The sequence below is a fragment of the Mustela lutreola genome, chromosome 8, assembly GCF_030435805.1.
Source record: "Mustela lutreola isolate mMusLut2 chromosome 8, mMusLut2.pri, whole genome shotgun sequence".
NCBI classification, from domain to species: Eukaryota; Metazoa; Chordata; class Mammalia; order Carnivora; family Mustelidae; genus Mustela; species Mustela lutreola.
Window position 1 is genome coordinate 97,979,962 of NC_081297.1, and position 72,089 is coordinate 98,052,050.

A 72,089-nucleotide genomic window follows, 5' to 3' on the forward strand; every position below is an offset into this window, starting at 1 on the left:
TCCTTTCTTCTCTTCTTCTGGGATTCTTATAATACAAATATTACTCTGCTTGCTGGCATCACTGAGTTCCCTTAACCTATTCTCATTTTTTATTATTCTTTTTTCTTGTCCTGTTTCATTTGACTTATTTCTGTTATTCTCTTTCCAAGCTCACTGATCTATCCTTCTGTTTCATCTAATCTAATATTTATTCTCTCAAATGAATTTTTAACTTCTGTAACTCTTTATCTCTGCTTGGTTATTTTTATATTTTCTATCTCCTTCTTGAGGGTCTCATTGGATCTTCCACCCTTTTCTGAAGTCTAGTGAGTATCTTTATGATCATTCCTTTGAATTCTATATCTGGCATATTGCTTATCTCTATTTTGTTTATCTCTTTGGCTGCAATTTTGTCCTGTTCTTTCATTTGGTCCATATTCCTCTGTCTCCTCATTTTATCTAACTCTCTGTGTCTGTTTCTATGCATTAAGAAAGTCAGCTACATTTCCTGCTTTTGAAAATAGTGACCCTATGAAGAAGAAGTCTGTAGTGCAATGCTTCCTATGCATCAGAACTTGGTGCTTCAGGGGTGTCTCCTAAATGTGTTGTGTGTACCCTACTGTTGTGATTGAGATAGATTTGCCTTCAGGTCAGTTTTCTTCAATGGCTATCTTTGCTTGCTCTGGACAGTGTTTGGTCTCTGTGATGTTAAGGGGCCAGACTGGGTCTTCCTTGAGCTTGAATTGAGTCAGCCCAAATGCCTACTCTCAGCTCACTTGCCAGAACTATGGTCACACTGAACTGCAAGATGCTCTTTCTGCATTGTTCCCCTGAGAGATTTTCATTGGTGGGCTGAGCCTGCAGTCAGACTAGATGTCTGTTAGGGTTGCAGTGACCTCAAGTTGCTGGAGTCTCCCTTTGTACTGTCCCTTGTAAAGTTTTGTTGCTTGGTGGGAACAGCAGTCATATCAGATGTCTGCTCCTAGCCCACTCCTGGGGCTGCAGTTGACCTGATATATGTGGTTATCTTCCCCCTTCATCCAAGGCAAGAATCACTCTTAAGTAGTGCTTGTCACACTTGGGGCTGCTTACACAATACCACACTTGTTGTTCAGTTGTGGATGAACTCCTGCCAAGTGAGGCTGATTTGGTGGGTTTCATACACAGGAAATCTAGGGGTAGGCTTCAGAGTGTTAGCAAGTTATGTTGTTGGTCTGCTTGTGGGCAGCAGTGTGGAGGTGCTTTGGAGGAACTCCTACATAGAGGGATGGATTGGATTGGGCAGTCCAAGGAGAATGCAGGGACAGGGTGTGTTGTTAGAAAATCTTGGTGGGAAGTGTTCATGCTGGTTCTTGCAGGTGTTGGTGTATTCAGGTTGGTGGGGTGGGAGGAATAGAAATTGCTCCAGTCAGCTCCTTTGTTCTTAGAGAAGTCTCCAAAGATCCTTAATGTTCCTGTGCTTGCTCTGAGACCAGTAAATACACCTTCTTGAATACTCCTGAATACATCTCTCAAACCACTGCTTCTATGCTGTGTCTTGGTGAGATTGTTTGCTATGTTGTCCCTTTAAGGGCATGGACTCGGTTACCTTAGGCTTTCCCAGAACCAAGTCCACTGATTTTTAAGGTTCCCAGTGATAAGCTTCACTGATTGTAAAAACTCACAAAATTAAGTCCTTCTAGTCTTTTTTTAAAATATCTTATTTATTTATTGAGAGAGAGAGAGAGAGAGCACAGAGGGACACTGAGAGGGAGAAGCAAACTCCCCACTGAGCAGAGAGTCTAATGCAGGGCTTGATCCCATGACCCTGAGATCATACCCCAAGTCAAAGGCAGACATTTAACCAAGTAAGCCATCCAATGTCTCTAATTTTTTCTTTAAACTTTAATGAAAAGTATCATTTATAATAGCCAAACTATAGAAACAGCTCAAGTGCCCATTGATAAATGAATAGATTAAAAAAGACATGGCATAGTCAGACAACAGAAATAAATAAAAGGCATCCAATCAGCTAAGAAGTTGTCAAACTTTCACTGTTTTCAGATAACATGATACTCTATGTAGGAAACCCAAAAGACTCACCAAAAAACTGCTAGAACTGATAAAAATTTAAATAAAATTGCAGGATACAAAATCAATGTACAGAAATCTGTTGCATTTCTATATACCAATAATGAAGGTGCAGAAAAAGAAACCAAGGAATCAATCCCATTTGCAATTACACTAAAAAAAATAGAATGCCTAGGAATAAGCCTAACAAAGATGTAAAGGATCTGTACTCTGATAACTATAGAACACTTATGAAAGAAAATGAAAAACCCAAAAAGAAGTTGAAAAAATTCCATGCTCATAGATTGGAAGAGCAAATACTGCTAAAATATCTATACTATCCAAAGCCATCTACACATTTAATACAATCAGTATCAAAACACCACCAGCATTTTTCACAGCGTTAGAACAAACAATCCTAAAATTTGATTGGAACCACAAAAGACACTAAATAGCCAAAGAAATCTTGAAAAAGAAAAGCAAAACAGGAGACATCATAATTAAGTCTTTCATGCTTTATTACAAAGCTGTGATCATCAAGACAGCATGGTACTGGCACAAAAACAGACATATGGATCAATGGAAGAGAATAGAAAACTCGGAAATGGACCTCCAAATATATGGTCAACTAATTTTTGAAAAAGCAGAAAAGAATATCCAATGGATAAGAGGTAGTTTCTTCAACAAATGGTGGGCACTTGCTGTGATGAAGACTGGGTGTTATATACAAATGATGGGTCATTGAATTATGCTCCTGAAATCAATATTATACTATATGTTAACTAACTAGAATTTAAATAAAAACTTGAAACAAACAAAGATGTGGTATATAAAATGGAATATTATTCAGCCATAAAAAATGAAATCTTGCTATTTGCAACAACATGCATGAAGCTACAGAGTATCATGTAGGCAAAATATGTCAGAGAAAGACAAATGCCATTTTATTTCACTCATATGTAGAATTTAAGAAACAAATGAGAAGGAAAAAAGAGAGAAAGCAATAGACTCTTAGGTACGGAGGGAAAAATCTGATATTACAATAGGGGAGGTGGGTCAGCAGGTTGGGTGAAATAGGTGAAGGGGATTAAGGGTACACTTACCCTTTATTTTTATATATACATCTTTTGTTTGTTTGTTTCAGGTTTTTATTTAAATTCTAGCTAGTTAACACATAGTATAATATTAGTAACATTAGAGAATGTTCTGAGAGTGTAATAAGATTAAGAAATTAAATAGAAAGAAAACTGTTTCTACTTATTCAATAAGTAATTCTAGAATGAAAACTTTTTGTCCACACAGAGTTTTAAGAGAAAATTTATACACTTTATGATAAAATGCCAACTATATACAAAGAACTTTAGGTTCTAGTCCTGTCCTCTTTTTAAGAGCTTGAATCTTTTTTAAGTTTTTTTTCTCTACAAAAATAGGTTTTTTCAAAAAAGCAAAAGGCAAAAAAAAAATAGATATTTTGGTCTTTTAGGGTTTTTTGGAGGGGGCTGCTCTTTATTTTTTGTGTTTGGATTTTTTTTGAGGGGGTGTTGCTTTGGTTTGATTTAGTTTTATTTAAGTAGGCTCCGTGCCCCACCCAGAACCCAAAGTAACAGAGAATCACCACGTTAAAAAATTTGGAAAGAATAAAATAATATTCTTTCCAATATGCAAAATGAGAAATAAAAATTTACTGGTAGGTTATGATGAGTATATGAAGATCAGATAGAGCTTTGTCTCTGCATCTGGACATACGTGTCTGGTTTGGAACAGATCCACTTCCTCTCTGTGTAATGCCTAGCACTGCTGGCACCTTTGTCATTCAAATAGGCACATTCACCTCCTCCTCTGATTGGAAAACTGCAATGGAAGAAGCAAAGTCAATCAGCTGGCCACCAGATATTTCTCCAAAAGCAGAGAGAATAAAGATAAGAAAACAAGGAAACTGACATTAAATCAGCCTCTAAATGTAAGATACATTATACATGTCATCTCTTTAATACTAAAAATTACCCACTGAGATCTGTATCATTTCTTTTCATGGACAAAAACAACAACAACCAAACAAACCAAAACAACAGAATTTACCAAGATTCTTATAACAAGTAAAACTAGGATTCATACCTAAATCAATGAAAATACAGGGCCCATGCTATTCTCACCTTCTTCACTTTGAGAAAGAGAAGAGGGAAGAAATGATGTTATATTGCAGGTGATTTTTGTTGTTGCTGCTATTCTTGGTTCTTTATTTTCTCTTATGGTGTTCATCAGCTTTTAAATGGCCTGCCACAGACATCTCAGTCAGCATTTAGACTATAAATTTTTCCTCTGTACTGTGTGAAATTGTTTTCATGTGACCTGACTTGCCTACGGTTGAGACATGCTAGCCCTTAATAAAATATATTTTTCATTTCTGTGTGATGAACAATTTTCAGCAACTGAATAGTTGACAATATATTTGCTCCTTTAAACACTTAGAGAATTAGGTGAAGTGAATATTATTATTTCAGTATTGCTGAGGAAGAAGTAAAGGTTAAAACAAAATGTTTAACAAGTTTCCACAATGTGCTAGGCACTACACATACAACAGTGTATAAACATAAGTTCTAACTCTTAAAACTTAGTATCTGTCCAAGATCAAAAAGCTAGTAAGTAAGAACTAGTTTTCAAAACTACGAATGTCTTACCTAGTGCCCTTTTAACCAAAAAATAGTGATATTTCCAATGCTGAAGACTTTTTCATAACCTCATAAAGCAACTTTTCAAAACTTCCTCATGTGCTCAGACAAGAAAACATTTAGCAGAACTGTCTGAATACAAGTCTTCCAGCATTATCTGAAATTTTCCCAGTAATATAAAGACCCGATAGATATAAGATTGAGATTAAATTTGACAATGCCAAACTATATTTGTGCTGACCATTATAATTATGATCTTGTAATGGATGCCATTACCATCACTCATCCCTATGTAAATGGTTGAACACTGAGGCAGTGATAGTTTAATATAATTTAACTTGCATTTATATAAGATTTTAAAGTTTAAGTACTGCAGCCATATACACCAAAATCTTTGATTCTCACATCAACCCTGTGAGATCAATAGAGCAAGTACAATTAATTTTGTACATACTTAAAGATAGTGTGTAGTTTGCTCAACGTGAAAGAGTTGGTCAATGACACACTGTTGTCAAGTTCATCATTCTACCATGCCACATGGTATTGGTTGGAAGAGGTTTCAAAACCTCTACCACCTACAATTTTTCACTTTATTCCTTTATCACTAATCCTAAAATAAAAATTCTTAGAGGATATAACTGGAGAATACATTTGATTTCATGCAAAGTAAATTCAAATACAAATAGTGCTATCATATCTTTCAGAACTTACCAGTTGCTCCATTCAGTGCCATTTATCAATTTCCATGGTTGGCCTAGTTCTCTGCTGAGCCCAATCCAGTGGTCATAAGGCCCTTTATACCTCAGTAGGAAATTCTTTTAGAAAACAAAGATGATATGCATTAACCTGTCATTATCTGACCTCTCCCAGAAGTGCTGCTTGTATGCTATGTTCTTTTTTTAAAATATTTTATTTACTTATTTGACAGAGTGAGACACAACAAGCAGGGGGTAGTGGCAGAGGGAGAGAGAGAAGCAGACTCCCTGCTGAGCAGGGAGCCTGATGTGAAGCTCAATTCCAGGACCTCATGATCATGACCTGGGCCACCCAGCAGCACCTCTATACTATATTCTTAACTGCTCTTACGATTTTCTCCTTTTTAATTTTATATTGTTTTATAATACATAGAGACTAGATATGCTACAGCAACATACACACACAAATATTAAAACTAAGAGAAATTGCTGATAATTTGTTCACTTTTAATTCAGCATAGTGCTACTTTGTATTAATAATCCACAATTTGTTTATCTGTTATATTATTGGTTTCCACCAGTATTATTATAAAGGTTTGAAGTTATTATAAAGGTTGTAATGAAGTTATTATAAAGGTTGTAATGACATTTTTGGCACCTGTCCTGGAATGGATGATCCAGCCACAGTGGATACTTATTGTCAATTTTACTAAATGACACCAAACTCCTTTTTTATGTCATTGTAAGAAATTACACTCACACCAGCATTATAGGCCTGTTTTCCATGCTATACATCCTTGTTAACACTTAGAGTATTTTTTATTATTACAAGTATTAATTTCACTATAATTAAATGTCTGATTTTCCCTTATGATTAGATTTGTGATTTAATGACTTCTTAGGGAAATTTTTACTCTTTTGTAGTCATAAACATTTATTTTTGCTTTTCCTTGAGGTATAGAGTTGGGATACTGACTTTTATATTTTTTTTTCTTTAAGGTATGCATTTACAGCTCTGAATTTCCTTCTTATATTGCTTTTACCACATATCATGAATTTTGGTATGTTGTGTTTTCATTTCATTTGTCTCAAGGTATCTTCTAATTTCCCTTGTGATTTCTTTTTTGCTCACTGGATATTTAACAGGGAGTTGTTTAACTTCAACATATTTCCAGTTTTCTTTCTGTTGATTTCTAGTTTCATTCTATTGTAACTGCAAAAAGAACCTTATATGATTTCAATCTTTTCAAATTTACTAACTTGTTTTGTGGCCTATCATATGATCTATCCCAACAAACATTCCATGTGCACTTGAGAAGAATATGTGTTCTGTTGTTGGGAGGAGTTTTCTGCATGTCTCCTACATCTAACTGGTTTGCAGAACTGTTCAAGACTTCTATTTCCTCACTGTTCTTCTCTTTGGTTGTTCTACCCATTATTGAAAGTAGAATCATGAAGTCTTCAGCTATTATAATAGAACAATTTCTCATTTCACTTATGTCAATTGTTCCTTCATATATTTGGGGTTTGTGTTATTAAGGTACCACATGTTTATAATTGTTAGATCTTACTGTATCAAAATTTGTATCAAGATATAATATCCTTCTTTGTGTCATAAAATTTTTTGCTTTTGTCTATTTCATCCAACAAGAATATAGTCACACAGCTCTATTTTGGTAACTATTTGCGTGTAGTATCGTTTTCCATCCTTTCATTTTAAACTTGTGTTTTTATATCTATGGTGAGTCTCTGAGAGAGAACATACAGATGGATCTCGTTTTGTTTTCATCCAACTTCCAGTCTCCACCTTTTAATCAGATAGTTTCATCCATTTACATTTAATATGATTGCCCATAAAGAAGGACTTGCTTCTACCATTCATCTTTTTTTTTAGTAGGTTCCACTCCCAGTGAGGAATCCGTATTTATTTTTTACACCTCTTATATGTTCTTTATTCTCTAATTTCTCTATTATTGTATTTTTTATTGAGTTGAGCTTTTGTAAGTGCCATTTTTATTCCCTCTTTCTTTTTCTGTATGGATTTTAGTAATTTTATTAGTGGTTACCTTGGGGGTTGCAGTTAACATCTTAAACTTATAACAATCTAGTTTATAATATGAACTTGGTTTTAATACTGTATAAATATTTTGTCCCTATATATCTCCAACATTGTCTTTATATTATTGTCATAGATTATATGTATATTGTGTACATATATGTATATTATATGTATACATTGCAAGCACATTAACACAAATCTATAATACTACATTATGAATTCATCTTGTAAATCTTTTCTGAAAAAAAGCAAGTTACAAACTAAACCAAGAGTATAGCAATACTGGATTTTGTAATTTATCTGTGTGGTTAACTTTATGAGTGTTCTTTATTATTTTGGCTCTGAGTTACTATCTAATGTACTTTTATTTCAGACTTTACAGTTGCTTAAGGATGGGTCTACTACTAAGAAAATCCCTTAGCTGCTGTTTGTCTAGAAGTGTTTTAATTTTTTCCCCATTCTGAAAGACAGTTTCAACAGATACAGAATTATTTTTTTAAAGATTTTATTTATTTGTCAGAGAGATAGAGCATAAGCAAGGAGAGCAGCAGGTGGAGGGAGAAGCAGACTCCCTACTGAGCAAGGAGCCCAGTGTGGGACTAAATCCCAGGATCCAGGGATCACAACATGAGCCGAAGGCAGATGCTTAAACAACTGAGCCAACCAGGTGTCCCAACAGATACAGAATTATTGATCAGCAGGGTTTTTTGCAGAATTTTTTTTTAAAGATTTTATTTATTTATTTGACAGAGAGACAGATCACAAATAGGCAGAGAGCCAGGATGAAAGAGAGGGGGAAGCAGGCTCCCTGCCAAGTAGAGAGCCCGATGCGGTGCTTGATCCCAGGACCCTGAGACCATGACCTGAGCTGAAGGCAGAGGCTTATCCCGCTAAGCCACCCAGGTGCCCACAGCATTTTTTTTTTTTTTAAGATTTTATTTATTTATTTGACAGAGATCACAAGTAGGCAGAGAGGCAGGCAGAGAGAGAGGAAGGGAAACAGGCTCCCTGCTGAGCAGAAAGCCTGATGCAGGGCTCCCATCCCAGGACCCCGGGATCATGACCTGAGCTGAAGGCAGAAGCTTTAACCCACTGAGCCACCCAGGTGCCCCCAGAATTTTTAAAATATGTAATTCCACAGTTTTCTGGCTTCTATAGTATCTCAGGATAAATCAACTATTAATCTTACTAAGGATCCCAGGTACCTGACTAGTCCCTCCTCTTGCTGCTTTCAAATTTCTCTCTTTGGGTTTTGACTACTTGACTCTAATTTGTCTTCGTGGGGATTTCTTTGAATTTATCTTGCTTAGGGATTTGTTGAGACTCTTGGACATGTATATTCATCTCCTTCCTCAACTTTGGGAAAATTTGGGCCATTATTTCTTTACATATTTTTCCTACTTCTTTTTCTCTTTTCTTTCTGAGATCCCTACAATGCATATATTGATTTGCTTGATGAAACTACTGTTCCTTCGGGATCTGTTCATTTATCTTTGGTTTCTTCTCTTTTCTTTCTATTCCCAAACAGGATACATTCAATTGTGTTATCTTCAAGTTGCTGATCCTTTCTTCTTCCTGTTCAAATATGCTTTTGACTCCTCTAGTGAGTTTTTCATTTCAATCATTGTACTTTCAGCTTGAGAATTTCTATTTTGTTCCTTTAATAATGCCTACTTTTTATTGATATTCTCATTTTATTTATATACCATTTTCCTGATTTCTTTTACTTTGTCTGTCTATGGTTTTCTTTAGTTCATTGACCATAATTAGGACAGTAGATTATACATCTTTGACTAATATTTCCAATGACTGGGTTCCTTCAGGGATGGTTTCTGTCAGATATATCTCCCTGTGAATAGGCTATGCTTTCTAGTCATCTTTATGCTTTGTAATTTCTTTGTTCAGAACTGGACATTATGAATATTTTATGTGTTAACTCTGGGAATATAATTATTTTCTTCAAAGATTTTTGAATTTTGATTATTGAGATTTGGAGCCATCTGTTTGTGACTTTTCTAATAATTTTTGGAAAAAGTGTATTCCCAACTCTGTGTGGTCACTGAAATTTTTATTCTGTTATTTTTAAGGTCAGCCAGTTACCAGCCAAAGATTTTCTTAAATGCCTGGCTCCCAAAAGGGGGAAAAAAACCAAGCACAGTTTCTGTAAATCCCTTGGAAATCACTTCAGTTGGAAGGAGTTGAAGAAAAAATGGCAGCCCATCTCTGTATCTTCCCCTCAGCAATGAAAAGCAGCACTCAAAAATCAAAACACAGGGGTACCTGGGTGTCCCAGTGGGTTAAGCCTCTGCCTTCGGCTCAGGTCATGATCCCAGGGTCCTGGGATTGAGCCCCATGTTGGGCTCTCTGCTCAGCGGGGAGCCTGCTTCTCCCTCTCCCTCTGCCTGCCTCTCTGCCTGGTTGTGATCTCTCTCTCTATCAAATAAATAAATAATTTTTTTTTTTTAAATCACAACACATAACCAAAATATTTGAAGAACAATACTCTTATTGGCCATCCTGGTTCCAGCAAGTTTTACCAGGAACATGGCCAGAAGTATCCATGGCTCCCAGCCATGATGAAGTGTGGGGAATGGTAGCCACTGAGTGGGAAAGTTGAAACTCACTGGGATTAAGTAAAATTTACTAACCTCTTCATTAAGTTAACCCTTGGATGCTACAAGACTCCAGAGTTCCAAAACAGTTACTTGAGGAAGTTTCTGCTAGCTCAATAGTTGTACAGATTTAGGTACAGATTCCAGAAGCCACTACTCCTTTTCATTGCTGAGGGGAAGATACAGAGATGGGCTGCCATTTTTTCTTCAACCCCTACAAACTGAATTGATTTCCAAGGGATTTCCAGAAACAGTACTTGTTTTTTTCCCCTTTGGGGAGTGAATTGGGGGGGGGCGTTTTTATTTTTAATTCTAGGTAAAACTATTTTCTTACCAGTTCCTGGATGGTTTCAACTTGAACAAGATCAGCACCGTGTGAGTCACAAAACCTCTGGCTGAATGTCCAATTCTTGAAGTCATCAGAAAAATAGAAACACTTTCTTTGGAAACCAATCCAGCTTTCTGGACATGCAGCTTCAAGACACTCTGATGATATCCGATGCAATTTTCTACCAATTACTAAAAATAAAAACAACTTGCTTTTATATTTTCCTATATATATTACCAAGTGCTTTCTAATACACTTTTCAATGGTCATGTGAAATACTAAATGTATTATCCTTCTTTTTCAAATGAGGAATAGAATTCTGAAAGTCATTGCATACACTACATAATAAATGTCAAAGCTAAGGTTCAACTAATGTCTTAGTGGGTTGATTGAAAAAAGAATTAATAATGCCTTAAACTCTGGACTACTGTTACCTTTCCTTAATGCCAGGTAATCAATAGCAACATTTTATCAGCCTTAGAGAACAGATAGTTCAAGAGCTCTAGATTCTTTCCTAAATAAAATGAGGGGCAGGGTATAGATATCTTTTGTGAATAAGGTTTCTTGAGATGAAATCACCAGATATATGTCTAAATAGTCCCATGAAGATAAAGTCAGTGATATCATTGGGAATGATGGAAAATAACAGGCCCACAGTCCTATTCATATGTAACAGGATTATTGAAAGGCCAGAGAGGTCTATATTTTGTAAGCCACAATGTTTTTGTGGTCCTCTCTTCTTTCTAATATCATCTCAGCCTATGTCCTCACTAACATATTATTTAAAATTACTGAATTCTTGGCCAATATTCAAACATAAACACAATTTCATAAATCATACACACTCAGCTTATACAGCTCTATTTTGATGTGTCCTCCATAAGGATCTGCACACAATACCTTTGAAGTAATTTTAGTTGAAAATTTAATTTAAATTATATTGTACACCTGAAACTAATATAATATTATATGTCAGTTATAGCTCATTTTTCACATATCCTTAATCCAAAGAAAAATTTTTAAAAAGAAAATGTAATTTGAGAGTAAATTTATATATAAAATATACAAAGTATATAATTACATGTTTGTAAATAAAATATATGAGTATATAAATATATATATGTATACCTGTAGAGTAAAACTACATGATAAAAGGCCTAGCAATAATATAAATTAAAGCACAATATGGTTGAAAACTGGGTTCTACCTTATGCAGGCTCTGGTCCTTCTATTAAGCTTGCAATACTATGACCTCTATATTTCACAATTAAAATCAAAGACCCAACTTACAAGGTAATTAGAATTTAACTCAGTGAAATTTTTTAAAAATTAGGAAGTGTAAGGAACAGGAAAATTATCTGTAAGTCCTCTCTTCTTTTGGAAAGTGGATTTCTCTAGATGAACAAAGATTACAATTCACTTACCTAACAAACCCACTAGTATTGCAATCACTATAATTATAAGCAATATGATTATGCATAAAACCAAGAGTCGATTCAGAGTATTGGTAATAGAATGCTTCCTTGGATGCAGATTACCTGGAAAAAAACATAATTAAAAATGTGTTTTTGTTTTTGTTTATATTAAATGCAGAATAGACATCAGGCTAGTAGAAGAATTAACCATCAAAATGCTACTTCCACTCCATTCCTTTCCACTAGAGGGGGCAATTGTCCTGTTATTTTGTGAATTTGCAATTTCCGTTCTTGATTTAATTGTTCACAGAAATTAAAATTGATCTTAACATACAACCCATGAACTGCTTTGCATGCCTCCCCAAAACTAAACACAAATCTCTTGCTGCTTCCAGTCCGCGACGAGAGAAGAATTAGGCACACACAAGTCAGCAGCAAAAGACTGGGAGCAGGGGACAACAGTCGAAAAGGACTGCTGCCCCGAGCAACTCCACCATCTCACTTGTATTGGATAGAAAAGAGTAGCCAACAGAAGGATCGATGGTCAAATGTTAGTCACATCTTCCAGGCAAGCAAGGAGGAGAATAAAGTTTATAGTTAAACAAGCACATTCAAAGGACTCATCTAACTAACAACGGGCACTTCTGGTAAGAGAAAGGAGTGATAACGGAAAAGGGAAGCAGGCGGTTTTCGTTCCACCCTGAGCTGACCGGGCGTTCCCCGGTGCTCGGCTTCCCTGAAGCAGGCTGCGTTCCACCCAGGGAGGGCCGGGCGTTCCTGGCTGCCCCGCTTCTGTGAAGGGGCGGCCTTCCGCCCTGAGCGAGCCGGGCGTCCCCAGCTGCCCAGCTTCACGGTCCTATATCGTCCTTCTCCCCAAAGACCTGTTGCCAGTATATGTATTTCTTAAGGCCATATCTAAATGGGCTTGGTAACTAGTAAAATCCTCCAGAGGTTACAGTTTAAGTAACGAATTGTTCCGAGGGGCAGCAGCAAATCTCATTAAAGTTTCAGACCCAGGTACCAATTTAATAGAAATACAAGAGATTGAGAATCACGTCAATTAAAAAACATTCTACGTAATTCTACATAATTAATTATCTTGCATCTTAAAGAAAAAAGTGAAAAGCAAATTTTAAAAAGCAATCATGGGGGAACCTTTTGATTAAAATGGACTTAAAGGGCACCTGGGTGGCTCAGTGGGTTAAGCCGCTGCCTTCCGCTCAGGTCATGATCTCGGGTCCCGGGATCGAGTCCCGCATCCGGCTCTCTGCTTGGCAGGGAGCCTGCTTCCTCCTCTCTCTCTCTCTGGCTGCCTCTCTGCCTACTTGTGATCTCTCTCTCTGTCAAATAAATAAATAAATAATCTAAAAAAAAAAATAAAAAAATAAAAAATAAAAAATAAAATGGACTTAAAGTGCTTTCTTTTCTAAGTCAAAATTAAAGTGAGATAATGATTCTCCTAAAAGTCAATTTAGTTTGATTCAAGAGAATACCTGGAGGGCCTCTGAACTTGGTAGCAAGCTTCTTTCTCTGACAAAGACAGTATTTAATAAGGATGCTCAACTTAGAATAATTCATTAAGCTGTGTATTTGTTTTGTACAATTTTCTACATTTGCATTGTAGCTCAAAACATTCTACATTATCTAAAACCTCTTGTAAATTTTTAAATATTTTATTTATTTACTTAATTGATAGAGACACAGCTGAGAGAGGGAGCAGGGAGTGGGAGAGAAAGAAGCAGGCTTCCCACTGAGCAGGGAGCCCCATGCAAGGCTTGATCCCAGAACCCTGGGATCATGACCTGAGCCGAAGGCAGACACTTAAGGACTGAGCCACCCAGGTACCCCTAAAACCTCTTGTAAATTTTAAAATCATGTAAAATTTAAATCATTGGAACTTCTGACTCCATCTCTTGGCTACCACACACTCTCTTAGCTCCTTCATCTAGAGATGTTCTTGGCTAAACAGGCATATTTCTCTGTAACATTTTATCCACACTAGGGACACCTGGGTGGCTCAGTTGGTTGGGTGACTGCCTTCAGCTCAGGTCCTGATCCTGGAGTCCTGGGATTGAGTCCCGCATCAAGCCCCCACCTCCGTGGGGAGTCTGCTTCTCCCTCTGACCTTCTCCCCTCTCACGCTCTCTTTCACTCTCTTTCTTTCTCTAAGATAAATAAAATCTTAAAAAATATATTCTATCCACACTAGAAAGCTTTTCATTAACGTTTACCAGATTGACCACTGGTTCATATACGTGCAGGAAAGATGTGAATAACCCTACAAAGGATCCAAAAAGTGAGCTTACTTTGGAATCTAAGCAGACAGAATGCCTGAATTTAGCCAGAGTAATTGCCTGCTAAAACCAAAAATTTAAATAAAGTCAAAAGTCTCCCCCCCAAAATATTCATTCAACATGTCCAGAATACAGTCCAAAATTACTCAGCATATGAATAACCATGAAAATTTCAACTTCCATGGGAAAAGACAATCAAGAGAAGCCAATGGTGAGATGACACAGATGTTGGAATTATCTGACATATACCTTAAAGCAGCTGTTGTAGAAATACTCATAATACCAAATGAATAAAGAAATAAATGAAGTCATTTAACAATAATTAGGACTCATCTTTTCCTCATCTGAAATGCCTTCTCTCTAAATTGATTACTATTTCTACCAAAGACAAATATATTTTTTTTTCCTAAATTACGACACTTCAGTTTTTCCCAACTGGTACAAAACACTTTTTTTTTTTTTCACTTATTAAGTCATCATATAAAGCCTCAAATACAAGGTTGGTTTTTTTTTTTAATATTTTATTTATTTATTTGACAGAAAGAGATCACAAGCAGGCAGAGAGGGAATCCGGGGTTTGGGGGAGAAGCATACTCCCTGCTGAGCGGAGAGCCTGATGTGGGGCTCTATCTCAGGACCCTGAGATCATGACCTGAGCCAAAGGCAGAGGTTTAACCCACTGAGCCATCCAAGTGCCCACAAATACTAGTTTTTGAAGTTTCAAGCTTCGCCGGGTGCCTAGGTGGCTCAGTGGGTTAAGGTCCCGGGGTCCTGGGATCGAGCCCTGCATCAGGCTCTCTGCTCGGTGGGGAGCGTGCTTCCCCCACGCCCCCTGCCTGCTTCTCTGCCTACTTGTGATCTCTGTCTAATAAATAAATAAAATCTTTAAAATACAAAGTAAGATAATTCTATTTGAATGCTCTATTGTTTTACCTTTGACTTCTGTTTATGGTTTTTATTTGTTAGACTCTTTATTTAAACTTTCCTTTTTAATTCTTTCTTTCCTATGAGATTTCATTATAGATTTTTTACCTTACTTATTTTTAAAGATATTATTTATTTATTTAAGAGAGGGAGTCCAACGAGCTGGGAGAAGGGGCAGAGGGAAAGAGAGAAGAAGACTCCTTGCTGAACAGGGAGTTGGATGTGGGGCTCAATCCCAGAATCCTGAGATCATGACCTGAGCCAGGGCAGACACTTAACTGACTAAGCCACCCAGGCATCCCCCTTTTTGCCTTATTTAATAATAATAATACCATATGTCAATATAACACTTTCAACAATGTATTGCTCTTTTCAGTAAAATTATTTTTTAATAATTAGTAAGTGTGTAATAAATTAAATTTATATTCATAATAATATAAATAAATATTTAAAATAATAAACAGAATTAATATTAATATTGATAAAATAATGTTAATGAATAATTTATAATAAATAATGAATTTATTTAGTTAAGAAGAGAGAGACACTCTTAAACAGATTCCATGCAGAAACTGGAGCCCAGTGTGGGGCTCCGTCTCATGACCCTGACACCATGACCTGACCCAAAATCAAGAGTCGGGTGCTTAACCAACTGTACCACTCAGGTGCCCCTCAGTAAAATTAATTTTATTAATGTTTATTAATTTTTAATTTCATCATTTAATGTTTAATTTAATATTTTAAATTTTAATATTTAACAGCTGGCTGATGGGTTATTAATAATATTAATATTGATAAAATAGTATGTGTTTCAGTGACACTAATTTTTAAATATTTATTCTCAATCATAAGTTTAACCTGACCCCCATTCTCTTACAACTTTCTCTAATAGTTCTCTCTCCTTACTTGTTAGGACAAGTATACTTAAGTAACTGCATAGTTTTACAAAAATTATAAACTAATTTATAAACTTCAGCACTCCATCTCTCATCCTTGAAAAGTCCCTGTGCAGAAACTAGATCCCATCACTGCTATAATCTTACCACCTCAGTGCCCACATTCATGACATACAGCCCATCTTCTTACTTGAGTCTGTCAATTCCACTGCTTCACTGTCTTTCTTCAGTTGATTGCCATCATGCATTTTGTGCTCAGTTTTTACAGAATAGCTCACTCAGTTGGCAATTTCATCTCCAGAATGTGAAAAAAACGAGAAAAACTCACATTCTGGTTAGAACTTCCTCTAACTGAAGCTTTGGCTTCGGTTTATACATGACTAAAAAGGAAAGAGAAAGAAGCGATGCTGAAAACCACTTGCTACAGCAAATGCCTCTTATGGTTCTCAGCATAAAAGTGGTAACTCTCAACTTGTAGTCCGCAGAAGTAAATGTAAATTTTCAGGTTTATCCTATTTTGCATTTTTTCATGATTTTGTTGTCAAAGAGGACAGAAAGTAAACCTTGATAAATTCCACATTTTCTTGGAATTCCTACACAGATGACAGAACTAATAATGATACTTTTACTATTATTCTCATGGTGTGTTAACATAAAACTATGGTTTATTGTCCCTTACCATGATACAGAAGTATGGATGAAAGGCTTAAGTATGTGTTCTCATTTAATTAGTACAACTAAATAATGAGCCTAATATTACCATTTTTATTTTAAAATAAGCTTCTTGAGTAAAGACTAATTTGTCTTTAAATTCACAGATACTGACAGACTACTTTGATTTAGAAATGATTCTAAATAATTTAGATTGATGTAGAAACTGCTTTGAAAGTTTAAGACCCTACATAGTCAGTAAAGGTCAAATGTTGATTCCCCTGACTCCTCTGACATTTATAAATTATACTCCTCATACACTCATAAAATCTCAGTTTCTATTCCTGAAACAGCTCCTCACTATGAGAAAAAGAAACAGAAAAATTAGTTCTTACAGTCATGATGATGTGTTAGCTGAACAAAACAGTGGGGCTGAAATGGCAGAAGGGCTCCAGTTGAAGGGAACTGTGTTCATCTATGCCCAAAGAGAAGAGAACATGGAATGTAACTGAGAAACCTCCTGATATTTAAGATGGCTGGAACACAACCTGTGAAGCGTGAAACATGAGAAAATAACTTTCTAATTAACTCTATACTAAACTGTGCATTTCATGACTTCTAAGCCCTAAGATCTTGTTCACTTTCTTATGAAACCCTGTGCTGACACCATACTTAAGATACACTGGCATGTTTTTTGCATGGTGAAAGGACAGAGGACACAGAGAACTATTTTAATTTCACTTAGGAAAAGGATTTTTCCTTTTCTGAAACAAGATTTTTTTCTAAAATTAGGCATGTATTTAAGAGACAGAAATAAGTGACTAATTATCTGTGAAAATAAAAAAGTTCCTTCAGAGCTATTACTAGTCAATAGAAAAAACTACCCCAAGTGACTAATGTAAAAGTAAATTTAGGGAAACCTGGGTAGCTCAGTTATTAAGCATCTGCCTTCGGCTCTGGTTATGATCCCGGGGTCCTGAGATCCAGTCCCATGTCAAGCTCCTTGCTCAGCAGGGAGCCTGCTTCTCCCTCTCCCACACCCCTGTTTGTGTTCCATCTCTCACTGTGTCTCCTCTCTCTGTCAAAAAAATAAATAAAATCTTTTAAAAAAATAAAATAAAATAAATCTTAGCAGATTTTGTTTTGTTGAAACACATCAGTGATAAAAAAAATTATACAAAACAGCAAAATCTCATGAAAATTATTTAGTCTTACTTGAACTCTGCCCCACTTTTCTTGGTCTTTCTTCTAGTTTCAGATAACACCATTTCCCACAAGTGCAGAACACTGGCCGGAGATTTTTCCGATAGTCCAGTGCCTACGTTTAAATATTTTGAATGTCAATGTTTCTTCAAGGGTAGGAGAAATGGTGTGTTTCATCCTAATGCATTATGCTAGGCTCTGAGAGGAGTGAGAGAAGCCCACTAGGCAAAGCAACTATTGTTAACTAGCTCAGCAAAGGAAGTACCCTCTTCAGGAAGCAAACACACTGAGCATGAGTAGTCAATGATAAATTGCAACTGGACTGAAAAATGACTGTGCACAGGACCAGCTACACAGATATACTGTCTGTCCAGCAGCAGATCTCCATGCTCAAAAGGGCTTTCCACTTGTTTAATATGCTGCCATCAATGTCTTCAAATTATTACTACTATTTAAACAAGACACTCCGTGTTTTTATTTTGCACTTGACACTGCAAATTATGTAGTGGGTCCTGACTCTGTGTGCAGGAAAGAGGTGAATTAGTTTTGACCCCACCTAACAGAGCTTTCATTTTTTACTTAAATGGGTTTATTAAATTTTCAGATTATTATAGAGTCATATGTGGTTATGAGAAATATTACAGAAAGAACCCATGTTCCCTTTAGCCAGTTTCCCTGAGAGTAACATTTTAAAAAACTACAGTATGTTTGGTTTCCATGTCTTTGCTTAGTAAAAATCTCACAAACATTAATTCACCAACATCATACAGTATTTATATATACACATTCACATATATAGAAAAGGAAATTGTGCCAACCCTAAAATAAAGTTGAATCAAGGAGAATACATTAAAATTGATTAATTAATTAACTAACCAATTAATTAAAGCCACAGTATGATATCACAGCCAAGATAATGACACTCACACTGTCAGGATACAGAACCATTCCATTACCACATGGTTCCATCAGCAGGGCTTAACACCAGAAACTTTAAAAATCAGCAAGCTTGGCTCTGAGAGAGCCTGAGGGTGATGAGAAACTGAGTCCCAACCCTTAAAGAAACAGTATAACAAACAACCCTAAGTATAGCATAAAAGCAGCAGTTTGAAGAGCATATGGGATACACAGGAAGATGTATTTCTTAGTCTCAAAGCATATACAAGAGGGGCAGATACCTTTGGGAGACTTCTCCAATAACAAAGAAGCTGGGTGGTGCCATTTCTCTCCCCCGCCCACTAGCCTATATACACAGATATCTATGGGAATCAGTCCAAACACTCTCCACCTAGATTTTCTAACAATGTGCCCTGTCCCTGCATTCTCTTGCAGACTGCACCATTGGGATGATTATCCCAATTCAGCAGAGTCCCTCTAAAGTGGTTGCCGGTCTTATCCTGCAAACATCCTCAAAATGACCAGCACCACTCCACAGTGACCTGCCCTGAGAATAGGGTATGATAACCACACACACCAGTATGACTATAGCCCCAGAAATGGGCTGAGGGCAGGCATCTATTTTGACCCAACACCAGCCCAAGGTGGCCTAAGACTAGCCTCTTAACAGCACAGGGACCAAACTCTGCATATAATAGACAAAGAGAGCATTGCAGACAACTGGAATGAAAGCAAAAACATCTCAACCACAACAGTAGAGCACATACAACACACTTAGGAGACACCCCTGACACACCAAGTTCTGATGCACAAGGAACATTGCACTACAGGGCATTACTGAAACCCTTCTTCATAAACCCACTGTTTTTAAAAGCAGACAATATTGCCAACTTTCCTAACACATAGAAACAGACACAGAGAAATAGACAAAATGAGGAGACAGGGGAATGTGTCCCATATGAAAGAACAGGGCATAATCACAGAAAAAAAAAAAAAAAAAAAAAAAAAAACTAAGCAAAACAAAGATAAGCAATATGTCAGATAAAGAATTCAAAAGGTTGGTCCTAACGATCCTCACTAGACTTGAGAAAAGAGCAAAAGAGCCGATGAGACCTTCAACAAAGAGAAAAGTCAAAAAGAACCAGACGGAGATAAAGAACTCAATTACTAAAATTAAAAATACACTAAAGGGAAAAATATACACTAGAGAGAGCAGAAGAACAAATCAAGGAGCTGGAAGATAAAGTAGTGGGAATGTATCAAGCTGAACAAGGAAAAGAAAAAAAAAACTAATAAAAAATATGAATATGTTAAGAGAACTCAGCAATGTCATCAAGCATAATAACATTTGCATTATAGAGATCCCAAAAGGAGAAGAGAAAAGAGGCAGAAAATTTCATTGAAGAAATAATAGCTGAAAACCTCCCTAATCTGAAGAAGGAAACAGAAACCCAGATCCAGGAAGCACAAGAAAGCCTAAGAAAAATCAACCCAATGACGTCCATACCAAGACACACAATAATTAAAATGGCAAAAAGTAGTGATAGAGAATTTTAAAAGGAATGAAAGAAAGGAAAACAGTTACATACATATAAGCCCCATGAGACTGTTAGCTGATTTCTTAGCCTTTCACGAGGCTGGAATGGAGTGGCATGATATATTCAAAGTGCTCAGAGTAAGAAATCTGTAGCTAAGAATACTCTGTCCAGCAAAGATATCATTCAGAATTGAAAGGGTGATAAAGGGTTTCCCAAACAAATTTAAAGAAATTCATCTCCAGCTTTATAAGAAATGTTAAAGGGGATTCTTTGGGTGGAAAGAAAAGGCTCCAATCAAGAGTAAACAAACTTCAGAAGGAAAAAATTTCATAGGTATATACAAATATGATAAAAGTAATAGATGAATCACTTATAAAACTAGTACAGAGGTAAAGCATAATAATAGTAAAATCAATTATATCTAAAAAAATCGGTCAAAGGATTCAAAAAAATAAAAAGGCATGACAACATAAAATATGGGGGTGGAGAATTTAGTGCTTTTAGATTTCAAGTGAAAATCAAACTAATATAAACTGCTATACACATAGGATATTACATATAAACCTAATGGTAACCACAAATCAGAAACCTGTAACAGATAAGCAAAAAATAAAGAGAAAAGAATCCAAGCATATCACTATAGAAGGCCATCAAATCCTAAGGGAAGAAAAGCAAGAGAAGAAAGGAATAGAGGAGAACTACAAAAACAACCATAAAATGAGTAACACAATGGAAATAAGGACAATAATTACTTCGCATGTGAAACGATTAAATACTCCAATCAAAAGATATAGCTGACTGAATAGATACAAAAGAAAGATGCATCTATATGCTGTCTACAAGAGATTCATGGTTTTGCACCATACCATTAGGTCTATGATCCATTTTGAGTTGATTTTGGGGGAAGTTGGTTATGTGTCTAGATTATTTTTCTATCCCTTCACTTTCAACCTGCATGTGTCTCTAGATCTGAAATAACACTCATGGAAGATAACATAGAAGAAAACCTAGAATACCTTAGATATAATGATCTCTTTTTAGATACAACATCAAAGACATAATTCTTGAAAGAAATAATGGATAAGCTGGATTTTATTAAAATTAAAAATTTTTGCTCCGCAAAAGACAATAACAAGAGAATTAGAAGAAAAGACACAGACCAAGAGAAAAAATTGACAAAAGACATATCCAGTAAAAAACTGGTTTCCAAAATACACAGAAAACACTTAAAGCACAATATTGAGAAATAAATAAACACCTCAATTAAAAATGGGTCAAATGGGACACTTGGGTGGCTCAGTGGGTTAAAGCCTCTGCCTTCGGCTCAGGTCATAATCTCACAGTCCTGGGATCGAGCCGTGCATTGGGCTCTCTGTTCAGCAGGGAGTCTGCTTCCCCCTCTCTCTCTGCCTGCCTCTCTGCCTGCTTGTGATCTCTGTCTATCAAATAAAATGTTTAAAAATAATAATAAAATAAAATAAAATAAAAATAAAAATGGGTCAAAGATCCTAATAGACAGCTCACCAGAAATACATAGATGAAAAGTTAGCATATGAAAAGGTACTCTCCATGACATATCATCAGGGAAATGCGTATTAAAATATCAATGATATATCATGACACATCTATTAGAATGGCCAGAAACTGGAACAACACCAAATGTTTGTAAAAATATGGAGCCACAGAAACTCTTGTGCATTGCTGGTAAAATGCAAAATGATACTGTCACTTTGGAGACAGTTTGGTGGTTTCTTATAAAACTGAATATATTTGGTCCATATAATTCAGTAATCATGCTCCTTGGTATTGTTCCAAAGAAGCTGTAATCTTATGCCTACATAAAAATCTGCACAAGGATGTTTTTAGCAGCCTTCTTCATAATTGCCAAAATTTAAAAGCAATCAAGATGTCCTTCAGTGGCTGAGTAGATAAAACACCAGAACATTCATACAATGCAATATTATTCAGAGCTAAAAAGAAATAAGCTATAAATACACACAAGAAACTTAAATGCATATTACTAAGTGCAAGAAATCATTGTGAAAAAGTTTATCATTCCAATTATATGACTTTCTGGAAAAGGCAAGACTATGAAGGCAATAAAAAGTCAGTGGTTATAGTGCTGAGGGGATACAAGGAGATAAATTAGCAGAGCAGAGAGGATTTTCAGGCCAGTGAAAATCCTCAGTTTGATGTTATAGTTATGGATAGATGTCATTATACTTCTGTCCAAATTCATAGAATGCATAACACCAAGAATGAAACCCAAAGGTAAACTACGGACTTCGGGAGATTAGCCTGTGTCAATGCAGGTTCCTCCTTGGTGTTTTGTTCCATTAGGGTAAGTGCTGCTGATAATGAGGCTATGCATGTGTGGGGTTGGGAGTGTATGGAATATCTCCCAAAACTTCTCTAAAAAAAAAAAAAATCCTTTTTAAAAAAGTCATTGCACCCATTTTCTAATTGGATTTTTTTTTTTTATTGTTGAGTTTTAACAGTCTTTTATATATTCTAGATACTAGTCTTTTGTCAGGCATGTGGTATACACATTTTCTCCCAGGCCCAGCTTTTCATTTTCTTAAAAGGGTATTATGCAAAATAAAGATATTTAGTTTACAATTTTTCCTTTTATGAATCATGCTTTTGGTGTCAAATCTAAGATTCACTGTACAGCTCTATATCCAAAACTATTCCACGTTTCTTTCCCAAAGGTTTTCTTGTTTTATATTATAAACTTAAACCTATGGCCCCTCCTATATTAATGTTTGTTTAAGATGTAAGGTTTAGGTCAAAGTTCAAGGGTTTTTTTTTGGGGGGGGGTTAGGTTTTTTTTGGTTTTTTTTTTTTTTTTTAATTTTTTATTTTTTATAAACATATATTTTTTATATACATATATTTTTATCCCCAGGTCTGTGAATCACCAGGTTTACACACTTCACAGCACTCACCAAATACTATTGTTTTAATGATCTTACATCATATAGGAGGATTTCCCCACTTTATTCTTCTTTTTAAAGATTATTTTTAGCTTTCTTAAGGCCTGTGCCTTTCCATTTGAATTCTTGAATAAGACTGTTTATAATTTATCTCTACAAAAATCCTACTGGGATTTTGATAAAAATTGCATCAAACCTATAGATCACCTGCAGTCTCCAAATCCATGAATACAGTGTGTATCTCAATTTATCTGGGTTTTCTTTTACTTTTTATCAAAACTTTATTTTTTAAGATTGTATTTATTTAGACAGAGAAAACACACATACACACACAAATGGGAAGAAGAGTAGAGGGAGAGGGAATCTCAAGCAGATTCCCTGCTGAGCATGCAGCCCAATGGAGGTCTTGATCTCACAAACCTAAGGCCATGATCTGAACAGAAGTCAAGAGTTGGACGCTTAGCCTACTGAGACACCCAGGTGCCCCTTTCATCGGCATGTTAAAATTTCATCATTCTTATCCTGAATAGGTTTTAGTTTTTTACATCAGTATTTCACTTTCTTTGGAATGACTGTGGTTGCTATTGTGTTTTTAATCTGTTATCACATGTTAATTGCTAGTATATAGAAATGTGATTGATTTTTGTATGTTGAACTTGTATCTTGCAAACTTGCTGAGATCACATTAGTTCTAGGAAGTCTTTGTTTTGTTTTCATTTTTCTTGGGTTTTCTATGTAGACAATCCTGTGATCTGCAAATAAAAGGAGTTTTAATTCTTCCTTTCTATCCTATATGTCTCGCTTATTTTTGTTTGCTCATTTATATTTTTGTCTTATAACACTGCCTAGAATTTCCACTATGATGTTAAATGCTGGTGGTGAGACAGGACATAATTCCCTTGTTCCCAATAACAGGGAGAGAGAATTTAGTCTTTCACCATTAAATATGAGGTCGGCTATATGTTTTGTATAGATGCTTTTTATTGAGTTGAAGTTCTCCTCCCCCATCCCTAGTTTTCTAAGTGTTTTTATCAAGTTCTTTCCCTGGTTCATGGTATGATAGATGAGTTTCCATCGTATCCTAGATATTCTGTCTATTATGTTTGGAGACTCTGGGAACTATTCATTTTCATTTTAGCAGACAGTCACCTTTTTTCAATTTAGCATGCATGTTCTGGCCCACTTTTGTGATCTGTGTTTCCAGTGTGAATTTTCAGAGGTTTTACCATGCTATTTTGGCCTTGGCTTATTTGGTACCACAGGGGCTCTCCTGGTCTGCTGTGCACGGGAGCAGGAGTTTTCCCAAGCTGTTCAACCTGGTGCATCTAGCTGGAGGAAGGGGACCTTCACCCCATAGAAATGAAGAAAGCTGCCTGGACAGTATGCTGTCACTATCACCACTGTTGCTCAACACAGTACTAAGAACTCTTAGCCTCAGCAAACAACAACAACAAAAATAAAATAAAAGGCATCTGAATTGGCCAAAAAGAAGTCAAACTCTCACTCTTCGCAGAAGACATAATACTCTATGTGGAAAACTGAAAGAATTCCACCCAAAATTGCTAGACCTCATACAGGAATTAGCAAAATGACAAGATATAAAATCAATGCACAAAAATCAGTGGTATTTCTATACACTAACAATGAGACAGAAGAAAGAGAAATTAAGGAGCTGATCCCATTTACAACTGCACCAAAATCATAAGATAACTAGGAATAATCCTAACCAAAAAGGCAAAGGATCTGTTCTCAGGAAACTGTAGAACACTCATGAAAGAAATGGAGGAAGACACAAAGAAATGGAAAAACATTCCATGTTCATGAGTTGGAAGAACAAATACTGTTAAAATGTCCATACTACCCAAAGCAATCTACACATCAATACAGTCCCTATCAAAATACCATCAACTATTTCACAGAGCTGGAATCAATAATCCTAAAATTTGTATGGAACAAGGAAATACCCCAAATCGCCAAAGGAATGTTGGGGGGAAAAAACCCCAAAGCTTGTGGTATCACAATCCTGAACTTCAAGCTCTATTACAAAGCTGTCATCATCAATTCAGTATGGTACTGGCACAAAAACAGACACATAGATCAGTGGAACAGAATAGAGAACCCAGAAATGGATGCTCAACTCTATGGTCAACTAATCTTCAACAAAGCAGGAAAGAACATCCAATGGCAAAAAGACAGTCTCTTCAACAAATGGTGCTGGGAAAATTGGACAGTCACATGCAGAAGAATGAAACTGGACCATTTTCTTGCACCACAGACAAAAATAGACTCAAAATGGATGAAAGACCTCAATGTGAGACAGGAATCTATCAACATCCTAGAGGAGAACACAGGTAGTAACCTCTTCAATCTCAGCCTCAGCAACTTCCTGCAAGACGCATCTCCAACAAAGGCAAAAATGAACAACTGGGACGTCATCAAGATAAAAGTTTTTGTACAGCAAAGGAAACAGTCAACAAAACTAAAAGACAACCAACAGAATGGGAGAAGGTATTTGTAAATATTTTATCAGATAAAGGACAAGTATCCAAAATCTATAAAGAACATGCCAAACTCAGCACCCAAAGAACAAATAATCCAATCAAGAAATGGGCAGAAGACACGAACAGACATTTCTCCAAATAAGACACATAAATGGCCAACAGACAGATGAAAAAATGCTCCACCTCACTTGCAATCAGAGAAATACAAATCAAAGCCACAATGAGATACCACCTTACACCAGTTAGAATGGCTAAAATTAACAAGACAAGGAACAACAGTGGGGAGGATGTGGAGAAAGGGGAACCCTCCTACAACGTTGGCGGGAATGGAAGCTGGAGAAGCCACTCTGGAAAACAGTATGTAGGTTCCTTAAGAAGTAAAAAATAGAGCTATGCTATGACCCAGCAATTGCACGACTAGGTATTTACCCCAAAGATACAAATGGCAATGACATGGATGGAACTAGAGGGTATTATACTAAGTGAAAGAAGTCAAACAGAGAAAAGAAAATTATCATATGATCTCACTCATATGTGGAATTAAGAAACAAAACAGTGAATCATAGGGCAATGGACAGAAATATAAGACAAAATGAGAGAGGGAGATAAACCATAAAACTCTTAACCATAGGAAACAAACTGAGGGTTGCTGGAGGGGAAGGAGGTGGGAGTGTGGGGTAACTGGGTGATGGACATTAAGGAGAGTATGATGTAATGAAGAGTGGTAATATATCAGACTGGTGAATCACTAAACTCTACCTCTGAAACTATTAATACAGTATATGTTAATTAATTCAATTTAAATTTAAAAAATTAAAAATAGAAAAGGGGCTAAAGATTTGAATAGACATTTCTTTAAAGAAGACATACAAATAGCCAACAGGCGTATATGGAAAAATGCTCAATAGCACTGTCAGGGAAATGCAAATCAAAACCAGGAGACATCACTTCACACCTCTTAGAATGGCTATTACTGAAAAAGAACCCACCCCCCAACTCCAACAAAACAGAAAAACTAAAAGATGCAGGGGAAGATGTAGAGAAATTAGAACACTTACACATTGTTGGTGGGAATGCAAAATGATGTAGCTTCTATGTGAAAGAGTATGGAGGTTCCTCAAAAAATTAAAAATAGCACTACCATATTATTCAACAGCCTCACTTATGGATATTTATCAAAAGAATTGAAATGAGGATCTTGGCAACATTAGCACTCCCATGTTCAGTAAGCACTATTCACAATAGCTAAGACATGGAAACAACCTAAATGTCCATCTGTAGATGAACTGATAGTGAAAACATGATCTATATGTGTAATGGAATGCTGTTCAGCTTTTTAAAGAGAATGACATTCTGCAATATGTGATGACATGGATGAAACATGAGGACATTAAGTCAAATAAGTCAGCTACAGAAACATGAAGACCAAATGATTCCATTAGTTAATCTAAAATAGTCAAATTCAGAGAATCAAACAGCAGAATAATAGGTGCTAGGGGAAGGGGAGGGAAGGAAAGAGGGAATTACTAATCAAAGACATAAAGTTTCAGTTAAGCAAGGTGAATAAGCCTTAGATATGTGTATGACTCTGTACCTACAGAAAATAATGCATTATACTCTTCAAAATTTGTTAAGAGAGTAGACCTCAGTTAAGTGTTATTACCACAATAAAACAGAACTTAAAAAATAAAATTTAAAAACCCCAACGTCAAAAAACAAGATTTAAGTACCAGCATTAAATCTATTTCCTACATTGACAAAATAATTGTACATATCTCGTACCTTACTTTCTACTGCACAAATGTCAAAATCTACTTCTATTTTATTTCATAATAGGAGAATTAGCATAATGAATGAAAATCCCAAATGTCTTTAAATATAACTTGCATCATTGCTGTATTGTAGAGTCGATGTACTTTATCTCAAAGGTTTCTGGGTTATTTGCAGGAGAGATTATATCATTGTTCTACTTTACTCAAATTCAACTATGTCAAAAGACTATTAAGTATACCCCATGATACAGAAAGACTACACATGTTCTTAATCAAACTGGCCACAAACTATTAAGAGTATGATTTTTTAAAAATAAACAACAGAAAAATACATTCAACCAGACTAATTAATAGGTATTAACTACTATCCATCAGGGACTACACAAAGCACTGAGAACACAATCAGGAAGAAGTCACTGTGTCCTCTTCCTGGATGTAGCTACACTCTTATTGGGAAATAAGAAAATTGGTTAAGTAATAGCAACACAATATAATGCGGTTTCAGTTGGGTAAATAACAGCTATGAGAACACAAGCATGGGGAAGTTCAGAAAGTACATCCATGGTATGTGTTGATGGAATGAAGATTAAGAAGAGTTGGCCAAACTCCTCCATGGTTGCAGTTCTCTATTCATTCACCACACCCACAGTTGATGCACTCTTTCAGAGAATTTATCCTCTACACTGGAATTCAGGTCTTTGGAACTGCAGCTGCTGATGTGACTATAGTCCCGATCACTCATGGATGGCTGAGGCCTCATTCCTTCTCTAACTGCTAATACAGCAATGCAGCAATCCCTCCATACCCATGGGGAACACATTCTAAGTCCCCCAGTGGATTGTCCGCAAGTGCAGAGAGTCCCAAGCCCTCTATATATACTATGTTGTGTAGTTTGTTTTTTTTTTAATTTACATACCTACTATAGAGTTTAAGTTATAAAATAGGCACATAAAATCTTAATCTCTTAAGATGAACAACAATAAAGCAGAACAATTTTAACAACACACTATATAATAAAAGTCATGTAGATGTCGTTTTTCTATTTCAAAATATCTGATTATACTATGCTCACTCTTCCTTTTGTGATGATGTGAGACGATAAAATGCTTATGTGATGAGATGAAGTGAGATGAATGATGTAGGCAATAAGATGTAGCATTAAGCTACTACTGGCCTTCTGAGGTGATCTCAGGAGGACTATTTCTGGACCACAGTTTAAAAAGGGTCCATGAAAACACAGGAAGTGAAACCATAGATAAGGGGTGACTACTATATTATTTCCAGTGAACACCACGGAGTTTCTGTAAAAATTCTGGCTTGACAATTGCACCTTCTCGAACTCTTCACAAGCTTGGTGCTTTACCCTACTAGGAAATTTACTTAGTATATAATATTCTCTCTCTCTCTTTTTTGGTATCAAGTTTGGAGAGCACAGGCATTTTAAAGATGGAAAGGAAAGGGAGACATAATTACATTATGTGGCCTTAATTATCATTAGGAGTTTGGGTTGTATAATAAGAGCAGAGGAGGAATTATTGAAAGATTCTATGCAAGCCAGTGACCTGATCATATATGTATTAGAATGATCACTCTGAATTTCAGTGGCATTTGACTGAATGAGTCAGAATGGTTTTAAAGTGAAGAATGGGCAAGTTCTAAATTATGCAGACATTTTCTGTACTTTCTGAAAAGTACCATGTACTTTTCAAGCTTGTTCCCATGAAGAAATGTTTTCCACATGTGCTTTGAATGAGTAATTCAACCAGTAATGATCTCTATCAGAAACTGATTTGAACAACTCACTGACTTCCTGCTGGGGGTAGTAGGAAAATGGAGATAAACTTAATGTCACTTAGATGTCCCCACACTGGTGGCAGAACTATTGCTGCTACTTTATTTTTATTTCCAGAGAGTTATAATGGAAGAATAACAATTTATTGAACATTTACTATGAGCCAGATACACTGGCAAAGACTTTTATCTGTTAGCTCATTTGAATCTTGTAACTGGGCAGAGCAACTGGTATCTTATCCTTACTTTTCATATGAAGAAACTCTACTTAAGGGCTTGATAATTGATCAAGGTCACAGCTGGTTAGAAATGGAATGACGGAAGAGTAGAGGACCTCATTTCATCTGGCCCATTGAATTTAGCTGTATATCTATCAAACCACTCTGAACACCCACAAATTTAGCCTGCGATGTAGTAAAACATATCTGGAAGTCTACAAGTAGAAAAGTGACAGCTTTCTGCAATGTAGGAGGTTTGGAGGCCTGAATCTGTGGGGAGATATAGGAAGATAAATGGGGGATGGGGGGGTGAGGGCAGGCCTCCATGAGCCGGCTATCAGAAAGTGCTATAACACCAGAGCACAAAATCAGAAAACTTAGAAATCTGCTCTAGTGAGGTTCCCCTTTCTGAAAGGGGTTCAGGGCATGAAAAGGGCAGAATTCTAGGTGGGTCATTGTGGTCTCAGGATCTGAGGACACACAGAATGAATGAGGGTGCCTGAATGAGTAGTGTCCAAGCAGGGGAGTAGGAAACAGGTTACTCTCAGTGAGCCGAGGAGGGGGCTCTCAGCTCAAGTTGCCATAAACAGTGAGCTGGGCTCTTTGAGAGATTGCTCTTTGCTTGAGCTCCCTGAAAGGGACTGGAATGCTCCAGCCATTTACCATCTCCCGGAGGAGCAAACTGGCTGTGCTCACAACTGGGCAACAATTCTTAGGGCAGAGGTGGCCCCAGAAAAGACAAGAAAGTGACACCCCACCTGAGTATATGCATACTCAGACCCAGTTTTAAGACAAATCTCTTTCTCAAAGTTGAGGCATTTGTGTTCTTGGGAAAGAAGGAATCCTGGGCCAGCTCCAAATGGATCTCTGCCTTCCACTTAAAATACTAATGCTTCTTGAGAGCAGCTTTCATAAATTTTCAACCCAAGAAGGCCAAGGAGTTGGGGGAGGGAGAAAGGAAGACTGAGAAATAATGGGTGGGGGGGAGACGGAATCAGAACACTAAACACAGGTATCCCCAACAGTCTTTCCAAAAGTCCTTAAGCCTCAAACCCCTGGACCTGTCCCAAGAACTCTACTACTCACTGCCCCCTTCCAAGCTCTGCACTCTCTGATGAAGAGAGAAAGCTGGTCAGGGGTTCACAACATCTGGGGAGGAAGTCAGGTCAAATTTTTCAAATGCCATGGTCAGGGCAGAAGTTTACCAGGCTAGGGAGGTCCTGAGGCCAAAGTCAGAAAGAAACCCAGAAGCCATTTTCTTTTCTCCCCCTTTTTTCCCTTTCCTGGTGGTAGTTCCTCTTTCACACCAATGGGGAACTCTGGACAAAGTTGAAGAATGTGATTCGTGGGGGTGAGGGGGTCTTAAGGCTGCAGATCTCTGCATGTGGCTTTCTCTCATCTGTGATCTGGACCCCTCCATAGCTGCAGACCCCCTGAGCCCAGTGCCTCTGCTTCTGGGCTGCAACCACCTGTTCAGTCCAGGAACAATAGCAGCTTCCCAGCCCCCCCTCCTCTGAAGTGTTGACCACCCCCAGAGGGAGTTCTTGCTTTCAGTTTTATCTCCTGTGGCTTTCTATTCTCTTAAAAGCCTTTGAAATAGAAGAACAGGAAACCAAAACTTCATAAACAGGAAGGCTGGCAGGTCATTGGTTTCCTTACACATGTAGTGGGGGTAAAATTCTGCTCAGGACTCGGCATCCTGGTATGGCCTGACCTAACAAAGATGGGGGCAGGGCTTTGCCCCTAGGGTTAAGTCTCTCTCCATCCTGTTCTCTTGGATTTCCTTGGGGTGATTAGATTTCAAAGTTGAGGACGGCCCACAGTAAGATTTGTCCAGTTGGAGCAGTCTTTATGTATGTTCATATTGTTAAAACAAGACAATAACTGCAGAAATCAGTCTTAGGTCAAGGACACTTTTTTTTTTTCCCCCAGTGGACTATTTTAATCTCTGAGATTTTTTTTAGAAGTTTCACCACCAGGTAATAATAAAAAAACACATGACTTTGAAAAACATATTGCCAGTTTCTTAATACACTGAATATGCTTGGGGTGCCTGGGTAGCTCAGGTCATGATCCCAGGGTCCCAGGATCCAGTCCTGCATTTGGCTCCCTGCTCAGTAGGGAGCCCGCTTCTTCCTCTTCCTCTTCCCCTAGCCCTGGCTCCTGCTTTTTCTTGCTTGCTGTCTCTCAAATAAATAGAAAAAAATCATAAGAAGGAAAGAAAGAAAAGGAAAGGAAAGGAAAAGAAAGAAAAGAAAAAAAGAAAAAAAAAGAAAAGAAAAAAAAGAAAAGAAAAGAAAGGCTGGCAAAACACACTTACCCTATGGTCCAGCAATGTTGCTCCTTGGCATTTACACAAATTAGTTGATTTAAAAACTGAGGTCCTGGGACATTGAGAAGCCTGCCCAAGCCTGTTTGGAGTAGCTATATTCATAAGTGTGAAAATTTGGAAGCAGCCAAGATGCCTGTTAATGGATAGATGGGTAAACACAGGATGGAACAAATTTAGACTGAAAAAGAACTCCTGTAACAGATAAAATTAAAAGGGTAAGACATAATAAAGAAATGAAAAATAAGCTGGCAGCTCTCAGCACAAAAAAGGAAGGTGAAAAATACCTCTGATATTCTTATCAGAAAGATAAGAATGCCCACTGATATCTCATAAAAGAAAATTGTTAGAAATATCATGATATAATACTGACTCTGCAAACCAAGTCAACACAATTAGAAAGGGGTTAAACCAGAAAGGGAGACAAACTATAAGAGACTCTTAATCTCAGGAAACAAACTGTAGGCTGCTGGAGGGGAGCTGGGTGGTAGGGATGGGGTGGCCAGGAAATGGACTTTGGGGAGGGTATGTGGTATGGTGAGAAAAAAATTGGAAAAAATAATTTTATAAAAGTGGTTCTTAAGAAAGAAAAGAGTTCTGACATGCATAAACTCAATATTCCTAAAGACTAGCCCACAGTAGAAAACAGCTAAGCATTAACAGAAAAAAACTGTCCTGAAATAAGAAGTCAACTAAATCTGAGCATTGAATAAATAAATAAAGCACATCTTGGTAAAGCTTCTTATTTTTCAAAATAAAAATAAAGTATGTTGCTTACAATGGGGCATGCCAACCTCACCTTGGACTTTGCCACAGTCACATCAAGGGCTGGAATTGATAATGTCAGCACTGTATGAGAAAAATACTGAGTGAGGCAAGTTCTTATATCCATTCAGTTCTCACGCAAATTAAAACCAAACAACATTAGGAACTCATTGAATACAACATACACAATATATATCTTTCTAAAAATAAACTACTTGATAAATAAATAGATCCAGCTAACTAATGGATAGTTTAAAATAAGGATCTCAGAAAAGATGAAGACATTGTATGAAACGAATGGAACTATAGATTCTTCACTAGGACTGATGATTTTATTTCATATGAAGTTTAAGCGCTACATATGATGATTAAACTGTGTACGATGAAATGATAAGGATAGTCAGAAGAAAGGCAGGTGAATCACTGAACTCTACCTCTGAAACTAATACTATATGTTAATCGAATTCAAATTTTAAAAAAGGAAAAAACAAACAAAAATAAAAACTTCCCTGTACAAACCTTTTACAACTGTCTTCGTATTTAGATTTTGTCTGAAAGCCATTTCTCACAAAAAGAAGAAGTAAAAAGAAGAAAAAAGAAAAAGAAGAAAAGGAAGATCACCCCTGAAAGGATCTTTCAACAGCCTGGAAGAAGCGCTCCACGCTTTCCACGTGAACAACTACTTGATTGGTAGATGAGCACGTGGACAAAAACCTGATTGGGTGACAGGCGCATGGAGGAGTAATCATATTAGAATGGTCGCCTACAAGCCTGTAAAAACCCCCTAGACTTAAGACACTCTGGTTGGATCACCTCCCTCTTCTGGGAGCTTTGCATAAATCGTGCTTTGCAGCCCACCACTTCTTCTGGTCTACTTCTTTCTTTGTAGCAGCGTGACTAAAAACCATGTGCCCTAAAAGAAAAGAAATCTTACAACAGTAAAAACTAAGACTGAACCACAATTGAAACTTTCATTACCTAAAAAAAAAAAAAAAAAAAAAAAAAAGTAAATATAAGAAATGTAAATGTAACTGTATTCTTCCTCTGGCAAAGGTATAAACTCATTTGATAGACTTTTGATCAGCCAACAAATATGAAATTGAGAAAATTTAAATTGGAAAAGTTACAAAGTGACATAGCAACTTAAAAATCCCTCATTTTGTCCTCTCTTAACATTTAAAACATGGCATCTATCCACGAACAAAAGTGTCGCTTTGGGAGTTTGTGTTTTCCAGCACCATACGCCAAGGGACTCAGAAGTCACACTCACCTAGGAATTGGGCAATGGGACAGACCCCAAATGGCTGTGGAACCAGGAGGATCTTGTTCACTGAATCCAATCCCTTTTGACCACAGTGCCTGGAAAATGCTGACTTGGGCAGATACTTACAGACACAAGAGTCTTTATGGAAGTTCCCGTTTCTAGGGGCGCCTGGGTGGCTCAGGTCATGATCTCAGGGTCCTGGAATCCAGCCCCGCATGGGGCTCTCTGCTTAGCAAGGAGCCTATTCCCCTCTCACTCTCCGCCTGCCTCTCTGCCTCCGTGTGATCTGTCTGTCAAATAAATAAATAAATAAAATCTTTAAAAAAAAAAAAGAAGTAGTTCCGGTTCCTAGAGAAAAGAAAAAAAAAAAAAAAAAAAGACAAGAAACCCGGTCCTACTAACTGCTTTCTAGACTCCAGTAGGAAGTCTGGCCAAGAGCTGCTGGGAAAACTTCACCTGAGGAACCACCCCAACTGGTGCCTAGGCACCCCCAAAACCCTTAGCACCAAACCCACACTTACGCCCAATTTGTAGCTGGCTCTTTATGTGCACTCCTTGGGAGGGCAGCAAGAGGAAACTAGATTAGACACAGTATATGCAGAAAACAAGTTAGGTTTTGAGGTAAGAGAGGAAACATAATCTTCAACTCTAGCACTACCCTCAGGAATAAAAAGGGAGGTTACCAAAGCCAACAGGCTCTGTTGGAAGGTGGAGAAAAATATACAAGCTTAAGAATTATGCCAAAATAGGGAACAAGAAGCATGGAGCAAGTATATCCTACGAGGCCAGAGAAAGCCTCAAAATATGAGCAGGATCAACAGAAAGTACCTCTCACTTGAAGGTAGCTAGTAAAGATTGAAGGAAGTGACTGCTACTTCAAGTGTGAAAACAGTAATGCAAACCTCCAATTAATCAGATTCCAAAAACTTTACTTCTGTAACATAATGGTGTATTAATCACTGAACCATATTACAAATGTTAAAGAAAAAGAGTATTAAAATCAATTATTGCTACTATACTTAAATACAAGATGTGTAAAGCGGGAAATTTCAATATTAAAAACGTAAAAGGAAAGCTAAAGGGGTAGAGTTTCTGTATGTTGTCTAAGTTAAGTCACTATCAGTATAAAATGCACTCATATCTATAAAATCTTTTGTGTGAAACCATAGTAGATTCACACACACACACAACAACAAAGAGAAGGAAATCAGATCATGCCACCACAGAAAATCACCAATTCACAGAGGTAGGCAGCAGATGAGGAAAAAAGTACAACTGAACTACAAAATAGTCAGAAAGCATTAATAAGATGGCATTATGAAGTCTTTACATATCAATAATTACTCTAAAAGCAAATGGAATTAATTATGTAATGAAAAGGCACAGAGGGGCCAAATGGAAAAAAGAAAAGAGGAAGAAGAGGAAAAAGGAAGAGGAGGAGGAGAAAGAAGAAAGAAGAAGGGGGGAAGAAGGAGGGGAAGGAAAAGGAGGGAGTGAGGGGGAAGATGGGGGGAGTAGGAGAAGGGAGAAGAAGAGGAGGGAGGGGAGAGGAGAGATGAGAAAAGAGGAATGGGGAAAAAGAGGAGGAGGAAGAAGAAGATCCAACAATATGCTGCCTATAAGAGACTCACTTCAGCTTTTGATAACAAAAATAAAAAAATAATAAGAGACTATTTTAAATAATTATATGTTAGCTAACTGGATAACCTAATAGAAATGGATAAATTCCATTCTACTAGGAATTAATCATAAAAAAAATTAGAATATCTGAACAGACCAATAGCAAGTGAAGATATCCTATCAGTAATCAAAAACCCACACAAGAACACAGGAAAGCCCAGGACCAGATGATTGCACTGGTGAATTCTACCAAATATTAAAGAAGAATTAGTACTAATCTTTCTCAAACTTTTCTTAAAAATAGGACAGGAGAGATACTTTCAAAATCACTTAATGAGTCCAGCATTATCCTGATGAAAAATGAGCAATATCCCTGGTAAATATAGATACAAATGTTCTCAACAAAATACTTAGAAAAATGAGATCAACAGTACATGAAAAGGATCAGACAGCAAGATCAAGTGGGATTTATTCCTGAGATGCAAGGATGGTCTAACATATGCAAATCAATAAATGTAAACACTATGTTAATAGAATTAAATTAAAATTTTATAGGATCATCTCAATAGATCCAGAAAAACACTTGACAAATTACAACATCTTTCCATAATAAAAACTCTCAACAGTTACAGAAAGAAGATATCTCAATATAATAAAGGTCATATACAACAAGCCCACAGCTAATGCCATAGTCTATGGTGAAAGGTTGAAAGCCTTTCCTTTAACATAGAAACAATACAAGGATGTCATGATGTCAGGGTCATGAGTTTGAGCCCCATGGCAGGCCTCTCCTCAGCAGGGAGTCTGCTTGCAATTCTCTTCCCCTCCTTCAACCCACCCCCCATGCTGGAATTGGTTCATGTGCTCTATCTCGCAAATAAATTAAATAAATAAATAAATAAATGCATACATACATACATACATACATACTAATCTTTTTTAAAACGCCCTTATTCTGATTATTTAAATTTGCATTGAGTATAAACTATTCATTAAAACATTTTTTCCCAACAAAGAAAAATGTAAAAATAAAAAATATTTCTAGTTTGCTGGCTATAAAAAAGGAGGTGATAGGAAGATTTAACGCATTCATTGATGCCCAGTATAAACGTTATAAATTGGAAGAGCTTGAGTCAGGTGGTAATATCCTTTAACTGTTTGAGTATACAAACAAAATAACTATTACATATTAATCTGGGTTAAATGGGTTCATTCCTTTAATATATTAAGAGTTTTAAGTATTCATTAAGATATCCTCTAATGATTCAATATAAAAATAGTCAAATGACAAAAACAGAAAATTTACAAAAAGGATCTACAAATGGCTCCAAAGCACTGAGCAGATTCTCAACTCACTCAGAACAAAAGCAATGTAAATTTTTAACCAAGATAGATATGATAGATAGATAGATAGATGATAGATAAACTTTTGCCACTAAAGACCTTAATAAGATTATAAAGCTTCTAGCTTTCCAAAAGAAGGGTGTGCACTTATGGACTATGCGGAAAAGGAAAACATAGATCACATACAAAAGATAATTATAACACATATGCACAAACACATGCACATTTCCCGCTTTACACATCTAAATATTTTATATTTTATATTTAGATTTTACTACATAAATCTCCCAACAAATAACATGAAGTATAACACAGTAGATGCTTCATAAATATGGACCAAATGACTGTTGAAATAATCACATGACAAGGGCATCATATCACTTTATGAAATCAAGTCTGAGAATTTGATTTTTAGCAGCTGCCTTATATCCGTGTACCTCCTCTATATTTGATAATACAAACATGATAAAAGAACTGTGCTACACTAAAAGTAACCACAGTTCTCCAGTTATATAAACAGGTGTTAGTTTTTTGTTTTTTGTTTGTTTGTTTTTTTTCTTTAAGTAGGCTCCACACCCAGCATGGGGACCAACACAGGGCTTGAACTCCCGACAGTGAGATTAAGACCTGAGCTGAGCTCAAACGTTAGATGCTGAACCAACAGAGCCATCCAGGCACATTATAAATGTGGGTTCTAACTATATTCATCTTCATTTTAGTGGTTGGACTTCAGGCAAATGCTAATAGGGCTAGTGTTGCTGGCACACCACCTGACCATAGCTATAAAAATGGAAATGTTTCTAGGACGGTATTTGTGGTAAGTATTTCCTGTGCATAGCCAACTGACCTATTTTATCTGCAGTGGAAATTTCTAAACCTTAAACATGAAACATTTCTGTGCAGTATCTTTCTTATCATAATGTGAAAATGTTCTTAATATTGGCATAACTCATTATGAAACAAGCTATAGAAAGTGCATTAACTATTCGAAAAGTTTGTATTTTGTCTTGGATTAAATAGTGGGTTCGGTTGGTGTTTAGATATCTTTAGTTTTTTTTAAAGATTTTATTTATTTGTAAGAGAGAAAGAGAGAACACAAGCAGGGGGAGTGGCAGGCAGAGGGAGAAGCAGGCTCCCCACTAACAAGGAGCCTGATGTGGGACTCCATCCCAGGACCACGGGATCATGACCTGAACCAAAGGCAGAAGCTTAACCAACTAAGCCACCCAGGCATCCCATAAATATCTTTAATTTTTGCAGTATGATCAGCTTATATTAATAATTTCAAGTTCAGTTATAGAACCCTAAACCATCTTTTGCAGCCATATATAACCATTAGCCCAGTTTAAAAGTGGAAAATTCGTTAGAATATGTTCTAGATTGAATTATAGTCCCTAACCCCCCCCAAAAAAATTCATATACTAAAATCCTAGCCTTAGCACCTCAGTAAGTGACTGTATAGAGGGGAAGGGTAATTAATTTAAAATGAGGCGGTTAGGGTGAGCCCTTATCCGATACGACTAGTGTCCTTATTATTTATAATATCTTATATTTGAAGAAATTAGGGTACAGTTGCAGAGAGGTCATGGGAAGACACAGAAAAAAGACAGCCATTTAAAATCCAAACACATGGGTCCCTGGGTGGCTCAGTGGGTTAAGCCACTGCCTTCGGCTCAGGTCATGATCTCAGGGTCCTGGGATCGAGTCCCGCATCAGGTTCTCTGCTCGGCAGGGGTCCTGCTTCCTCCTCTCTCTCTCTGCCTGCCTCTCTGCCTACTTGTGATCTCTCTCTGTCAAGTAAATAAATAAAATCTTTAAAATCCAAACACAGAGCCAGCCCTAGAAGAAATGAACCCTGCTGACATCTTGATCCTGGACTTCTAACATCTAGAACTATGAGGAAATAAGTCATCTGTTGTTTCTACCACCCAGTCTGTGGAACCTTGTTCTGGCCACCCTAGCAAATCAACACAGGCAGTGTTATACTTCGACTCCCCTGGGAGTCAAGCCCCAGACTGGTGTCCTTTCTCAGGGGGAGTCTGCTTCTCCCTCTCCCGCTGCCCCTGCTCATGTGCTCTCTCTCTCTCACTCAGGCTCTCAGATGAATAGTCTTTTAAAAAGAGCATTTTTATCTATTCATTTCTTCATTTCTTTTTTTTGTTTCTTAAATTCCACATATGAGTGAAATCATGTGTATTGGTCTTTCTCTGTGAATTATTTCACTTAGCATAGTACCTTCTGGTCCATCCATGTTATTTAAATGGCAAGATCTCTTTTTTCTTATGGCTGAGTAATATTACACTGTGTATCTCTCTCTCTCTTTCACTCTCTTCTCTCTATCTATCTATCTATATATATACATACATAAAACATTTACACACGTATATGTGTGTGTGTGTATTTATTTATGTCTCTCATATCTTTATCTGAATCCATCTACTCATGGTTACTTGAGTCACTTTCATATCTTCCATACTCTTTTCCACAGCGGCTATATCAATTTTCATTCCCACCAACAGCTTATGAGGGTTTTTTCCTCCACATACTCACCAGCACTTATTATTTCTTATCTTTTGGATTCCAGCCATTCGGACAGGTGTCAGCATAACATATCTTCTCTATCCATTCATCTGTCAAGGGTTATATGGATTGTTTCCAATTCTTGGCTATTGCAAATAGTGCTGTTATGAGGATGATTATGGAAATATCTCTTTAGGACTCCTTTTCTTTCAATTATTTTCAATTCTTTAGAATATATACCCAAAAATGGGATTAATATGGGAGTTTTATTTAAAAATTTAAGGAACCTCTATATTATTTTCCATAGCAGTTGCTGCGGGATTTTACAATCCCACCCACAATATACAAGGGTTTGCATTTCCCCACATCCTTGTCAACACTTGTATATTTTTTGTAATAACCAGACTAACTGTGTGAACTGATACTTCATACCAATTAGCATGCTTTTCATTTGTTCAGATGATGTTGATCATCTTTTTATATGCTTGTTGGCCATATCTTTATCATTTTAGAGATATATCTCTTCAAGTTCTTTGCTCATTTTTTGGGACCCTGAGATCATGACCTGAGCCAAAGGCAGGGGCTTAACCCATAGAGCCCCCCTGGTCCCCCTAAAATTTTATTAACATACAATGTACTTTTTGTTTCAGAGGTACAAGTCTGTGAATCATCAGTCTTACATAATTCATGGCACTATAGCACAAACCCTCCCCAGTGTCCATAACCTAGCTACCCTATCTTTCCCTTCCCACCCCCTAGCAACCTTCAGTTTGTTTCCTGAGATTAAGAGTCTTTTATGGTTTTTCTCCCTCCCCGGCCCCATCTTGTTTCATTTTTTTCCCTCCCTTCCCTCCACGACCCCCTGCCCTACTTTTCAAATTCCTCATATCAGAGAGATCATATGATAATTGTCTTTCTCCAATTTACTTGCTTCACTTAGCATAATATCCTCTAGTTCCATCCATGTTGTTGCAAATGGCAAGGTTTGGGGGTGTTTGATAGCTGCATAGTATTCCATTGTATATATATACCACATCTTTATCCATTCATCTCTTGATGGACATCTAGGTTCTTTTCATAGTTTGGCTATTGTGGATGTTGCTGCTATAAACATTCAGGTGCACGTGCCCCTTCAGATCACTACATTTGTACCTTTAGAGTAAATACCCAGTAGTGCGATTGCTGCCTTGTAGGGTACTTGTATTTGCAGCTTTTTGAGGATCCTCCATACTTTTTTCCAGAGTGTCTGCACTAGCTTGCATTCCCACCAACAGTGTAGGAGGATTCCCCTTTCTCCGCATCCTCACCAACATCTGTCTTTTCCTGACTTGTTAATTTTAACCATTCTGGCTGGTGTGAGGTAGTGTCTCACTGTGGTTTTGACTTGTATTTCCCTGATACTGAGTGATGAGCATTTATTCATGTGTCCGTTGGCCATTTGGATATCTTTGCAGCAATGTCTGCTCATATCTTCTGCCCATTTCTTAATTAGATTATTTGTTCTTTGGGTGTTGAGTTTACTAAGTTCTTTATAGATTTTGGACACTAGCTCTTTATCTGATATGCCATTTGCAAATATCTTCTCCTGTTCTGTTAGTTGTCTTTTGGCTTTGTTGACTGTTTCCTTTGCTGTGCAAAACTTTTGATCTTGATGAAGTCCCAATAGTTCAATTTTGCCCTTGCTTCCCTTGCCTTTGGCGACATTTCTAGGAAGAAGTTGCTGCAGCTGAGGTGGAAGAGATTGTTGGCTGTGTTCTCCTCAAGGATTTTGATGGATTCCTGTCTCATCGTGTTTCATCCATTTGGAGTCTATTTTTGTCTGAAGCAGAATTGCACCACCCTTGCTAGGGGCCAGGCTAAGTAATCTGCTTGGATTCGCTTTGGGGAGCTTTTGTTCCCTGAACACTTTCCATACCATGTTGGAGGACAGGAATGAAGATGGTGGCCTCCCAGTCTCTGGCCTGCAGGAGCCCAGAACTCGGGGCCCCACTCCTCAGTGCACCCTCAGAGAAAAGCAGTCAATCCCTCCCATCTCCCTGGTCTCTGGCCAAGCTCTGAGCTCACCCAGCCTGTGACCAGGCATTTCTATCTCTGGTGTTTGGAGTCTCCAAACCCAGCAGATTTCTCCAGTGTGTTCCCACATGGCTTCTCCCAGAGGAGGAAGGTGAGTCTCCCTGGATCTGCCACTTGTGGGGTCCCTTCTCAAATATTAGTGGCCCAACTCTGCCTGGATCATGGTTTAAGGTAACACCGAGCTGAGAGCCCCTCCTTGGCTCCACGTCTGCAATGGCTTCCCTGTTCTGATACCTGGGAGCTCTGCCGCACTCAGACACCCCCGGTCTTTCTGTGACACCCCCGGTCTTTCTATGGTTCTGAGACCATACTGTTCCCATGAGGGCTCCACCCCCTGCTTAGCCTCTGGAGCCACATCCCTCACTGGAGCAGACTTTTAAAAGTTCTGATTTTGTGTTCTACTGCTCTCTCACTTGCCAGGAAGTGGCTGATGGAGGCTCCCTCCCCCAGTGGTCTATCTTTCCAAATATCACCACAGATTCACTTCTCCACATGTCCTACCTGCCAGAGGGTGGTCACTTTTCTGTTCATAGAATTGCTGCTCTTCTTCTCTTCAATCTTCTGTTGAGTTTGTAGGTGTTCAGAATGGTTTGATAACTATCTAGCTGAACTGCTGGGACCTGATGAAATTTAGGTCTCCTGCTCCTCCACCATCTTTCTCCTCCTCTCCTTTGCTTATTTTTTAATCAGGCTCTTTGATTTTTTGTTGTTGCAGAATATGAGTCATATAAATTCTTTATATAGTCTGGATATTAACCCCTTATCAGATATATGACTTGCAAACATTTTATCCTACACTTTAGGTTGATTTTTCACTTTGTTGTGTCCTTTGATGCACAAAAGATTTAAAGTTTGATGTAGTCCCATTTGCCTAGATGTGATGTTGTCTTTTTTGGGGTATCAAATAAGAGAAATCACTGCCAAATTCAATGTTATAAAGTTTTTCCTGTATGTTTTCTTCTGGAACTTTTATAAATTTAGGTCTTACACTTACATTGTTAGTTGATTTTTATATATAATATAAGTAATATTCCAACATCATTCTTATGCATGTCTACTTCCCAACATTATTTGTTGTAGAGATTCTCTTTTACCCTTGAGTAGTGTTGGCAGACTTATTGAAGACCATATAGCCAAAAACATGAGAGTTATTTCTAGGTTCCCTATTTTATTGATTCATTTGTCTGTCTTCACACCAGTACCACACTGTTCTGGTTACTGTAGCTTTATGATATGTTTTAAAATCAGAAAGTATGAGTCCTCAAACTTTGTTCTTCTTTTTCAAAGTTGTTTTGTCTATTTGAATTTCCTAGAGATTCCATATGAATTTTAGGATGATTTCTTTCTATTGCTTTTTTTTTAAGGGTGGGAGGGGCATAGAGAGAGAGAGAAAGAGAGAATCCTAAGCAGGCTTTAAGTAAGGCACAGAGCTTGACGTGGGCCTCAGTCCCATGACCATGAGATCAAGATCTGAACTGAGATCAAGAGTTGGATGCTTAAATGATCGAGTCACCCAGGCACCCCATTTTTCTTTATACTCATGAGGAAATAAAGGTATCTTAGGGATTTTGATAGGAATTACATTTAATCTAAAGATTATTTTATGCAGTATGTACTTTTTAACAATATTAAGTCTTCCAATACATGACATGGGCTGCCTTTCCATTTATTTATGGAAATAAATAATTATTATTTTTTTTTAATTTTTTATTTTTTATAAACATATATTTTTATCCCCAGGGGTACAGGTCTGTGAATCACCAGGTTTACACACTTCACAGCACTCACCAAATCACATACCCTCCCCAATGTCCATAATCCCACCCCCTTCTCCCAAACCCCCTCCCCCCGGCAACCCTCAGTTTGTTTCGTGAGATTAAGAGTCACTTATGGTTTGTCTCCCTCCCAATCCCATCTTGTTTCATTTATTCTTCTTCTACCCACTTAATAAATAATTATTATTTAATTTTTTTCAGTAATGTTGCATAGATTACAACATACAAGTCTTTCATGTCCTTAATTAGATTTATTCCTAAGTATTTTATTCTTTTTGATGCTATTATAAATGGAATAATTTTTTTCATTTCCTTTCCTCCCATGTCTGCCTGAAATACTGTAGCCCTGCTTGCTGCTCCCCTCAGTTTTGAGTAGCTTATCTTGAACTGGTCCCCTAAAAACTCTGAGGTAGCCAAGACAGAAACCAGTTAATAGAGTAGCCTTCAGACAATCCAGAATGTTGGGTACATGGTCCACTCTCCCCCCCCCCCCCCGCCTCAGTCTTGAAGGAGGTTACATGGGGTTTCCTCCTAATGTCTCCACAATGTGCTGTGTAAGGGTAAGGGCACTAATGATTGTACCAAATGCTGGGAATTATCCTACCCCTTTTGGTGGAATGTTTTCTTGGTTTTATAATAGCCTGGGTGCTGCAGTTTCTCAGCTGGTCTCTAGACTCCTACAGAGGTGTTCTGGCCCATATATTTTTGTTAATATAGTGGAAGAAGGTGGGTCTATAGCTTCCTAGTCTGCTTTTATATATATATATATATATATATATATATATATATATATATATATATATTATAAGCCTGGAATGGATTCTCTAGTCTCATGATTACCACATATTGCTTCTTGAGTTTTCATTTCTTGCACCAAATTATTCTCTTACCACTCGTTTTTCCATTTCTAGCTATCTTCTGGCCTCTATTATATTTCTTCACATTCAAAAGTAACCTTTTTTTAAAACCTCTTTTCCTGCCCACTCCAACTCCCACTATTAACCTAGAAAAGCTCAAAGCCAAAATAGGTGATACAATAAAAAGAAATCTTTCTTTATTGTTTTTTTAGTTACTCAATATTATTGCTACTATTATACCTTCTAAATCTCACAGTTTGTAATAATTCATTCTCTGAAATATTTAACTTTAACATCATATATATTATATGTCTGCCTACTCTGTATGTGTGTGTATATGTGTGCGTATATATATATAAATACACTATATGTACTGTGACATATATATGCATATAACATATACACATATATAATGACAGTATATTACTAAATTCTGATATCCTTTTTGCAAAAGTGCCATCTAGATGAATAGAATGAACATAACTAAAAACATTCTCCCATGAATTCCCATGAAGGGTTTATTTTATATGTATGCAATAATGATTACACAATAAGGGTCTTTCGTGACAGATGATTGTGAAGATGGCTGTAACAAGCAAAATGAACCATCAATGGATAGTATATATGCACAAGTAAAGACTCCTTTTTTCTTCCGACTTCTCTTTAAGCTAAGGAAAGACTCTGAAAGGAACATTCAAATGAATTATTTTTCACATGGCCAGTGTGGATTCCTAATAGTCACAATCATGTTTTGCAACTTTATTTAAGATTTTACTTATTTATGTGAAAGAGAGAGTCCATGAGCATAGGGAGGAGATGAACAAACAGACTCCCCACTGAGGGGAAGCCCTACACTCCTGGCTCCATCCCAGGACTGTAGGATCCTGACCTGAGCAGAAGGCTGAGGCACCCAGGCATACTGGTGCTGCATAACTTTAAATTAAGCTTTATTAAACTAAAAGCATCTATTTAAATCCCCTGATTAACAGACTTCTATTAATTCTATTGATCTTCCTCAAATGTCCCCACACTTTTTACTTGCTACATGAGTGTTTCTTTATTTGTGGTTCATGAACTACCCCAGTTACCTGGGATGGTTTTTTTGTTTGTTTGTTTTGTTTTTAATACAACCCCCATATCAGACTAACTTTATCTTAGGAAGAGAAGAGTATGTGTGACAAGATTCTACATTATTAACAAGTTTCCAGGTATTCCTTATATAGATACTAAAATTCAGGAATGATTGTTCTATATAGATAACCCAGTATCCCCTTCCATAATCCTGGCAGATTATGTTTACTCTAAAAATTTAGGTGAAGTATGTGACAAAACCAAATATCACAGCACAAATAAAGTGACTCTTAGTTTACCAAATAGTCAGATAATTAAAGAACATTGGCACTGAGTCACTGAAGAGTGCATATAATGGTATTATCAACCTAAGCTAGTTTTAATGACCCAGTATATCATACTCAAAACTCAGAATTTGGGGGAAAGGTGAAACATCCACCTTTTAAATAATGGTGGATAAGCATTGGTGCATCACTCTAATAATCAAACTCTCACGAGAAAATGAAAAGAAATATTTAGAAGTTTTAAAATTCAGAATATTATCATCAACAATGCTGGATATATATTTATAATATATGGACACGTATTTTTCATATGTTTCTAAAAATAGCAACCTCTTTTGTTTTTCCTCACCATCAGCTTAAGGGTGCATAGGTATAAATGTAATGGGGCACATGGGTGGCTCACTGGGTTAGGCATAGGCCTTCCACTCAGGTCATGATCTTGGGGTCCTGGGATTGAAACTCCCCTCACCCGTCATGCTCCCTGTTTAAAGGGGAGCCTTCTTCTCCCTCTCCCTCTGCCACTCTCCCTGCTTGTACTCACACACTCTCTCTCTCTCTCTCTGGATAAATAAAATTTTTAAAAATTACAAATGTCATATTTTTCTTTTTGGGTCATTCAACTCCCACACATGCTTACTCTACATAATTATCAGTAATATTTAAGGAATAATTGTGTGTGGCTAAAGCAGAAACAGAATGAAAACTTTCTGCTGTGAAAAAGCATTTGACAAAATCCAGCATCCGTTCCTGATTAAAACGCTTCAAAGTGTAGGGATAGAGGGAACATTCCTGAACTTCATAAAATCTATCTATGAAAGATGCACAGCAAATATCATCCTCAATGGGAAAAAGCTTGCAGCCTTCCGTTGAGATCAGGAACATGAACAAGGATGCCCACTCGCACTACTCTTGTTCAACATAGTATTAGAAGTCCTAACAACAGCAATCAGACTACAAAGAAAAATAAAATGTATCCAAATTGACAATGAAGAAGTCAAACTCTCTCTCTTTGCAGATGACATGATTCTTTATATGGAAAACCCAAAAGACTCTACCCCCAAACTACTAGAACTCATACAACAATTCAGTAACGTGGCAATGTACAGAAATGTACAGAAATCAGTGGCTTTCTTATACACTAACAATGAAAATACAGAAAGGGAAATTAGAGAATTGATTCCATTTACTATAGCACCAAGAACCATAACATGCCTGGGAATAAACCTAACCAAAGAGGTAAAGGAACTGTACTTGAGGAACTACAGAACACTCATGAAAGAAACTGAAGAAGACACAAAAAGATGGAAGACCATTCCGTGTTCTTGGATCGGAATAATAAACATTGTTAAAATGTCTATACTGCCTAGAGCAATATATACTTTTAATGTCATTCTGATCAAAATTCCACTGGTATTTTTCAAAGAGCTGGAGCAAATAATCCTAAAATTTGTATGGTATCAGAAGAGACCCCAAATCGCTAAGGAAATGTTGAAAAACAAAAATAAAACGGGGGGGAGGGCATCACATTACCTGATCTCAAGCTTTACTACAAAGCTGTGATAACCAAGACAGCATGGTACTGGCATTAAAAAAAAAAAAAAAAAAAAAACCCAGACACATAGACCAGTGGAACAGAGAGGAGAGCCCAGATATGGACCCTCAACTTTATGGTCAATTAATCTTCGGCAAAACAGGAAAAAATATACAGTGGAAAAAAGACAGTCTCTTCAATAAATGGTACTGGGAAAACTGGACAGCTATATGTAGAAGAATGAAACTCTACCATTCTCTTACACCGTACACAAGGATAAACTCAAAATGGATAAAAGACCTCAATGTGAGACAGGAATCCATCAGAATCCTAGAGGAGAACATAGGCAGTAACCTCTTCGATATCAGCCACGGCAACTTCTTTCAAGATATGTCTCCAAAGGCAAAGGAAACAAAAGCGAAGATGAACTTTTGGGACTTCATCAAGATCAGAAGCTTCTGTACAGCAAAGGAAACAGTCAAGAAAACAAAGAGGCAAGCCACGGAATGGGAGAAGATATTTGCAAATGACAGTACAGACAAAAGGTTGATATCCAGGATCTATAAAGAACTCCTGAAACTCAACAAACACAAAACAGACAATCATATAAAAAAAATGGGCAGAAGATATGAACAGACACTTCTCCAATGAAAACATACAAATGGCTATCAGACACATGAAAAAATGTTCATCATCATTAGCCATCAGGAAGATTCGAATTAAAACCACAGTGAAATACCACCTTACACCACTTAGAATGGCCAAAATTAGCAAGACAGGAAACAACATGTGTTGGAGAGGATGTGGAGAAATGGAAACCCTCTTACACTGTTGGTGGCAATGCAAGTTGGTGCAGCCACTTTGGAAAACAGTGTAGAGATTCCTCAAGAAACTAAAAATAGAGCTTCCCTATGACCCTGAAATTGCATTTCTGGGTATTTACCCCAAAGATTCAGATGTAGTGAAAAGAAGGGCCATCTGTACCCCAATGTTTATAGCAGCAATGGCCACAGTTGCCAAACTGTGGAAAGAACCAAGATACCAAGATACGGACAAATGGATAAGGAAGATGTGGTCCGTATACACTATGGAGTATTATGCCTCCATCAGAAAGGATGAACACCTAACTTTTGTAACAACATGGACAGGACTGGAAGAGATTTTGCTGAGTGAAATAAGTCAAGCAGAGAGAGTAAATTATCATACGGTTTCACTTATTTGTGGAGCATAACAAATAGCATGGAGAACAAGGGGAGATGGAGAGGAGAAGGGAGTTGGTGGAAATTGGAAGGGGAGGTGAACCATGAGAGACTATGGACTCTGAAAAACAATCTGAGGGTTTTGAAGGGGTAGGGGTGGGAGGATGGGGGAACCAGCTGGTGGGTATTAGAGAGGGCATGGATTTCATGGAGCACTGGGTGTGGTGCAAAAATAATGAATACTGTTATGCTGAAAAAATAAAAAAAATATATTAAAATAAATAAAGAAAGAAAGAAAGAAAGAAAGAGAAAACTTTCTGCTGTGAACAGACACTTCCTGCCTTCTGGGGAGTCAAAACCAGGAGACTGCTTTCACTATCCAGTGATTTTGAGCATTTGATACAGGTTCTGCTCTGATTACATTAAGTGACTTTAAGGAAACTCCTGGTTTTCTCTCTTCTCATTTCTATAGTGGGAATGTCAGATTTGGTGACATCCAAGGTCCTATACCCAAAAATTCTTGAAAGAGGAAATTCCACAGACTTAAGTGCTCCACTTTCTATAATTCTGGCATATTTCAATTTCTTTTTTACTTACATAGAAACTTTGTTATACTCACAAGTGCCTTTAGAACTAAGCTAAGAGTGGTTTATAGATACTTTTTTAAAAAATTATCTTACAAGTGGCCATTTCCACATTTAGATGCCCTTTTCTATAGTTTGCAACTTTATTTGGAACACAAATATTTCAGGAAGAATTTAGAGCTTTTAAAAGGCATTCTGCCACTTTTTGCATAAATGTTTATTTTTTGCAACATTGAATTAATTAATTATTTCTCTTGATTACTGAGTCTTTTTGGAGACTCCTAAATGAATGTCTCATTTGCCTCATCCTGGTTCTGACCCCGAGAAAGATACTCAAAAGGAATGGTTAGAAAGATAACGACAAAATTTTGTCTGAATTTTGTCATACAGACCAGGTTATTAAGCAAGGTAGATATTACGTATCTAAGTATATTGGACACCCAATAAGTGGATTGTCTCACTAATTTACGGAGAAAACCCACAGCTAAAAGTGTGGGTGGGAGGGGATACAAGAGAGACAACAAAGCATTTCAGACTGGGCACTTCCTTTTGCTGATCTTCATTCACAGAACTTGGAGTCTGCCCTTACACACAAGTTCAGGGCCATATGCCCCTGTTTGCAATGGATGGACAAGTGGTATATGCTGACTTAAACCTATCCAGGGGTTCTTGCCTTACAAGTTCATCACCCCCATCACTTCCTCAAGGTAGGTACCTTTAATTTTCCTTTTGGCCTTTGTTTTATCTTCCAGAGTTTCTTCTTGGATTTAGGATTTTAAATCACTGCTCTGAGGATGAGCAGCAGTCCTATATTTATGTTATGGTGGTGCAGCATAGTTTGTCTGTAGGTAACAGTAACTGTGCAGAAAAGCACAGACCTTATAGATATCATTTTTTATCAAGATATCAGTGTGGGGGCATATGGGTGGCTCAGTCAGTTAAGTGTCTGCCTTCAGCTCCTGTCATGATCTTAAGGTCCTGGGATCGAACCCACCATCAAGGAGGCTGCTCGGTGAGGAACCTGCTTCTTCCAGTCCCCCTGCTTGTGCTCACTCACCCTCTCTGTCAAATAAATACAAAAATAAATCTTTTTTTTTTTTTAAAGACACTAGTGTGAACATAGAACATCACTTCTATTACTGAGCCTTAAAAACCAGGAAGAAATATTTTACACGTATAAACAAAGTAATATTTTTACAGACACATTACTACCTGCCATTACCTTGTAATGGCAGTCTATATTATTCCAAATCCCTCCACAAAATACTAAGATTAAGTTCTAATGAATTCACTTCTATAGTATTTTTTCACAATGTAAAGTACAAGCTTAATGATTAACATCCTTCCTTCTCCAAAGAGAAGGGGGAGAAATTTTCTGGAAGAAAATCATATTCAAGATCGAAGACTTCAATATAATTACCATGTGATAGTTTCTGACTTTGAAACTTGATACTGGAAAAGTATTACAGTTTAGGGATGCCTGGGTGGCTCAGTCAGTTAAGCCACTGCCTTCGGCCTAGGTCATGATTCCAGGGTCCTGGGATCAAGTCCTGCCATCAAGCTCCTTGCTTGGCAGGAAGCCTGCTTCTCCCTCTGCCTGCTCTGCCTGCCACTTCCACCGCTTGTGTGCTCACTCTGACTCTCTCTCTCTCTGACAGATCAATAAACAAAATCTTAAAAAAAAAAAAAAAAGTATTACAGTTTAGAAGGAGATAAGCCATGAGACACTAGAGAATACCATTAATGAACGAACTTATTTGATACTTATTGAAATCAGCACTTTTCTGTGGCAGGGGAATAAAATGGGGAAGTGTAATGTGAAGTAATGGGTGAGGGATGCCATGATCTGGACATGGGTGAAAAAAGACTAGGAACTAGGCTGAAAATACATATGAAATTATCATGAATTTCTGAAATCTAACCAAATGTAATATTGGGATTTTTATCTAACCAGATATTCATTTCATGTTGTGCTAAGCATGTGGGCTATATCCTTTTAGGATGATTTGGTATAGGCTTGCAACTATTAAATTATCAATGTTCTAAATTGGGAAAAAAGGTTTAGGGATTACTAAATAAGTTTCACTATACTGTCCATATAGTGGTTAAGGGAAATTGAACGATTTTGATAACTACAATTGGGATTTGGTTTATCCACAGTTATTTTTTTATGGGACAGAGTAGGAGTTCTTTTACCCTATTTAGATCTAGCAAAAATGGAGAGAAAGGAAGATTGTGTTGAAAGGGAATGTCAGAAAAAAAGGAAGAGAAAAGAGGCAGGGAGATTTTCTTCAAAAGCTATTCTATAACCCCAAATCAGTGGTCCAGAAAATTTGTCTGGTCTGATTATATTTTTATCCTACAAAATATCATCCTGAAAGCTAACCTAAAAAAGTAGAAAAAACAAAATGTGTCAGTAAAAACCATTGACCTGATACTACATTTGTTATGAAACCACTACTGAGCTTCTTGGCCAAATTTTTCAGGCTGTGGTTGCTGTAAAATAGTGAGCACAAACAAAGGAGTCAGTAAAACCAGACAGAGATGTGATCATTGACCTATTTCGTCAAAGCCAAGGCGTTTGGTCCCTTAGAAAAATATGCAAGGTGATGGCAAAATTCCTCTAGAGGTTATTCATTCATTCGAAAATAAGCACCTCCTATGTGCCAGGCATGCTATTGGTGCTGAGACTAAGCAGTAAACAAAACAGAGAAAAAGATTTTCCTTTATTACATTTATATTATACTACTATAAACACAGATAAACAAAGAACTAAGTATATGTAAAAAGTTCATATGATATTAAGTGCAACTGAGGAAAATAAAAAAATAGAAGTGGAATTTAGTTTTGGGGGAGGGGACTGTATCAAGTGGAATATTTACAGAAGGTGATGGCAAGATGACACTGGAGTCAAGACCTGAAAGAATTGTGGGATAAATATTTTTATTAGAAAATTACTCTCGTGATTTTTCCCTATAAATCCAAAACTTAAAAGATGTCTCGAACCAGGATGCCTGGGTGGCTCCATCGGTTAAGCATCTGCCTTTGGCTCAGGTCATGATCCCAGTGTCCTGAGATCAAGCTACCTCATCAGGAAGCCCGCTTCTCCCTCTGCCTGCCGCTCCCCTTGTTTGTGCTCTCTTTCTGTCAAGTAAACAAATAAAATCTTTTTTAAAATTAAATAAATAAGATGTTGAGAACCAAAATATGTTGATAAAGTTATGATTAATTTAGGCTTCCACTTCATTAATTAATACAATCACAATTTCTGATGAACATGAGATATACAATATATTACAAAAGATATGATTACAGAGAAATACAAATGTGTTTAATATTTTGTTAGAATATGCAATGTCGTAGACATAAGTTTGTGCTATGTTACATTCATTGAAATACTGAAAATAATATGCAGCTTCACAAAACACTCTTCCTTAATGTCATGCATCTGACTCAAGTTGGAAATAATTATTTTAGGTAACAATAAAGTAGAGGAATCCATGTCTAAGAACAGAATTGTAGTATATCACCGGAACCTAAAATCGTGCTTAACACAAAATAGAGCCTCAGTAGAGCTCTTTCTAAAATACCTTGACCGGAAGAAGGCCATCCTTTCTAAACAAAGTTCTTTGACTTACTCCCTACAATAGGGTATGTCCTTCATTTTCACACCAGCGCTTGGCAATTTTCAAGCCTTTTCCACATCTATCCCACCTGATTATTACAGTGATCATTTGTCCATAAGACTAGCATAAATATTTCTGTTTTATCAATGAACAAAGCCTCAGCTGGATCTGACTGAGAATCCACCTCCTGGGACCCTAATATGTCTGATAAATGTTCTTCCCTGCTCCCAGCTCCCAACCTGAATCTGCCTATATGTGATCCCAAATGCCCTTGCTTTTTATACCAGATGTACTCAACTGGGTTAACTGAGTGTATTTTCTTAACTTCTCAGACATCTGTCAAGGTTCATCTTGGCATCCGTTTGCTCTGAAACTTGGTTGTACTGCCATTATTGTTCTTACTTTGACTGTGATTGGGTTGAGTGTTTCAGGTAAGTGATTCAAGATCATTTGCTTCAGAATACTTATATTATTTCTATCACAAATACTAGAGTATCAACATCATTTGGCCACCTCAGACTTAGTGAAAGACTAGTAAATAAAAACAATTACAAAACAACGTTTTACACAATGCTCGGCCCCAACCTCCTCTGCAAACTTTCGCCTTTCACATTTCTCTTCCTAATTGTTCTGATCATCTCATGGGGTATTTCAGATGTGCTCCCAGAACCTGTAAATGATCACAATTGTAATAAAAACATGACAATGGCAAAGAGAAATAAAAATTTCCCCTATTTACAGTTTTTTAAGTGTTACTAAATTCCAGAATGCACTAGGCGATCTCTCCCATGGGGTAGGCATGACTATATTCATTTTGAAGATAAAAAAGCTTGGTCAGGAGTCTAAACACTTAAGAGTAGATAGCAGGTAAGTCAGTGTCTGTGTGAGTTCACTGTTCCATGTGTTTTCTTGTTTGTTTGTTTGTTTGTGTATGTATGCTGTGTTCTAACACATATGTTGTGTTCTAGACCCTTTGCTACGACATTACTATTGCTTTATCTTGCTTTATCAGCCTTGCTGAGATAATACAGTCTCCTAACATGATCAATATAACATATCCATTTCACCACATTCAGCATTTAATCTTCTTAATGGTTTCTCCTTACTTATTAGTGATACTCTTAAGACGAAACTCATCAATAGAGGAAAGCCAAGTGGATGTTCAAGAGAACAAGAATGAAACAAAAGGTAATTTGGTAGCTTGAACTTCCTAAAAATAATAGCCCATATTTGACAGATACCAAACCTTACATTAAGGTGGCATTATTTTTCTCATTTTATGTTTGACAAAACTGAGAAAAGGAAAGGATAAGTAAATTGTTTAGTCACCTAGTAAGAGGTGACAACGGAAATTACACCTGTGGCCAGACATCAAAGTCTATGATCTTAATCACCAGCTCATGCCCCCTCATGAGAAGTTGCTGCTAGAATATTCAATAATTAATAGTCAAATAACACATTAAAAAGTAAACTAGGGCTCACATGAAATATTTGATGATCTTAATGAGCATGTCAAAAAGTTAACTATTGTCCTTTTTGGCCTGAAGTTAGCAAATAGATAATTTGGCAATAAGAAATTTTCCATAGAATTTGTCATTAATTTAGTGAAATCAATTATTATCTACCTTGAAGTTTGCATGTTGTTTAAAATAAACATTTTTTGGAAAACTACATATTGGAGTCAGACCTAGTGCTGAGTAGGAATTATTATTACAGGAAACTCAGGAATAGTTTTGACTTCTACCACCATCTGATTATGTGGACTTAAATTATTCTGTCAGTGCATTAAAAAGTAGGATGTGGCTGCTTAAATGACATTGATGGTCTTTCCCTATTCTAATATTCTATGTATGATTCCACTGATGCTCAATATAACTGTGATTCCATTTATGCTCAATATAGTTCATGGTCGTGAATTTGCACTTCTTGATACCAGAATGAACAGTAAGTCTCAAAAACCTTAAATTATAATAAATTCATTTGTTGTTCTCACAGTGAGAATCAGAGACTTCTGTGCATTTACAATGACCTGTACATGTATGATTAGTCACGGTGGGTGGAGACAGGATAGAAATATAACACTTACTTATTTCTTCTTTCTGTTTACCTCAGAGAAATCAAACCTGTTAAAGTGCCCAGGAGAATGGCATCTACTCCAAGAAAAATGCTTGTTTCTTTCCCGTGCTCCCAACACTTGGAATGACAGTCTGATTGATTGTTCCACAAAAGAATCCAGTTTGCTGCTTATTCAAGATCAGGAAGAATTGGTAAATAATTAAATAAGATACCTTAGTAAAACTCAGCACTTTTTTCTAACCATACCAAGATCTTCTGACTTTAGCCCAAATGTTCTATGCAGATAGAAGCAGCAAATTTGACTTCAAGAAGCTCACAGTCTGAGAGACTATGCACAGGTGTAAGCAAATAATTGAATATTATTTGATGCATACAACAATAAGAGTATAAATGTAGACATAATAATATCACAAAGAAAGAATAATTAACTCTGATGGGGAGTTAGGAAAGATATAATAGACTAGGTACACTTGAACTCTGGTTTAGAGAACGAGTAGAAAAATACAAACCATGAATAGCTAATGCCAATTCAATATTCAACCTTTTTTTTTTTTTTCCATTTCATTGGTAGAAACTCATACAAAACTGGATAAATGAAAAGGGAATGCTATTTTGGATTGGATTAACATTATCAGAAAAGAAATGGAAGTGGATTAATGGCTCATTTTTAAATTCAAATGTGTGAGTATTAGACCAGCTAATTTGAATATTCACTGTACATCAGGTTTTATTTCACGATAGTAATACTGTTATGGAAGATCGAGTTTTGTGGTTTTAATTTAGTTTAGAAATTTTTAAGAGGTTCAGAATAGACTAAGATGAATGATGTTGAAGTTGGTTGGTTGAAAAGTTCCATATGTGAAAAGACATCATAGCAATATCTATTTTAATCTGCAAAAGGGTTTTAGTGGAGACAAGAAACAGACTAACTTTTTTGGGAGAGGCACATGAAATTAAACATCTCTAGCTGGTGGCTTTTAGCATGCAAAAATTTTTAAGTAGTGTTTTTCAAGTTGTGGGACAACATGCTTTGGTTGGTCACAATCAGCCGTGGAACAGTGAATATAAGAGGGAAAAAAAAAAGTAAATATCAGAGTGCAGATCTCAGACACACCAAAAGCTTACTGATTAACACATATTCTATATGCTATATATATTCTATATTGTATTCTTACAACAATATAGAAAAAATAAAATGTTATTTAAAAATCATAAGAACAGAAACGACTTTTACAGTAGTGTATTCTATTTATCCAAAAAGAAAAGCATAAACGTGAAAAATGTATTCTATTTATCCAAAAAGAAATGCATAAAAGTGTGTAGTCCAAACCCATGTTTGAGGGTCAGCTGTGTATTTTAACTAGTGGTGTAAAGGAGACAGTTATTTGAGGAAATGGGATTAATATGGCTTGATTAATGGGATTAATATGGCTTGATTAATCTGAATTGATGCTGCACAGGTAAATTACATATTTTAACAGAATTCATGGTTAATTGTACAACAAGGGAAGAGTATTTTTTTTTTTCATCAGAAGCAAAAACATGTAGGAATTCAATAATGTTTCTGTAAAGAACTTTTTGATAGGGCACCTGGGTGGCTCAGTGGGTTAAGGCTTCTGCCTTCAGCTCAGGGTCCTGGGATTTAGTCCTGTGTCAGGTTCTCTGCTCAGCAGGGAGCCTGTTTCCTTCTCTCTCTCTCTCTGCCTGCCTTTCTGCCTACTTGTGATCTCTCTCTCTGTCAAATAAATAAATAAAATCTTAAAAAAAACTTTTTGATAAATTTTTCAGAAGAGATATTATGTCACATTTTTTAGTCTTTGATTCAATCAAATTTGCATAAATTATAGTTAAAATTTTTTACCATTCAAAAAACATGAGGAATATGAGGAAAAAACATGAAATTTAAAACACAGGGGCATGTTCAAGTTTATCAAAGCTGTAGTGGAAAGTGTTAAACATTGAAAAAAAGCTGGCTTCATTAGATCATTTTCACATTGTTTGACCCATGTTCTAAACTATTGTTTCAAATATGATTCTTTAAAATATTACTTTAAAGTAAGTGTTCTGGGAGGTGCAGTTGGCTAAGCGTCTGACTCCTGGTTTCGGCTCAGGTCATGATCCCAGGGTCACGGGACAGACCCTCATGTTGGGTTCTGTGCTCAGCAGAGTCTGCGTGGAATTCTCTCTCCCTCTGTCTCTCCCCCTTGTGCTCTCTCACTCTTTCTAAAATAAATAAATCTAAAATAAATAAATAATAAATAAATAAAGTGTCCTGAAAAGGTAAGCATACTCATTTTGTTAAATAAAATCTATCCTCACACCACATGTACACCACAAACACACACAGCAAAACACGCCAAAAACAACACCCACATACACCAAACACACATCACACATATACCACACACACCACACACACCACACACACCACACACAAAACATACTCACTACACATATACAACACATATATACACCACATGTATTCTACACATATACCACACACACACAGAGCACAGAAACACACATAAAAATCTGTCCTCATATTTTTATATGCTTTCTGGGTATTATATCCTATACTTTACATATAAATGAAATTTTGATACTGACTTACTTTTAATTTTTAAGACATACAGTAAAAGTTAATTTTGGTTGATTCAATTTAACATATGTGTACTTATTTTACTGAGGTTCATAATGAAATTGGAAAACATACTGAAGTGTCTCTGAGCAGAAATATAGGTAAAGTGGATGAATTAAATTCAGCTGAACATTCCATTTTACTCTGGAATAAAAATGATGCTTTGAGTAAGATGGTGGTGATCAGATAAATGTAGAAGGTATCGGGTTATAGTAGAAAAGGCATCAGATTCTGCCTTCATTTTAACTGTCAGCCTGGCTTGCTGGTACAGAGAAAAATAGAGAGTGATGATAATTTTTCTCACAGGACTGTTTAGGGATTAAATGAGATAAGGTTAGAGAACCAATCTGAGATCTGGTCAAAGAAAGCTTGGGAAGCCATTAATAGCCTTTTGGAAAGACAGTCATTGGCCTGTCCATCTGAGCATTAAAAAATATATCTTGAAAGCTAAAGAAGGGATCAAAAAGATAGAAGAAATAAAACATGGTGGATTTCGGCAATAGCCCCGTTGAGAGAAGTTCATAATTTGACAAAAGTGTCAGACACTAGGGAAGAATCAGATTGGCCACTGAGGACCAAGGAACTGCATGAAGAAATGCAATGACGTAACAAAGAAAAGCTGTGACAGAACCCTGTCCACAGCCACCACTCCACTTGGTTTGAAACACATACGTGAGTCTTGAACTCAACCCATTCCTGGCACCTGACCCTAATGCTGCCTATTCCACTCTCACCCTCACCAGCAGTGAACCCCAAACCTCCTGTTTGTTGGAACTAATGGCATGTTGAAGCACACACCCTCCAACCTCTATCTGGAATGGGGAAAAAAGGAAACTTCTGACCACATGCCATACAAAGAAAGCGTCTTTTCCTAGCTGCGTCCATCTGTAGACCCTGTATGTTCCTCACTCACTGCATACTTAATACATTTACTTTACATTTACATTTACTTTTAAGCATTGTCATACTTTCACATGTGCCATCTCAATGTCTCCCCCAAATATTAGTGGTTATGTCCTGTATATTTAAGAAAACTGAAGTTCAGTAATGAAATTTCACATGATATGTTAATGATAGAATAAGAATAAGAAGAGAATCCCAGTTTCCAAAGCTTGTCTTCTTTGTATATGTTATTATGAAGCTTCTTGTTAGAGGAGATGCTTTTCCAGTGAAGATGAACTTGCAAGTTCCAAAGATAGGTAGAGCTTTAAATTAAAGGGTTATTTCAGGGTTCCTTGGTGGCTCAGATCTCAGGGTCATGGAATTGAGCCCCATGTCCAGCCCAGAGTTGAGTCCCACATCAGGCTCCACACTCAGCATGGAGTCTGCTTGGGAGTTTCTCTCCCTCTCCCTCTCCCTCTGCTCCTCCCCCTATTTGTGCTCTAAATAAATAAAAAAATGAAATATTTTTTTGAAAAATTTTATACCATTATATTTGTGACTGTGTACTTATGCTATACTTAATAATTTAGCATCCCATTGTTGCCTGAAATTTACAGGAGACACTGGCTACATGAGGAGAATTGATTATGTGCGAAAATCCGAAACACTAAGGGAAGCTTTTCTTTTGCTCCACAGATTACAAATTACTGGTTCTACTCAAGAAAGCAGCTGTGTTTTCATCTCACAGACAGGAATTGTTTCTGACTACTGTGACACAGAAAATCGATGGATCTGCCAAAAAGAACTAAAACCTGTCAGAAATAAAGTATGTTCTGAGTCTTGACTATACATTCCCTCTCAATTTCTTTACTCTCCATTACATGTCTCTGCAATTTCATCTATATAGACAGCTAAACTGGCCTAATGTGTATTTAGTAATGCAAAGTGAACTGTGGATCTTACAGAAGTTCATGTCTAATCTGCTTATTAAATGAATGAGGAAACAAATATATGGGGAAAACATGTATTATTTTTTAAAAAGATTTTATTTATTTATTTGACAGAAAGAAAGAGACCGCGAGAGAGGAAACACAAGCAGGGGAAGAGGGGAGAGAGAAGCAGGCTTCCTGCTGGGCAGAGAGCCAAATGCAGGGCTCTATCCCAGGACGCTGGGATCATGACCTGAGCCAAAGGCAGACACTCAACCGATTGAGCCACCCAGGTGCCCCGAAATGTATCATTTTTAAGATACAGTGATTTTCTATGGAAAGAAGCCCAGAACAACTGAGAGAAATGGTTTCCAGTCCTGACATATATGTGTGTCCTTCATCAATTTCCTCTACGCCTTAGCTCACCTCTTGAATAGTTTTAGTAAAAGATTACTAAAGTCCTGTGACTATTTCATAGCCAATGATTTTTCATATCATTACACAACTGGATTGTGGCAGAACATTGACTTAAGTCCATTCTGTTGACTCTGATAGAATCTCATAACCAAAGAATCTCAGAAAGGGATCTACACTCTTCCCGCCCTTCCAATGTTCTTCACATTTTTTTTCTCATTACTTCTGTTTTCCATGTCTCCTTTCTATGGCTCACATTCATGCTGCAAGAAATATGCAATTAAATTTTCCATTATTTAATGGAAAATAAGTGTTTTTTTCAACAAAAGGGAAATGTTTATTCAGATAAATTACATGAGTGTTAACTTTTTTTTTAAAACATGCCACATCTTCTATGGAGATCAAATAAATAATAATACTGGAGACTTATAATAAAATTTCTGGAAAATAGATATACACTTACTCTAATCATTCAATGCCAATTTGAATTATATAAATTCTAGTACATACTATGATGACCAAAATAACATTTCACTTTCTGTTTTCCATAATGATTTATAATACTTGTTAATATACAATTTTGAATATGTCAAAAACCCAAAGTATAATTCATTTATGTAAGTTAGGAAAGAAATTACTTAGACTTTGAAGTGTTTGTCACTTTTGAAGAAGAGACCTGTAAAGAACAGAAACCTGAAAAAAAAAATGTGTTTCTGTAATTGACAATGTAGATGTCCATCCCTTGAAATGATGTTCAGTGCAACTTTCTTTTTTTTTTAAGATTTTATTTATTATTTGACAGAGAGAGACACAGCAGAGAGAGGAAACATAAGCAGGGGGAATCGGGGAGGGAGAAGCAGGCTTCCCACCTAGCAGGCAGCCTGATGCCCAGCTTGATCCCAGGACCCTAGGATCCCAGAAACCTAGGATCATGACCTGAGCCGAAGGCAGACACTTAACAACTGAGCCACCCAGGCACCCCTCAGTGTAACTTTCCAAAGAGAATCAGGGTACGGTGCTCTAAAACCATCCAGTTAATCTAGAATTCATTCCAAACATGGATCTATTCCTTCTCTTACACTTGTTAGATCCCAAATGAAGTGTTCTTAATGGACACATCTGTAAGAAAGTTTTACAATGAAACTTACTCCAAAAAGTTAGTTTCTGTCACCAGGATTTTCTATTGCAGTATCAGATGATCAATTAAATTTATCATTGGATAGGATACCAGAGATCATCTCTGAGACAGGAACTAGGAAGGTGCAGCTCCCTGAGGAAAGCATGTCTAACCATATTCCAAGCACATTAAAAAATATTAGATCTACTATGGTGAGTGTTATGAATTGTGTAAGACTGATGAATCACAGACCTGTACCTCTGAAACAAATAACACATTATATGTTAATCTAAGAAAATTTTTTTAAAAAATTAGATCTAAGAAACAATTCTGGTTACAGTACTTGAGTCAGTGTTTACTGACATAAACTAAGTGCTACTTTAAAATATGTACCAAATACTTGGTACATCATTTAAGATCTACCATCTACACTTCTGCTATGTGGCCCATAAGCTCTGTGTGCAGGCTCCTTACCGATCTCCAAATCCTTCCTGATGTTGTATGATTTCAAAGTATAATACGTGTTGTCCCATGAGTGTGAGGTCCTCTTTTCACACATCTTCATGCTTGGACTAGAAAAACCAGAGTAGTTGCGGATGGCTTAAATCAAATGTTAATTCCTTTCTGGATGTTTCTTCAAACTTCTCTGTCTCCCCCAATTTGTAATTTATTTCTCTTTACTTTTCCAAAATACAAGTACATTTCTTCTTTGCTATATTATAAGAATTGCTTTTATGTTTCTGAGGCTGGTTCCACAGCTCTCCTGGCTAACGCTGCACAAGTACCAAGACAGAACAATGAAAAGAAGAAAAGGAAATCCCTGACTTGTTTTAATATCGTGAGCTAAGCTGACACAGTGTAGTCTATTCATGTCACAGTAGATGGACCTTGAGGCTGGACCAGTGAGATTCCTTCTCTTTATTTTCCCCACCATGACTTGGAGATTTGAAGACCGTTTTTGGAGATTTGCTTCCGTTTTACTTCCTGTCCACTCATTTCACAGCCTGCTGCTATTGGGGCAGTGCATGGTAAAAAGTAGTTTTCGTGGTATCTTATAAGCCTGATGAATCACAGGCCTGTACCTCTGAAACCAATCATACATTATATGTTAATTAATTGAATTTAAATTTTGAAAAAAATTTTAAGTGGTTCTAGCGGAAAAACCCTTATGTTGGAAAAAAAACTAAAAATAAGATATTCTTGATACATTAGCTTCGCTTTTTTAAAAGTCATTGCCCAGATGTGTAGGCAGCCAGGCCCGAGATTCTTTTGCTTTGCAAGTAACTGGCTCTTGCACTTCGCTTGTTTGCCGTGGACTCCATCCTGCCACCTTGTGGACTTAATTGGTTTGGGTTGTGGTTTCCTGGCTGAGCTTGTTCTGCTCCAACCAAGAAAAAGTAGAACAAAGGAAAAACAAAAACAAAAACAAAAAAAACAAAAAAAAACACCTGAAACTGATGTTTGTGTCAAGTGTACTCGAATAAAAAAATAAATAATTAATTAAAAATTAAAAAAAATATTAAGAAATTTTGCCATGGATAAATGATACAAACAAACAATAAATAGTACTATATCAGGAAAGTTTTTTCCATTCTGTCCCATTGCAATGCCTTATTTCTTTCGTAACACATGAAATGGGGTAATTATTTTGTTTATCTGTTTATTGTTTTGTTATTGTTATTTTGGTAGGCCAACTCTTGATCATGGCTCAGGTCATAATTCCCAGGGTTCTGGGATTGAGCCCCATGTGGGGTTCTATGCTTAGCAGCAAGTCTGCTTGAGGATTCTCTCTCCCTCTCCCTCTGCCCCAACTCATGCATGCTCTAACTCTCTCTCTCTCTCTCAAAGTAAATAACTTCCTCTCAAAATCTTTTAAGAAAATCATGAACTCTGTGAGAGGAAGGACCTATGTAGCATTATTAAACAATGTGTGGTTCTGGCACATAGTAAGTTCTCAGTATTTCCTGCACAAATAAATTATTATACAATCAGATTTGTTGATTGAATGGGCTTGCCAAGATGGTCCTTGCTTGGGGTCTCTAATGTGACTGAAGTGAGATGGTGATGGGGACTGGCGTTATCTCAAAGCAAAGCTTTCCTCACCAATATCTGTGGTTACTGATTAGAACTGTTGCCTCAAACCTTATCAGGGTGGATGGCTGAGTTAAAACAACAGTTTTTCTAAAAAGACCATTTTTCAAAAATAATAAAAGCAGCACAGAATGACTTGTCAGCATTTAGGAAGTGACCCACTGATAGAGCTGGAACCCAAATCTGATCTCCCAAGTATATGAAGGCGATTGCGTATCTACCTCTCCATCTACCCCAACACAATCTAGTGGGGCCCTTTCAAAACAAACTTTCGAACACTGTATACTCGAGAGTGTGCTTTGGATCTATCATTTGTGATTCATGGGAAATTTTCAAAATATTCAATAACTTTAGGAAATAGGTAACTACTTCACGGCTACAATTCCCAGACAAAGACATTCAGTAAGCATAATCTCTAAATGTACTTCAATTCTACTTAAACAGCTCTCCAGATAGCTTGTTTTCTTCTCCAGGTTTGTATTCAGATACTTTTATTCATTAGTAATGATTCTTCAAGCTGAAAGCACAAAAGGCAGTACCCAATTATTACACATTATTTCAACTTTTTTTTTTTTTTTAGGTTTTATTTATCTGTTTGACAGAGAGGGACACAGTGAGAGAGGGAACACAAGGAGGGGGAGTGGGAGAGGGAGAAGCAGCCTTCCAGTCTCTGAGCTGGGAGCCTGATGCAGAGCTCAATCCCACAACCCTGGAATCATGACCTGAGCCAGAGCCCAATGACTGAGCCACCCAGGTGCCCCTATTTCAACTTCTTGTTTGGTGCTAATGCAATTACAGGGTGATTTAAATGAATGATTCCTTTGTACATGAAGCGATTTTTGCCAACCAGCAATGGAAGGGTGGATCCCTTCATCACAGTGAGCTCCTCAGTCACAGTGACCTCTGCCTGTCTCTTCACTGATGTGTCCCAAGAACCTAGAAAGATGTCAGGCAGATACTCAGCGAATACTGAATGAATGATCATTTAAAAAGAAAAATAAATATTCTATGTCAGTTTATTTCGTAAGAAATTGTAAGTAGTTAAGAAAACAATGTTTCAAGGGGCACCTGGATGGCTCAGTCGGGTAAACACCTGCTTTCAGCTCAGGTCATGATCCCGGGATCCTGGGGTGGAGCCCGGAGTTGGGCTCCTTGCTTAGTAGGGACCCTGCTTCTCCCTCTCCCTCTGCCCGTCTCCCTACTCATGGGTGTATGTGTGCGTGCATGTATGTGCGCGTGTGTGTATGCGTGCGTGTGTGTTCCCTCTCAGATAAATAAATAAAATCTTTTAAAAATGATGTTTCAAGAGCATATAGCATATGGGATGAGGGTGCTTTTGTTTGTGCTGTTTTTCTGAGTGAATGCCCTTCTTTTCTCTGAACCTGTTGGGAATGTTGAGTATTTTTAAGACTCAATTAAGTTCTACCTTAGATAAAGCACCTTGTGATTGTTTGAGCTGCAGGAGATGCTGATTTCTGTGAAATCTTATAGCACTTTCAGGTTTGGTCACATACTTGTGTTAAATTTATTATCAATTACCTTATTTCTCAATTTTGTTATTATGCTAAGACAAATACAGTCTTTAGAGTCATTCATTGTATTTCTTTTAAAATTTTCACACTACATAGCGTATAATTGAGCGGCTTCTGGCTTATCAATATTCTTTCCTGAATTAGCATCCATTGGAGTTATCAGACAGAGACAAAAGCAACCCAGAGGAAGAATTGCTAAAACAAACCAAAATAATATCCAAAATTTCTAACCAATCAAATCAGAGCAAGCAAGTCAGCAGCAATTATTATTAAATTTTTCAGATTTAATTAATGGAATTATACAATGCTAAAACTGATTTATACTAGAAACAATAAGTACAAGTACAACTGTACTTGCTACCTGAGTCAGTTAGGTTTTCTAACATGACAGATCACCTCAAAACTCATGGCTTAAAACTTGATTTAGTTTTGCTTATGAGATCAATGGTTAGCTGGAAGTTTCTACTGATCTGATCTTAGTTCAGTTGATGTTGCCTGGGCTCACTCATGAACCTTTGGGCTACTGACCAAGCATCTGAAGGCTGACTGGGCTGGGGGACCCTAGTTACCTGTGAGGCGATTGGCTCACTGTCCACTTGGCCAGCAGGTTCAGGCATTTCTTATTCTCCATCAGGTTATCTCAAGTTATTCAGATGGTGGCTAGGAGAGTTCCAAGAGGTAGAGGGGCCTAGGCTTGCCAGTAGACTCTGTCACTCTCCCCACGTTTTGTTAGACAAATCCAGTCAAAAAATTAGCCCAGTTCAAGGAGTGGGGATAGTAGACTTCTGATCTTAATGGGAGGAGGTGCCAAGTACCCCTACAAAGGGCATGGGTACAATGGAGGAGCAGAGAAGCAGGACTGGTGCTATTTCTTTTTACTCAATTTACATATAACCCTTCAAAATGATTTCTAGTTGTACCATACTTTACATAGTGTATATGCAGAAATTTCTTCTGTTAATTGGGATATCAGTTCTAGATGTCCAAGAGGCGTTTTCCAATGGAAGGATTCAACAATTCTATGACTTTATCCCCCAAAATTAGAGGGGGGAGATAAAAGGGACTTTCAATCAATAAAATTTGTCAGTCAGTTCGAAAACATGTTTTTCCTATGAAATGGACTTTAGTTTCAAGGGGGGATAGAGTTGCAAATAGTTTGATAACAGTGGATATGATAGAAGAGGGATGATCTGGTTGCTTTGGAAGCTACCAGAAAATAGTAAAAAGACACCAGCCTCCTAGGTACAGCTGTCAGAATGTTAGTGAGGGTCATGAACAAAATGAATTGGTGCAGTGCAGTCAGAGAAAGATGAAATGCACAAGATAATTGATTCAGAGCCAGCTCTATTTCCTTCTCCCATCAAAGAAATGTATCATTTAAATCTTTCCAGATCTTTACCATATGTCCTGTTGCCCACTGCCTCTTCATCCCTCTTAGCCTTGTTGCTTTACTCTCTCCACGTTGCTTACATATGGGACGGCAATGCATAGGAGCAGAGGAGGAAAATCGGCTCTGGTGAACTGTCTCTATAGTAACAATTACAGAAATCTAGTGTATGTACATACACTTTCAGAAATACCTATCCATGTGCTACAAACCCATAAGTGCCCACGAATACTTTATTGCATCTGCAATCATACTTGTATATATCTTACAAGGGACTATGTTTCTTTCTCCACAGGAAACTTGTCAGAGCAACAGAATGTCAGTGGGGTTTATCAGGCATTGGCTTCCAGGGTCAATGTCTCTGAGGACTAAGATGCAAGTAGTTCATTATTAGATATTTACCATATTCAAGTTGAACCAAAAAGAGAAAGGACTTTTTTTTTTTTTTTTTTTTTTTTTAACAGCTGGAAAGAAAGTGAAAGATCCCGGAGTCTAACTTTTTATTCCATTTTACATGTGAAAGCTACTTATAGTTGACTTGGATAAGTCACAGATTAAGCATTAATTGAGCCAGGACTAAATACTAGATTTCTCCCAATCAGTCCTTGCTTCTTTCTATTTCTGTGTCTCTTCTACTTTCCAGCATGCCCATGTGAATGTTAACTTCTCAGTTTTAAGTGTGAATTTTCTCTGTGATTCTTACCTCCGAGATTTTTACACATTTTTCTATTGAAGATGTTGTGTTAGGAAGTATGCTTTTCTGGAAGCTCCTTTCACTGCAGAAGCGTCCGTATGAAAATTCAAAAGTGAGTCTACCGCCACCTTGTGACCATCGTGTGCAGCTGCAACAGTAAAAATGCAGTTTGGGGGGCACCTGCGTGACTCAATAGGTTAAGCCTCTGACTTTTGGTCTCTGTTCAGGTCATGACGTCAGGGTCCTGGAATGGAGCACAGTTAGGCTCTGGGCTGAGCACAGAGTCTACTTGTCCCTCTCCCTCGCTCCTGTCCTTCCTAGTGCACGCGCTCTCTTGCTATCTCTCATAAATAAATAAAATCTTTAAAAAATAAAGAAATAAAAATGCAGTTTCCAGAGGGAAAGTTTCACATTTACAAAAAAAGTTCAATAAACATCAGTATTTTCCTTACCTAGATCTAACACTTATTACAACTTTTCCATGTGAACTTTACCTCTCTTTTGCTTTTTATTACCCTCTTTTCTGAATGATTTGAAAGTAAGCTGCACACAATAGAAATTGATCTATGCACGGTTGCTCCGCCGCTTGCCGGGAGCCGGCCCCTCCCCCCGGGGTCTATCTTCCCGTCGCTTTGGATTCACTTCTCCGCCGGTCCTACCTTTCAGAAAGTGGTTGTTTTTCTGTTTCCAGAATTGCTGTTATTAAGGAGTCAATCCCATTTACAATTGCATCCAAAACCATAAGATACCTAGGAATAAACCTAACCAAAGAGACACAGAATCTATACTCAGAAAACTATAAAGTACTCATGAAAGAAATTGAGGAAGACACAAAGAAATGGAAAAATGTTCCATGCTCCTGGATTGGAAGAATAAATATTGTGAAAATGTCTATGCTACCTAAAGCAATCTACACATTTAATGCAATTCCTATCAAAGTACCATCCATCTTTTTCAAAGAAATGGAACAAATAATTCTAAAATTTATATGGAACCAGAAAAGACCTCGAATAGCCAAAGGGATATTGAAAAAGAAAGCCAACGTTGGTGGCATCACAATTCCGGACTTCAAGCTCTATTACAAAGCTGTCATCATCAAGACAGCATGGTACTGGCACAAAAACAGACACATAGATCAATGGAACAGAATAGAGAGCCCAGAAATAGACCCTCAACTCTATGGTCAACTAATCTTCGACAAAGCAGGAAAGAATGTCCAATGGAAAAAAGACAGCCTTTTCAATAAATGGTGCTGGGAAAATTGGACAGCCACATGCAGAAAAATGAAATTGGACCATTTCCTTACACCACACACAAAAATAGACTCAAAATGGATGAAGGACCTCAATGTACGAAAGGAATCCATCAAAATCCTTGAGGAGAACACGGGCAGCAACCTCTTCGACCTCTGCCGCAGCAACATCTTCCTAGGAACAACGCAAAAGGCAAGGGAAGCAAGGGAAAAAATGAACTACTGGGATTTCATCAAGATCAAAAGCTTTTGCACAGCAAAGGAAACAGTTAACAAAATCAAAAGACAACTGACAGAATGGGAGAAGATATTTGCAAACGACATATCAGATAAAGGACTAGTGTCCAGAATCTATAAAGAACTTAGCAAACTCAACACCCAAAGAACAAATAATCCAATCAAGAAATGGGCAGAAGACATGAACAGACATTTCTGCAAAGAAGACATCCAGATGGCCAACAGACACATGAAAAAGTGCTCCATATCACTTGGCATCAGGGAAATACAAATCAAAACCACAATGAGATATCACCTCACACCAGTCAGAATGGCTAAAATCAACAAGTCAGGAAATGACAGATGCTGGCGAGGATGCGGAGAAAGGGGAACCCTCCTACACTGTTGGTGGGAATGCAAGCTGGTGCAGCCACTCTGGAAAACAGCATGGAGGTTCCTCAAAATGTTGAAAATAGAACTGCCCTATGACCCAGCAATTGCACTATTGGGTATTTACCCTAAAGATACAAATGTAGTGATCCAAAGGGACACATGCACCCGAATGTTTATAGCAGCAATGTCCACAATAGCCAAACTATGGAAAGAACCTAGATGTCCATCAACAGATGAATGGATCAAGAAGATGTGGTATATATACACAATGGAATACTATGCAGCCATCAAAAGAAATGAAATCTTGCCATTTGCAACAACATGGATGGAACTAGAGCGTATCATGCTTAGCGAAATAAGTCAAGCAGAGAAAGACAACTATCATATGATCTCCCTGATATGAGGAAGTGGTGATGCAACATGGAGGCTTAAGTGGGTAGAAGAATAAATGAAACAAGATGGGATTGGGAGGGAGACAAACCATAAGTGACTCTTAATCTCACAAAACAAACTGAGGGTTGCCGGGGGGAGGGGGTTGGGGAGAAGGGGGTGGGATTATGGACATTGGGGAGGGTATGTGATTTGGTGAGTGCTGTGAAGTGTGTAAACCTGGTGATTCACAGACCTGGGGATAAAAATATATGTATATAAAAAATATATGTTTATAAAAAATAAAAAATAAAAAAAATTAAAAAAAAAAAAAAAGAAATTGATCTATGCAAATTAAAAATTATTTAATGTATATTCTAAGATATATTTTGTATCCAAATTTTTCCAAAATGTTTTTAGAACCCCTTCCTTTTTCCTTAAAAAAATAAAAAAAATAAAAAATAAAATCCTGGTTTAAAGGGATATCTATTCTGTTTACTCTACTACCATACATATCTTTTCAACAAAATGTCTCAATCTGTAAAATACTGTTTCTCAGTGTTACATGTGAGTGCTATATGACTTTTTAAATCATCCCCACTTTGTTTATTTTTTTGTTTTGTTTGTTTCAGAGATGAGATAGGAGCTCTGAGATGTTGGCGAGCTATCACTTTTTTCTAAAAGTCTTTTCTGAACAGAAGTGTAATATAGATTAAGCAATGAGAAAATAAATGGGTTCAAGTCCTAATCCAGCCACAGAAATTGTATTATCCTGCATAATGTTGTGCCCGAGTTTTTGCGTCCAAGAGACCACCAAGGAGCCAAGCACCGATGCAATCATATGAGGCTTTATTTGACAAGCTTAAGCTTGGGCCCAAGTATACCCAACACAGCAGAGTAGGGACTTGGATTACAGTCAGAGTTTTTAAAGGCAGAGTAAGGGTGGACTCGGTGGTGGGTGAGGACAAAGGGGTGTTCAGAGGGCTACTGGGGTAAAGAAGACTGTCAGGATATTGAAGTCCTTTTTACTATCAAGCCAAGGCCACTTTCCCTCTAATGAGATACTAACATAAAGACAATTGGGAGTCTCCTGGTGGAATGTCACATACCTGCTATCAAGTGTCCTTGTTAGTGAGATTTAGGTTTAGAAGAAATTTAACTTTATTTACTTTTTATTCTACCTCAGCCTCCTTCAGTTTTGTTTATGGAGGGGAGGGTGACATTAGGGCTTGAGGAACTGAGTTATGTGCCTCTGGAAATCAGGCTATTGATAAGGTAACTTCTGTTGTAAATCACTGGGACATTTGTAAACCAAGGGAGACTCCTGTCCTGCAGGATTGTGATCTCTTTGAGTTAACTATTTGTTTATCTTTTAGGGAAGCCAGGGGTGGCTGAGGAATCTCACACATACTACCAAGGGGAGGGGAGCAAGTGGAGAGGGGGTGCAAGGTGCCAGTTTTTGCTTTGCCAAGATGGCTGTACTTACATCGGGGCTAGACTCGAGGTGGGTACAGCCTAGTTTTTCTTGGCCTCCACACATAAGTGAATTAAACTATTGGATATTTAATTTATCTACCGATAACAAGACCACTCAAGACAATGACATTCTTTCTGGGTAGGAAATTGGCCCCAATCCTATACTTAGGATTATGCAATGCTGTCAATATCAATTATTATAAATTATTATAAATTATTGTTGAAATTCTCTTTTGTTCAAGAATTATTTAGAGGAGTGATCTACTTTTTTTCCAAGCATTGAGTTTTTTGTTTTCAATGTTTTAGTGGTTTCTAAAATAATGACAATATATTTAAATTTATACTTTGTATTTTTTGAAAAAGAAATGGTGTATTCTCTGAGGTACATAATTTAAATAGCTCATGAATCTGCCTTATTATTCGTATTGCAGTGTGTTGTATCTTTATGAATCTTTAGTCAAGTGACTCTATAGAATGTGGCATCTGGGATGACAAAGTTTCCCAACGTAATTTTGACTCTACATATTCCACATATATCTTAAAACATTTCTATAGATATTAATAACCTGTACTGTGGTACATTAAAATTCAGAATCAATTATTCGTTGAAGAAATAGTGGCTTATCTACAAGCCTGCCAATTTTTGTCACTTAGGATATGTCAGTGAACATAGCAGAGAAAGACCCCAGACCTCATTAAGCTTCCATTCTTTAATGTTTAGAATAACAACAACAACGAAAAATAAGTACGCATGTAAAAGGTGTTAAATAATAAGGAAGGAAAAAAAGAAAACAAAAGGTGATGGATGTGAGGGATACTGGTGGTGTAGACTGCTCTACTAAAAAAGACGGTCAATGGCAGATATATTGAGCATAACCTTGAAGAGAGTAGATGAGACAGGCAAGAGACTATCACAGTGAAAGCAGATCCAGGTAAAAAGGAAGAGCCAATGAAAATCAAAAGTAGGGCCAGCACATTCCAGGAACAGCAAGATGGGCGGGAGCTAAGTCAATGCAGGTGCAGTGGCAGGAACTGGTGTCAGCAAGATAACAAGGCAGGACGGCACAAACCCTATAGGTCATTGTAAGGAGTTTGGCTTTTCCTCTGTGGGAAATGGGAAGCCGTTGTGAGGTTTAGAGCACAGTAAGGGCTTGAACTGGTTTACATTTTGAAATGTTCCATGTGGTTTCTGTATTTTTTTTTTAAGATTTTATTTATTTATTTGACAGAGAGAAATCACAAGTAGATGGAGAGGCAGGCAGAGAGAGAGAGAGGGAAGCCCGATGTGGGACTCTGAGCAGGGAGCCCTATGCGGGACTCGATCCCAGGACTCTGAGATCATGACCTGAGCCGAAGGCAGCGGCTTAACCCACTGAGCCACCCAGGCGCCCTGTGGTTTCTGTATTAAGAGACTCTGGAGGGCAAAGACAAGCGAGGGAACAGGTACGGAAGCAGCTGTGATAACGTGGGAAGGCAAGGATGGTGGCTCCGAGTGGGGTGACAGCAGGGGGTGTGGCGAGAGGTGCTTAGATTCTGGATATATTTTAAAGGAGAAATTAATAGGGTTTCCTGACGGATTAGTGTGCTATGTGAGAAGTAGAGGACAGTTGGGAATAACTCCAGGTTTTATGGCCTTAGCCTGGAAGGAGATGTGTTATCAAGTGAAATGGATGGAGGAAGACTTTGAGCAGAAACAGGTTTGGGGTAGATTCAGGGATCTGTTTTGAACAGGTGGGACACAGATGCTCACTAGATCCCTAGCATGTTACTCAATACTCACATTGCCAGTTAGGGCTCTGGGCTGCAACCGGAAATATGGAGGTCGTTAGCCTATAAAGCTGAGGAACTAAAGGAGACCATTGAGAAAGGGAATGTTTACAGGGAAGAGAATGGCCTAGGACTTCGCCTGGGTGCCACCCCAATACTGAACAACGGAAGCAGAAGAATCAACAAACACTGTTTGCGAGACACGAATGAGAAGGAAAACCACATAGGGGCGGTTCCCTGTGAGGTAAGGGAACCAAAGGTATCAGGAAAGAGGAAGGGTGTCAAATGGTGATTTTTCTTTTGTAGTTAAGATATTATCAGCTCTACTTTCTTTTTTTTTTTTTTTTTTGATACCCAGAAGTAGCCACTTTTAATATTTCATACACAAATTCCAAAGAACTTTTCATATATACATTTAGATAATGTTGTATTCCAAAAATTGCATTAATTATAAGTGTTTTGAGTCAGTATTATGCTGGAAATATCTTGTTCCAACACAAGGAATTATCTACTTTTTTAATTAGCTTAAGTAGAAGCTAGACAGGAGCTGTGGAAGGAAGGTCCCGAGGCAGGGTCTCAAGTCCCTG

The 72,089-nt window shown here is 37.2% G+C and overlaps 2 protein-coding genes across 6 annotated transcripts; one reads left to right on the forward strand and one right to left on the reverse strand.

The window, feature by feature from the left end:
• Positions 1-2,528: 2,528 nt before the first annotated feature.
• Positions 2,529-34,063, reverse strand: CLEC2D (C-type lectin domain family 2 member D). Of its 2 annotated transcripts, none has more exons than XM_059186171.1 (9): positions 33,912-34,063; positions 32,556-32,605; positions 31,748-31,892; positions 16,967-17,119; positions 16,111-16,300; positions 11,816-11,929; positions 10,398-10,582; positions 5,409-5,512; positions 2,529-3,879 (listed from the first exon to the last, which is right to left on the reverse strand). In XM_059186171.1, exons 5-9 carry the CDS (start codon positions 16,166-16,168, stop codon positions 3,741-3,743), a joined length of 600 nt encoding a protein of 199 aa, XP_059042154.1. In that variant the 5' UTR covers positions 16,169-16,300; positions 16,967-17,119; positions 31,748-31,892; positions 32,556-32,605; positions 33,912-34,063; the 3' UTR covers positions 2,529-3,740. The 2 variants fall into 2 exon arrangements, with proteins under 2 accessions (XP_059042154.1, XP_059042153.1); XM_059186170.1 differs by lacking the exon at positions 33,912-34,063 and adding an exon at positions 33,041-33,105.
• Positions 34,064-49,176: 15,113 nt separating this feature from the next.
• On the forward strand, positions 49,177-61,748 carry KLRB1 (killer cell lectin like receptor B1). Of its 4 annotated transcripts, XM_059186173.1 has the most exons (7): positions 49,177-49,350; positions 52,602-52,700; positions 53,383-53,457; positions 54,382-54,536; positions 54,917-55,026; positions 58,562-58,691; positions 58,934-61,748. In XM_059186173.1, exons 1-7 carry the CDS (start codon positions 49,251-49,253, stop codon positions 59,120-59,122), a joined length of 858 nt encoding a protein of 285 aa, XP_059042156.1. In that variant the 5' UTR covers positions 49,177-49,250; the 3' UTR covers positions 59,123-61,748. The 4 variants fall into 4 exon arrangements, with proteins under 4 accessions (XP_059042156.1, XP_059042157.1, XP_059042159.1 ...); XM_059186174.1 differs by lacking the exon at positions 52,602-52,700; XM_059186176.1 differs by lacking the exon at positions 58,934-61,748 and having other exon boundaries at positions 58,483-58,714.
• The last annotated feature ends 10,341 nt before the right edge of the window (positions 61,749-72,089 follow it).

What these genes read in the sequence shown, in the direction of transcription:
- KLRB1 (XM_059186173.1), top strand. Translation starts at nt 49,251, where the DNA reads ATGCCCCTGTTTGCAATGGATGGACAAGTGGTATATGCTGACTTAAAC. An exon ending in ACCCCCATCACTTCCTCAAG is followed by an intron (nt 49,351 to 52,601) that starts GTAGGTACCTTT and finishes TTAACTTCTCAG; the next exon opens with ACATCTGTCAAGGTTCATCT. An exon ending in GAACAAGAATGAAACAAAAG is followed by an intron (nt 53,458 to 54,381) that starts GTAATTTGGTAG and finishes TGTTTACCTCAG; the next exon opens with AGAAATCAAACCTGTTAAAG.
- CLEC2D (XM_059186171.1), bottom strand. Translation starts at nt 16,168, where the DNA reads ATGCATGATGGCAATCAACTGAAGAAAGACAGTGAAGCAGTGGAATTG. An exon ending in AATACTAGTGGGTTTGTTAG is followed by an intron (nt 10,583 to 11,815) that starts GTAAGTGAATTG and finishes TTTTATTTTTAG; the next exon opens with TAATTGGTAGAAAATTGCAT. An exon ending in GGCACTGAATGGAGCAACTG is followed by an intron (nt 3,880 to 5,408) that starts GTAAGTTCTGAA and finishes CTTCCATTGCAG; the next exon opens with TTTTCCAATCAGAGGAGGAG.